At 44.7% G+C, this 72,089-nt stretch overlaps 1 long non-coding RNA gene across 1 annotated transcript; it reads left to right on the forward strand.

Moving 5' to 3' along the window:
• The first annotated feature begins 4,294 nt into the window (after positions 1 to 4,294).
• LOC120991497 lies at positions 4,295 to 25,695 on the forward strand. Its single transcript, XR_005776690.1, has 4 exons — positions 4,295 to 4,328; positions 7,238 to 7,242; positions 22,821 to 22,825; positions 25,575 to 25,695. It is a non-coding gene; the product is annotated as an uncharacterized LOC120991497 (long non-coding RNA).
• The last annotated feature ends 46,394 nt before the right edge of the window (positions 25,696 to 72,089 follow it).

Consider the following 72,089-nt stretch of genomic DNA (forward strand, 5'->3'; position numbering starts at 1 on the left):
TGTAACTTCACCGCCGAACGGTACTTATGACATATGTACCGGTATATATATATATATATTTATTTTTCTCCTATTAATACACCCCGCAAAAAAAACGTAAAATAATGTAAAATCAATGTAGAACTGCTAATAGGACGTACTTATCTATCCTTTTAATACACCCCATAAATGGCTGTAGTACAATGTAACTTCACCGCTGAATGGCAATTATGACATATATTTTTTCCTTTTTTTTCCCTATTAATACACCCCCCAAAAATTTTACAATGTCAAATCAAAGCAGAATAGCTAATAGGACGTAAGTATCTTTCCTATTAATACACCCCATAAACGGCTGTAGTACAATGTAACTTAGCCACTGAACGGCACTTATGACATATATATATTTTGTTCTATTAATACACCCCCAAAAAAAGTTAAACAATGTAAAATCAATGCAGGATGGCTAATAGGAAGTACGTATCTATCGTATTAATACACCACGTAAATGGCTGTAGTACAATGTAACTTCACCACTGAACAGCAATTATGACATGTATTTTTAGTTTTTTTTCCTAATAATAAACCCCCAAAAAAGTAAAACAATGTAAAATCAATGCATAAAGGCTAATAGGACGTACGTATCTTTCCTATTAATATACCCCATAAATGGCTGTATCACAGAACTTGCACCCCAATTATAAGCAAGGTTTGCTGGAATTAGTGATGTATCATATAGTGCAAACAACCTAAAGGCAATTTGGATCCCCAGTAAGTGCAGCAAGGTGTAATAGAATCGCTTCTATTGCACCCTGTTCTCCTTTTATAGTGTAGATAATGCCTCCCTATCCTTTGCCTACACCTTGACTAATCTTTCCCTGAACTTGTAAATAGTTTTTTCAGCACAATGAAGTCTTTTCTAGCACTGTCCCTAGCGCCTGCTGATATCTCTCCCTGCACTAAGCACACTGGAAAATGGCAGAATCCAAAATTGGCCGAGGGTATTTATAGGGCTGTGACATCACTGGGGCTGGCTGGCTGCTGATTGGCTGCATGCATGGCATTGTGGGTGATCCCTCGTTCCCAGAGTTCTTTGCTCCATGTCCTAACATGTGCAGCAGCCATTTTAGGAAAAAATGCGATTCGTTACCACGAAGCTTGAGGAAATTCGGATTCTGTGCGAATCAAATTTTTCTAAAATTCGGATCGAATTCCTCTTCGTCAACTTTCATTCGCTCATCTCTAGCTGCATACGAAAACAACCGTACTATCAAAATATAACAATATTTATCCCATACGGCGAACGGAAGAAGAAATGGTCAATTCATCATTTTTTGTCACTTGACCTCCCCAAAAAAATGTAATAAAACTTTTAAAAAGGTGTCACACACTTAAAATTGTATCACTCATACAGCTCTGTACACATAACTACAAAAAAGTTATAGGGGTCATAATATGGCCATGAAAAGAAAATTTTTTACGATTTTTTTTTCAGTATTAAAACGCAAGAAAACTACACAAGTGTTATATCGTAATTAGGGATGAGCGAACCCATGGATGTTCAGGTTCGCCGGGTTCAGCCGAACTTCAGGTCAAAGTTCGGGTTCGGGAACTTCACTTTTTTCAGTTATAACTTGGTTATTTTGGAAAATAACAATACTTAAGACAGAATGCAAAAGGGACATCTTTAGAGGCATTCCATTTTGCATTCCGTCATAATAGAAGTCTATGGGCAGCAGAACGGATCCGTCCTCGATTCTGTTATGCAGGAGTCCCTCTTTTGAGTTCAGAAAAATCCTGACTGAAACTGATATGTGACCCACTGTGAAACTTAACATTGGTGTAAATACTACAACTTTTATGATGTCACCAGTCAACAATGCAGACTATCTGCAAAGTACATTATAGAGGAAAAAAATTCACGTGATGATTTCTGAAGAGTTGTCACCTAGAATGCAGAGAACTATCTGGCTATGAGGACAGAAATGTCATGAGGTCCTGTTATTCCTATCATCATCAGTGAAGCAAGCTGCTCATTAAGTGCCTAGATAAGTGGAGAGGACTTGAGTGTCCTACACAGTAGTGCATATTCTCTTATACTTTGTGCAATGAATATTGTTTTGCAATATCTAGTACTTGTTACTAACACATGCCAAGTACCCCCTAGTGACAAATTTGAACCGAGTAACCTAAAGGAAGCGAACAGTAATAAATGTTTAAATAAAGCTATTCTCACACCGCCGTCATAGGCTCTGTGCCAAGCCTTTGTCAGCAGTTCCTTCAGATTTGACAGAAAGAATAAGACAGCATGCGACACTAACCTTCCTTTCACAGTGACAGACACCTCATTTGGACCCATGATAGATGGCTATTACTTTTAAAATTACATTCCACACTTTCAAATTTACAGAAGAATGCACCGCTGCTGAACATACCCATTACATCCAGTGATGTCTCTTCTGATGTAGACTTTCTCTTTCCTCATCTTCTCCATTCAGACCAGACCCCCATGATGATTTATTTAATAGCTTCATGCATTCCCCATGTAATAACAATTCTGGAGCAGCTTTTCTTATGCCTCTATGTTGTGCCATTTCTTTATTATTTATACTAGAAGTTATGAATGAATTGCTAGCAGTCTGTTGTAATGGTACAGAGGGGTGGTAACCAGTTGGGGGGGGGTGTACCTGCACAGTCTGACAATGGCAGCGCTGGCTGGATACAGTGAAACTGTGCAGGTACACCCCCCCCCCCCCCCCCCAACTTGTTAACACCCCTCTGTACCCTTACTGCAGACTGATAGCAATCCATTTATAACTTCTAGTAGAAATAATATAGGCATTACACATCATAGAGTCATAAGAATAGATGTTCCAGAATTGTTATTACATAGGGAATGCATAAAGCTGTTAAAAGAGGCATGTCAGGAGTAGCTAAAGTTCCTCTTTAAGAATCAATGGAGGCCACTGTGCTCTTGGGAACTTTCAGTGCAGCAGAAATGTTTTTGTACCCTTCTCCAGATCTGTGCCTCCACACAATCCTGTCTCTGGGCTGTACAGGCAGTTCTTTCCTCCTCAGGGCTTGATGTTTGCTCTGAAATGTATTGTCAGCAGTGAGACCTTATTTAGACAGTGGTATGTCTTTATAAATCATGCCCACTCAACTGATGTTACCACAGGTAGACTCAAATCAAGGTGGAGACATCTCAAAGATGATCAAGAGAAATGTGATGGCCCTATAGCTAAATTCCATGTATCATAGCAAAGAGTCTGAATACATATGTTCATATAAAATTTTAATTCTTACTTTCTAATAAATTTGTAAAAAATTCCAAAAATCTTTCTTTACTTTCTTATTGTGGGGTAGTAGGCGTAGAATGATGGGGGAAAACGTTTTTTTTTTTTTTATATTTGAGCAAAAAGCCTCAGCATAGCAAAATTAGAAAAAAGTGGAAGGGTGTGAAGACTTTCCGAATGCATATATATTCCCTCTGGGGGATATCTGCACTTTTCTTTTTTTTGGTACTTTTCTACTGTAAACCACTACCTGTAGAGAATTTTACACAGGCAGAGCTGATCACAGAGTGCTAAGACCCAGCAGATCTGTTATGGCTAGAGAACCGTTGACAATCATGTGTCGCTGCTTCTACCATTGACTGCGTAACACTCATTGTGCACTATATAACTTGTAAAAGACAAGGTAGAAATGGTAATAAACTACTATAAATTGTGACTGGAGGTTATGGGTGGTCGATTAATGATCTATTCAGTGCGGATATGACTGTTTTTGCGATATTTGCAATAAATTAGCGAATTCTAGAATTCGTGATCTGCAATCATTATTTTTGTGATTGCGCAAATTGGCACTAATGAAGCGCATATTTTTAGCTCAATACATGCAACTTCACATTTTATCAGATCTGATTAGATATTACTGATTGGTGCACTAAGTATTGGTATGACATCACAGCACTATGTCTGTAGCATGTATGTATGGACAGCAGAGAAACAGTAATTCCTATCACACTACCTAATACCCTGCACTGGAACCTATCAGCTACACTATATCACTATCTAACCTACACTGACTATCTCCCACTAACTATCTGTATTACATATATATATAAACTAACTATCTAATGTAATTTGATAAGGAATAGGATCAAGATGAAAGCACAGAGCACAGTAATGTCACTGCTCTCTCTCTCAGCAGAAAATGGCTGCTGGGGAGTTTCTTATATAGTAAAGGGGTAGGCAACTTTCCTATTGGTTGCTAGGGATGTTGCTAAGCTCAGACAAAGACATTGCAGCCTTCTCATTGGCCCACAAGCAAGAAGAGAGGTTACTGATGTACAAATCTAGAATATTCGCGATTAAGAATATATAGCACTATATTCTACATCTTCGTGAATTCTCAAAGTGCTGATATTCATGGTAAAAATTTGCGATTAGAATATTCGCGATCAACACTAATGACTGTGTCTATGAACTTTTCTATGAACAGACTTTACATACTTTCCTGCAGTACTCTTAATACCAGATCCCCAGCAAGGAGATGTTAAAAATCAATTAAGAGAATTGTCAATATTCTCTAAATGCAAATATTTGGTTTAGGTACAAGTAATTCACATGTAGATAGAAAGGTTAAGGCCCCTTTCACACGGGCGAGTTTTCCGTGCGGGTGCAATGCGGGAGGTGAATGCATTGCACCCGCACTGAATCCAGACAAATTCATTTCTATGGGGCTGTGCACATGAGCGGTGATTTTCACGCATCACTTGTGCGTTGCGTGAAAATCGCAGTAAGCTCTATATTGTGCGTTTTTCACGCAACGCAGGCCCCATAGAAGTGAATGGGGCTGCGTGAAAATCGCAAGCAAGTGCGGATGCGGTGTGATTTTCACGCATGGTTGCTAGGATGAAAGTCTATTCACTGTATTATTTTCCCTTATAACATGGTTATAAGGGAAAATAATAGCATTCTTTAAAACAGAATGCTTAGTAGAAGGTCAATTGAGGGTTAAAAATTTTTTAATTAAATTAACTCGCCTCCTCCAATTGATCGCGTAGCTGCCGGTCTCCTGTTCTTTCTTCAGGACCTGTCAAAAGACCTGTGGTGACATCACTGTGCTCATCACATGATACATCACATGATCCATCACCATGGTGATGGACCATGTGATGAGCACAGTGATGTCACCACAGGTCTTTTGACAGGTCCTGAAGAAAGAACAGGAGACCGGCAGCTACGCGATCAATTGGAGGAGGTGAGTTAATAATTTTATTTTTTTTAACCCTCAATTGGCCTTCTACTAAGTATTCTGTATTAAAGAATGCTATTATTTTCCCTTATAACTATGTTATAAGGGAAAATAATAAAATTTACTGAATATTGAACCCAAACCCGAACTTTTGTGAAGAAGTCCGGGTTCGGGTCTGGGTACCAAAAATGCCCATTTTTCTCACGGGCGTGCAAAATGCATTAAAACGCTTTGCACTTGTGGGGAAAAATTGCGCATGTTCCCGCAACGCATCCGCATCTTTTCCCACCACGCCCGTGTGAAAGAGGCCTAAGAGATGGTTCACTTTGAATTATGTAAGAGCAGCAGACATATTTTATTTTGATTACTTACTGTGAATTGAGCTTATCCAGTTTTTCCTCTATAAAATCAGCCTCTAAAAGTCAACCGCAATACAGAGGCAAAATATTCACTTTGGACATTAATTGCCATGATGTCTTTATAACTAAATTCTTTTTTTTTTCTGATAAACCACAAGGCTAATGGATTTTCCATTCAATACTTTAGTTGGAAGGAATCATAGATTAACATTTCAGTAGGAAAAAAGGTTGATGTGGTTTACTTCTTTTCACATAGCTTAAACGCAGAGGATGTGGACTAAGATAAAGCTTTCTTTTCTACATCCCATTTGTATAAAAGATCATTTGGTTGTTAATAAAATATTACATATATAGTGACATAGATTTTAAGATCTGAGAACATTCATAGGTCTTTGCCACTCAGGCTAATGAAGTACAGTCATACTGTTGTCCATTTATTATGCATTTTTTGCTAATTTATCAAATATTAGGAAGCAAGGAAGAAGCAATGGGACAGGAAACAGGGGATTTGACTAGGCAGATTTCTTTTGTGGCCTGTAGCCATGGTGATGCATAGATCCACATTAGAGCTGTAGACATGAAAAGAGTGTGACTTTTTTTTAATGAAAACTTTTTGCAAATTTCTGAGTTCAATTGCAGTAGAGGGGTCCATAGTCTCTTGATAAAACCTCTAAACCCCTTAACAACCATTGTATATTATTTTTACGGCAGCTGTTCAGGGCACTTCTAATGCATTTCCTTTTTATGATTCAGCTTTAAAGATCTAATCTTTTTCCTTTAAGAGTATTAAAGGGAACTCAAGGACTAACACATTGACCTATCTATAGGATATGAAATCAGTCGGAGTCTAACACTCTGTAGTTGCAGATTGTGAAAAAGTACATGGAATGGAACACCTCTGTCATGCACTTACCCGTCTATGCTCGTTAACTAACCCTGTGTCACGGCGGGGAGTGGGGGAAACCCCCCACCGAGCGGTGTCAGAGGGTAAAGGGGGATCAGCCTGTCCAAAAGGAGTAATAAGGGAGCAGGTCACTTCCTACCGCGTCGCTAATCCTCTCCCTGACTCCTCACTGTATGAGCGGACCCCGATGGTAGGATGACTCATACTCAGGATTCCTATAGACCCTAAGTCGCCCTCGTAATCCCTCACTTAGGAGCAGGGGAGAGACGACCTGTTCATCCCAGTAATGGAGGAACAGGAGTCTCTATCTGAGGCCAGGCTGCAAGGAGAGGGGAACACATACAGCTATAAGGAGATGGCAGGTAAGTGAAACCAGTAACACACTGACTGGAACCCGTGCACAAGTGCTGGTGTCCACACCAACATTAAAAGGACACAGCACACACCACAAACCACACAGGAACCCAGGACACCCATAGCTGCAAAAAAACATGAGACACCATAAGAACATCATCTATGACCACAAGGGTGGCCCTCACTGGACAGATGGAATATGAAGACCAGGAGGATAGCTCCAGCATACACCATGGCTGGAGTACCCCCGAGCTTCAGGCATCCAGCAAAGGCTAAATAGCCCAAGCAGCCACACCCACACACACATAAACCCAGTGTTAAAAAACACTAGGAAGGGAGTTAACCCTTCCAACACCAGACAAGGGAAGGAAGCAACTTAAAGGGAAAGTGAACACACAAGCATAGAGAGCTGCAACATGCATGGCAAACATGTCACGGCAATCAGAAGGCCGAGACACTGCCACCGCATGCTCACACAGCAACACGTTGCCGCGGGCAACCGCAAGTGTAGCAACAGTGTCACAGCGCACACAATAGGCCGTGACGCCCTGCTGACAGTGGGGCTACTCGACCTTTCAGGGAGCTAGGATGCCAGACCAATCAGGCTCTATGCTGGCATCATTTGCGTCCTGCATTTGGTTGAATCTGAGCAGAAAGTACATTCCTGTACACTTCAGAATTCAATTGGCTGCATCTGTCTTCAGTCATGTCATCAAGAAACACTAGTGACCTAGTGCCATTGGAAGCCATGCATACCAATGCCATCACACCACCTCCACCATGTTTTACAGAGCATGTGATATGCTTTAGATCATGGGCCGTTCCAAACCTTGTTCATACTTTCTTCTTCCCGTCAATCTGGTACAGGTTGATCTTAGTTTCATCTGTCCAAAGAATGCTGTTCTAGAACTGGGCTGGCCTTCCTATTTTTGAGGCTGATTAATGGTTTGTACCTTGTTGTGAGCCCTTTGTATTTGCTCTCATAAAGTCTGATCTTTATGGTAGACCTAGATACTGATACATCTACTTTCTGGAGAGTGTCTCTGGGGTGGCTGTTGTGAAGGAGTTTTTCTTCCCCATGGAAAAGATTCTGCGATCATCCACCACTGTTGTCTTCCATGGATGTCTAAGCCTTTTTAAATTCCCGAACTCACCTGTATTTTACCAGATTGTACCCAACTGTTGATTTGGCCACTCCTAACATTTCCGCTATCTCTCTGATGGAATTTTTCTCTTTGTTTCAGCCTAATGATGGTCTGTTTATCTTTCACTGAGAGCTCCATTAACCGCATGTTGTGGGTTCACAGCAACAGCTTTTAAATGCAAATGCTACACCTGAAATCATTTCCAGACCTTTAACCTGCTTACCGTATTTTTCGCCCTATAAGACACACCAGCCCATAAGACGCACCTACATTTTAGAGGAAGACAATAAGAAAAAAAATGTTTTCATTAGACCTAAGGTCAGACCAGCGATCAGACCCCCAATATTAATCAGACCTCAGCTGACAGCCCCATCAGACCTCTAATGTTAATAAGACCTCAATAAATCCTCAGATCAGACCCCCAATCAGAGCTCAGACCCCAAAGTGTACGACCCCCAATCAGACCTCAGACAAGAGCCCCAATATAAATGAGACCCCCATTCAGACCTCAGATCAGCCCCATGCCTCCTATCATCAGCCCCATAACCTCTTATCAGACCCATGCCTCTCATCAGCCCCCAGCCTCTCATCAGCCCCCTAGCTTCTCATCAGCCCCCAGCCTCTTATCAGCCCCCTAGCCTCATCAGCCACCTAGCCTCTTCTAAGTCCCCTAGCCTTTCATCAGCCCCAGCCTCTCATCAACCCTCATACCTTGTGCATAGGAGCAGGCAGCGTGAAGACTTAAAGGCGGAGCAGGCATGTGTGGCAGGAAATCCTGCTCCGCCCCTCCGCCCTGCTACACCCTACCACTTAGAGCAAGCCGCGGCCGGTCCTCATCAGCAAGCCCACGCTGCGGATGCTGGGCTCTCCCTCTTCAGGTAACTGTCTGGTACATCGCAGGCTGCTGTTCCTATGCAGCGCAGCCTGCGATGTACAGAGCATAATCAACGCGCCGCACATTTTATATATCTTTGCCCTGTATTCACCCCATAAAACGCACTTGCGTTTCCCCCCATTTTATGGGGGAAAAGTGCGTCTTATGTGGTGAAAAATACGGTAATTGATGATGGATTAATGAGGGAATAGCCCATGCAGCCCATTAAATAGCTTTTGAGAAATTTTCCAATTACCTTTGGTCCCATTAAAAAGAGACAGCATCATATTAAAGAATAGTGATGGACGAACATCTGCCGGGATGGTTCGCGAATGCGATTGCGCGAACGCAATCAAATGTTCGTGAACCGCAAGTTCGCAGCGGGTCCCATTAATTTTAATGGCAGGCGAACCTGAAAAACCTTCAGCTCATATTTGCAGCCAAGAAATAATTACTAGAAGTGCACAAATAGTCCTACAACATGGACAGTGACATACCAGATGTATTATTCGAATTTGCGATCTCCATTCATAATTTTTTTCAATGCGAAATATTGGCAATATAATTTTCGCGGATGCGCATGCGCAAATGCACTGTACAGTACCCAAATGCACTATAAAGAAAGTATATTGGTATATAACACCCCGCTTCAATCAGTTTTTTTGGAGGTCTACTGGTATATCACACCCGTAGAAATTATTTGCTCCAATAACGCTTGTCCCTCTATATACCTGCAATCCATTAGAATATACATAAAGATAAAACGTAACCTTTAATAATGTTACTATGAGGGTCCATTCACACGTCCGTAAGTGTTTTGCGGATCCGCAAAACACGGACACCGGCAATGTGCATTCCGCAATTTGCGGACCGCACATCGCCGGCGCTATAATAGAAAATGCCTAATCTTGTCTGCAATTGCGGACAAGAATAGGACATGTTCTATTTTTTTGTGGAAACGGAAGCACGGATGCGGAAGTGCAGATCCGAAAATGCGGATGCGGATCCGCAAATGCAGTTGTGGACAGCACATTCCGGCCCTATTGAAAATGAATGGGGCTGCACCCGTTCCGCAAAATTGCGGAACGGATGCGGACCCATTTTGCGGACGTATGAATGGAAAAAGATATTCCTCAAAATGAAAATAAATTAAATTATTAAAGTTAAGCGAAAAGCATAGATGTAGTAGGCAATAACAAGTGCTCAGCGGCACTAAATCAGGTGCTCGGCGGCACCAAATCAGAAACCATATGTCCTACCACAATCCGGGGGGTTCCAATGCACATCCATGAATCCTGGAGGGAAAGCAAAAAACATCTATCCCTGGGCAAAGAACTGTCCCTGATATTGCCCTACAGAGGAGTGCTATTCTGGCCCTGATAGCCTAGACACAGACCACCCACCCTGATAAGAGCGACCCCATCCGGAACTTTACCCTATATAAAAATGGCCCTGGTAAGCCCCTAGCCCCTAGGCCCCTGACTTCCAGGTTACACCTATTGATAGCACACCTATACCAGTCCTTAAAATAACTTTTGTGGCCCTATTAGCTAGTGTTTGGTATCCCTAACAGCCTGTCCCTGCTCCACACAGCAACCTCTCCCTACACTGGCAAAACACTGAATGTAAAATGGCGGCTGGATCAGGTTTATTTAGGGGCTTACTATGTCCATGTGCTGAAACGTCTCAATTGGCTGTCCTGTACCACCTGATGGATGTGTCATGGGTCAAAGTTCTTCACAATGTAAAAGAATAAGGCGGGCGCGAATATCTCCATATGTTCGCATGTTCGGCGAATCGCGAACAAGCAAAGTTTGCTGCGAAACGACCGCCGTGCGAACCGCAAGGCCATCACTATTAAAGAACTGAAATTCCTAAATCCTTCCTCCAATAAGGATGTGAATACCCTCAAACTAAAGCTAAGAGTCTGCACTTTAAGCCCATATGGATTATACAGTATAACTATCTTGAATATGTTTTGGTAAAAAGCTAAAATGTAAAAACTCGTGTCATTGTCCAAATATTTCTGGATCCTGGATCTAACTGTATATTTTGCTACATTTATTTTTCAGCATAAATAACATGATAACTTTATTCTCTAGGTCAATACAATTACGGTTTTACTTTTTTTGAACAACAAAGAAAATGGTTTTGCATCTCCTCATCCCAAGACCCATAACTTTTTCATTTTTCTTTCTATGTGTATTTAATAAAACTGTATTTAACTCTGATTTTTACAACTCACCCAGTTCTCATATAGTACTTATCTACTACAGTCTACCATATATTGTCAGTATGATACTGACAGGAACCATTAGGCTATGCCTGTGGCACAAACTGATAGGCAGACATTGCAAGCAGACTTGGAGGCCTTCATTAGGCTCCCAGCTGCCATACTTATAATTCAGCATCCTGTGATGCAGATATCCCCTCTCTCTAAACCACTTAGATGCCGCAGTTGCTATTGGCAGCGGCATCTAATGGGTAAAATGATCTGAATCAGCAATTTAGTCTGTTAAAGCAGAAGCCTGGATGTCATATGGGACCTGAACTCCTGGTCTCCCCTGCACAGAGAGCTGTGCAGCACTGAGACTAGTAGGCCGCTTAGACTAGTCCCCTTAGTGACTACTGTAAGAAGAGGTGTATTGGCAATTACGGCTTTGTGCCAAATTTATCACACACCTTGAGATGTTTGATACATTTGTTGTAAATCACGCCAACACAGACTCAGACTCAGCAAACTAGATTTTCCCCTCATGATGAAATAGTTAAATCTAACACATGGCTGGGGAGAGAAAGGCCAAAGGAATCTGTAGCGTCAGTCAGTCTCTATGTCAGACTTAATAATTTGTTTCAATAAACATAAGCCATCTGTAAAAAAAATCATTTCATTGATCACACTAATATACATAGATACTTTTTGGCTGAAGAAAATATGCATTCTTGCTTGATCAGGGAACATCATGTACATTTACGACCTAATTAGAGAACCTTTGTAATATTGCTTGCATGTGCTCTATCATTGAAATGTAACAATTGATTTTATTTTCTTGAAGTATTGTTGGTTTAAGAACGGAATTGCCTGCAGATGAATCTATGAGATTCGCCTGATTTTGATTCCCATCTGGTTTGCCGTTCCAAGCATTTAATTCAGTCCTTACTGCCAGTATTTCCCAGAAAAACTTTTTTAATTACTGGGAATTTGTATGGGCTGTTCCAGTCTGGTGCACAGTTAGGGATGCAATATGAAATTTTCATTGCTCAATTTAGCTTAAATTGTAAGATTGATGGGGGACAACAATGGATATAACCACGTACTATAAAATTACCACCGGCAGGTTGAAAGAAGTGTGAAATTGAGAACGATCACAGTTGTAAGCTAAGCCATTAAATAGTAGGGAGAGGTTTAGTGTCATTTCCATGCAGGTAGAGGATGGAGGTGCTCAATTAATGGCACAAGTTGAATCGCTCAAAGGATTGGAACAGCATGAAAGAACATTTCAGCTCTCGGTTCAGGTTCACCTCCTGCCTGGGTAATAGTTAAGTACTGAAACAAAGATACATTCTTTCTGCTTGGGATTCTGTTTACGGGAATGAAAGATAAAACATGAAACATAGATTGTGCCCGGTCTGTGAATCTCACAATGGCTTCTACATTATTTCTCTTTTATTTACTTGTTTATAGCCCACGCTCACATACTGTATAAAACATATTTAAGAAGAGGAGGAAGAATATATGGCTGGAAGTGATGATGGGATTATTGTGCGATGCTCAGGGGGACTTTTGTAGCAATTCATTCTAAAACATTAGAATATTGTTTCCAGCTCGATTCTTGGCTCACACATCTTTAACCAAGAGAGCCATATGCCTTTCGCTGATTAGTTTTTGGAAGGCTGTCATCTTGAAAGTTTGGCAGATTGATCAGATTATCTTGTGCTACTATGCCTCTAATTAACACAGCTATGTTCATGTTCCTAAATATATGACCAGCTGTATGTTACCGTGCTGTAAATTTATATCGTCTCTAGCCAAAGCTAATTCTTCATAATATTTAGCGAACTTTATGTTGGATTAGCAAGGAGGTGTAAACTTTTAAAGATGTCTCACCACCATAAAATGTTATTTCAATATAACACAGCATTAAAAAAGTTACTTTTGTAATTTACCTTGCTAGAAAAATGCTCTACTTGGGAGATGCTCTCTTTAAATCATTATAGTAAAGCCCCTTGGTGTTTAATCTGTATAGCAATGTCCACATCCATGGTTACATGTGCTAAATTCCATCCTTCAATTGCCACCAGCCATATCTCCTGTTAGAGGCTGTGACAGTTACAGGGATAGTGGAAGCAGAAACCCTGAGAATGGACCTGCACTCTGAGAAAGGACACGCTCCCTGAGCTGCCAGCCTGAAGAAAGCAGAGTAACTGGAGTAATGATCTACAGATTTCTGGTTCAGTGGTAGATAAGGCCTGCTAGCATCATTTTATAGTCATGTACCACATACTGTATAATCCCCACTTTCAATGTAAAAGCTTGTGTATTCCTGTAAGTTTACATTTATAAATCTGATCAGCAATTTTATATATATATATATATATATATATATATATATATATCATGTGTTACTTGGGACCCATTAGTCAGAGTGTAGACCTTCTGCATAATGTGTAGGCTAGAGTAGGGATGAGCGAACCCGAACTGTATAGTTCGGGTTCGTACCGAATTTTGGGGTGTCCGTGACACGGACCCGAACCCGAACATTTTCGTAAAAGTCCGGGTTCGGTGTTCGGCGCTTTCTTGGCGCTTTTTGAAAGGCTGCAAAGCAGCCAATCAACAAGCGTCATACTACTTGCCCCAAGAGGCCATCACAGCCTTGCCTACTATTGGCATGGCTGTGATTGGCCAGTGCAGCATGTGACCCAGCCTCTATTTAAGCTGGAGTCACGTAGCGCCGCACGTCACTCTGCTATGATCAGTATAGGGAGAAGTTGCAGCTGCGACGTTAGGGCGAGATTAGGCAGATTAACTCCTCCAAAAGACTTCATTCTGTGATCGATCTGCATCTGTGGATCATTGAAGTGCTATTATTGACTTGCTCACTTTTTTGAGGCTGCCCAGAGCGTTTTTAGATCACTTTTTTTCTGGGGTGATCGGCGGCCATTTTGTGACTTGTGGTGCGCCAGCACAAGCTATCACCAAGTGTATTTAACCATCGATAGTGTGGTTATTTTGTGCTATATCCTACATCAGCTGCAGGCTGAGCCTGTGTCACAGAAGTGCATTTAACCATCAACAGTCTGGTTATTTTTTGGCCATATACTACATCAGCTGCAGGCTGAGCCTGTGTCACCGAAGTGCATTTAACCATCGAAAGTCTGATTATTTTTTGGCCATATACTACATCTGGTGCAGGCTGAGCCTGTGTCACCCAAGTGCATTTAACCATCAACAGTGTGGTTATTTTTTGGCCATATATTACATCAGGGGCAAGTTGAGCCTGTCACCCAGCGCCTAAAAAATAGACCTGACATTTCTATTCAACCAAATCTGTACTGTTTTAGCTGGTCAAGTTATTTGTAGTGACCGTAAAAGCACACTTTTTTTTCTGGGTTGAAAAACCATTCCCAAATTTGCCATTCTCAAAATAACTAGTTTCTGGTATTTGAGGCCTTCTTGAAATCTATCCCAAAAAGAATATCTTACATTGAAGCTAGTGATAGTGTCATTCAGAAAAACCTAAGACACACGCTAGCGTGCTGATAGAAATCTGATTCTGTGATTAAACCTATACCTGTCACACAGCGCAAAAAAAAAACAGGCCTCACATCTCTATTTAACCAAATCTCTACTGTTTTAGCTGGTCAAGTTATTTGTAGTGACCGTAAAAGAACACTTTTTTTTCTGGGTTGAAAAACCATTCCCAAATTTGCCATTCTCAAAATAACTAGTTTCTGGTATTTGAGGCCTACTTGAAATCTATCCCAAAAAGAATATCTTACATTGAAGCTAGTGATAGTGTCATTCAGAAAAACCTAAGAACCAAATCTCTACTGTTTTAGCTGGTCAAGTTATTTGTAGTGACCGTAAAAGCACACTTTTTTTTCTGGGTTGAAAAACCATTCCCAAATTTGCCATTCTCAAAATAACTAGTTTCTGGTATTTGAGGCCTACTTGAAATCTATCCCAAAAAGAATATCTTACATTGAAGCTAGTGATAGTGTCATTCAGAAAAACCTAAGAAACACGCTAGCGTGCTGATAGAAATCTGATTCTGTGATTAAACCTATACCTGTCACACAGCGCAAAAAAAAAACAGGCCTCACATCTCTATTTAACCAAATCTCTACTGTTTTAGCTGGTCAAGTTATTTGTAGTGACCGTAAAAGCACACTTTTTTTTCTGGGTTGAAAAACCATTCCCAAATTTGCCATTCTCAAAATTGTGGTGAACGGGAACAATGAGGAAAACATCTAATAAGGGACGCGGACGTGGACATGGTCGTGGTGGTGTTAGTGGACCCTCTGGTGCTGGGAGAGGACGTGGCCGTTCTGCCACAGCCACACGTCCTAGTGAACCAACTACCTCAGGTCCCAGTAGCCAGCAGAATTTACAGCGATATTTGGTGGGGCCCAATGCCGTTCTAAGGATGGTAAGGCCTGAGCAGGTGCAGGCATTAGTCAATTGGGTGGCCGACAGTGGATCCAGCACGTTCACATTATCTCCCACCCAGTCTTCTGCAGAAAGCGCACAGATGGCGCATGAAAACCAAGCCCATCGGTCTGTCACATCACCCCCATGCATATCAGGGAAACTGTCTGAGCCTCAAGTTATGCAGCAGTCTCTTATGCTGTTTGAAGACTTTGCTGCCAGGGTTTCCCAAGGGCATCCACCTAGCCCTTCCCCAGGGGTGGAAGAGATAGAATGCACTAACGCACAACCACTTATTTTTCCTGCTGATGAGGACATGGGAATACCACCTCAGCACGTCTCTGATGATGACGAAACACAGGTGCCAACTACTGCGTCTTTCTGCAGTGTGCAGACTGAACAGGAGGTCAGGGATCAAGACTGGGTGGAAGACGATGCAGGGGACGATGAGGTCCTAGACCCCACATGGAATGAAGGTCATGCCACTGACTTTCACAGTTCGGAGGAAGAGGCAGTGGTGAGACCGAGCCAACAGCGTAGCAAAAGAGGGAGCAGTGGGCAAAATCAGAACACCCGCCGCCAAGAGACTCCGCCTGCTAATGACCGCCGCCATCTGGGACCGAGCACCCCAAAGGCAGCTTCAAGGAGTTCCCTGGCATGGCACTTCTTCAAACAATGTGCTGACGACAAGACCCGAGTGGTTTGCACGCTGTGCCATCAGAGCCTGATGCGAGGCATTAACGTTCTGAACCTTAGCACAACCTGCATGACCAGGCACCTGCATGCAAAGCATGAACTGCAGTGGAGTAAACACCTTAAAAACAAAGAAGTCACTCAGGCTCCCCCTGCTACCTCTTCTGCTGCTGCTGCCTCGGCCTCTTCTGCTGCTGCCGCCGCCTCGGCCTCTTCCTCCGCCTCTGGAGGAACATTGGCACCTGCCGCCCAGCAAACATGGGATGTACCACCAACACCACCACCTGCGTCACCAAGCATCTCAACCATGTCACACGGCAGCGTTCAGCTCTCCATCTCACAAACATTTGAGAGAAAGCGTAAATTCCCACCTAGCCACCCTCGATCCCTGGCCCTGAATGCCAGCATTTCTAAACTACTAGCCTATGAAATGCTGTCATTTAGGCTGGTGGACACACACAGCTTCAAACAGCTCATGTCACTTGCTGTCCCACAGAATGTTGTTCCCAGTCGCCACTACTTCTCCAAGAGAGCCGTGCCTTCCCTGCAGAAACAAGTGTCCGATAAAATCAAGTGTGCACTGCGCAACGCCATCTGTGGCAAGGTCCACCTAACCACAGATACGTGGACCAGTAAGCACGGCCAGGGACGCTATATCTCCCTAACTGCACACTGGGTAAATGTAGTGGCGGCTGGGCCCCAGGCGGAGAGCTGTTTGGCGCACGTCCTTCCGCCGCCAAGGATCGCAGGGCAACATTCTTTGCCTCCTGTCTCCTCCTCCTCCTACTCAGCTTCCTCCTCCTCTTCTTCCAGCTGCTCATCCAGTCAGCCACACACCTTCACCACCAACTTCAGCACAGCCCTGGGTAAACGTCAGCAGGCCATTCTGAAACTCATATGTTTGGGGGACAGGCCCCACACCGCACAGGAGTTGTGGCGGGGTATAGAACAACAGACCGACGAGTGGTTGCTGCCGGTGAGCCTCAAGCCCGGCCTGGTGGTGTGCGATAATGGGCGAAATCTCGTTGCAGCTCTGGGACTAGCCGGTTTGACGCACATCCCTTGCCTGGCGCATGTGCTGAATTTTGTGATGCAGAAGTTCATTCGCAACTACCCCGACATGTCAGAGCTTCTGCATAAAGTGCGGGCCGTCTGTTCGCGCTTCCGGCGTTCACACCATGCCGCTGCTCACCTGTCTGCGCTACAGAGTAACTTCGGCCTTCCCACTCACCGCCTCATATGCGACGTACCCACCAGGTGGAACTCCACCTTGCATATGCTGGACAGACTGTGCAAGCAGCAGCAGGCCATAGTGGAGTTTCTGCTGCAGCACGCACGGGTCAGTCGCACTGCGGATCAGACACACTTCACCACCAATGACTGGGCCTCCATGCGAGACCTGTGTGCCCTGTTGCGTTGTTTCGAGTACTCCACCAACATGGCCAGTGGCGATGACGCCGTTATCAGCGTTACAATACCACTTCTATGTCTCCTTGAGAAAACACTTAGGGCGATGATGGAAGAGGAGGTGGCCCAGGAGGAAGAGGAGGAAGAGGGGTCATTTTTAGCACTTTCAGGCCAGTATCTTCGAAGTGACTCAGAGGGAGGTTTTTTGCAAAACCAGAGGCTAGGTACAAATGTGGCCAGACAGGGCCCACTACTGGAGGACGAGGAGGACAAGGATGAGGAGGAGGTGGAGGAGGATGAGGATGAAGCATGTTCACAGCGGGGTGGCACCCAAAGCAGCTCGGGCCCATCACTAATGCGTGGCTGGGGGGAAACACAGGACGATGACGATACGCCTCCCACAGAGGACAGCTTGTCCTTACCTCTGGGCAGCCTGGCACACATGAGCGACTACATGCTGCAGTGCCTGCGCAACGACAGCAGAGTTGCCCACATTTTAACGTGTGAGGACTACTGGGTTGCCACCCTGCTGGATCCCCGGTACAAAGACAATGTGCCCAACTTACTTCCTACACTGGAGCGTGATAGGAAGATGCGCGAGTACAAGCGCACGTTGGTAGACGCGCTACTGAGAGCATTCCCAAATGTCACAGGGGAACCAGTGGAAGCCCAAGGCGAAGGCAGAGGAGGAGCAAGAGGTCGCCAATGCAGCTGTGTCACGGCCAGCTTCTCTGAGGGCAGGGTTAGCATGGCAGAGATGTGGAAAAGTTTTGTCACCACGCCACAGCTAACTCTACCACCACCTGATACGGAACGTGTTAGCAGGAGGCAACATTTCACTAACATGGTGGAACAGTACCTGTGCACACCCCTCCACGTACTGACTGATGGTTCGGCCCATTCAACTTCTGGGTCTCCAAAATGTCCACGTGGCCAGAGCTAGCCTTTTATGCCTTGGAGGTGCTGGCCTGCCCGGCGGCCAGCGTTTTGTCTAAACGTGTATTCAGCACGGCAGGGGGCGTCATTACAGACAAACGCAGCCGCCTGTCTACAGCCAATGTGGACAAGCTGACGTTCATAAAAATGAACCAGGCATGGATCCCACAGGACCTGTCCATCCCTTATGCAGATTAGATATTAACTACCTCCCCTTAACAATATATTATTCTACTCCAGGGCACTTCCTCATTCAATACTATTTTTAATTTCATTTTACCATTATATTGCGGGGCAACCCAAAGTAGAATGAACCTCTCCTCTGTCTGGGTGCTGGGGCCTAAATGTGTGACAGTGGCCTGTTCCAGTGGTGGGTGACGTGAAGCCTGATTCTCTGCTATGACATGAAGACAGATTCTGTGCTGACATAAGGCCAGATTCTCTGTTACGGGACCTCTCTCCTCTGCCTGGGTGCCTGGGCCTCAATATGTGACAGTGGCCTGTTCCAGTGGTGGGTGACGTGAAGCCTGATTCTCTGCTATGACATGAAGACAGATTCTGTGCTGACATAAGGCCAGATTCTCTGTTACGGGACCTCTCTCCTCTGCCTGGGTGCCTGGGCCTAAATGTGTGACAGTGGCCTGTTCCAGTGGTGGGTGACGTGAAGCCTGATTCTCTGCTATGACATGAAGACAGATTCTGTGCTGACATGAAGCCAGATTCTCTGTTACGGGACCTCTCTCCTCTGCGCCTGGGTGCCTGGGCCTAAATGTGTGACAGTGGCCTGTTCCAGTGGTGGGTGACGTGAAGCCTGATTCTCTGCTATGACATGAAGACTGATTCTGCGCTGACATAAGGCCAGATTCTCTGTTACGGGACCTCTCTCCTCTGCCTGGGTGCCTGGGCCTAAATGTGTGACAGTGGCCTGTTCCAGTGGTGGGTGACGTGAAGCCTGATTCTCTGCTATGACATGAAGACAGATTCTGTGCTGATATAAGGCCAGATTCTCTGTTACGGGACCTCTCTCCTCTGCCTGGGTGCCTGGGCCTAAATGTGTGACAGTGGCCTGTTCCAGTGGTGGGTGACGTGAAGCCTGATTCTCTGCTATGACATGAAGACAGATTCTGTGCTGATATAAGGCCAGATTCTCTGTTACGGGACCTCTCTCCTCTGCCTGGGTGCCTGGGCCTAAATGTGTGACAGTGGCCTGTTCCAGTGGTGGGTGACGTGAAGCCTGATTCTCTGCTATGACATGAAGACAGATTCTGTGCTGACATAAGGCCAGATTCTCTGTTATGGGACCTCTCTCCTCTGCCTGGGTGCCTGGCCTAAATGTGTGACAGTGGCCTGTTCCAGTGGTGGGTGACGTGAAGCCTGATTCTCTGCTATGACATGAAGACAGATTCTGTGCTGACATAAGGCCAGATTCTCTGTTACGGGACCTCTCTCCTCTGCCTGGGTGCCTGGGCCTAAATATGTGACAGTGGCCTGTTCCAGTGGTGGGTGACGTGAAGCCTGATTCTCTGCTATGACATGAAGACAGATTCTGTGCTGACATAAGGCCAGATTCTCTGTTACGGGACCTCTCTCCTTTGCCTGGGTGCCTGGGCCTAAATATGTGACAGTGGCCTGTTCCAGTGGTGGGTGACGTGAAGCCTGATGCTCTGCTATGACATGAAGACAGATTCTGTGCTGACATAAGGCCAGATTCTCTGTTACGGGACCTCTCTCCTCTGCCTGGGTGCCTGGGCCTAAATGTGTGACAGTGGCCTGTTCCAGTGGTGGGTGACGTGAAGCCTGATTCTCTGCTATGACATGAAGACAGATTCTGTGCTGACATAAGGCCAGATTCTCTGTTACGGGACCTCTCTCCTCTGCCTGGGTGCCTGGGCCTAAATGTGTGACAGTGGCCTGTTCCAGTGGTGGGTGACGTGAAGCCTGATTCTCTGCTATGACATGAAGACAGATTCTGTGCTGACATAAGACCAGATTCTCTGTTACGGGACCTCTCTCCTCTGCCTGGGTGCCTGGGCCTAAATGTGTGACAGTGGCCTGTTCCAGTGGTGGGTGACGTGAAGCCTGATTCTCTGCTATGACATGAAGACAGATTCTGTGCTGACATAAGGCCAGATTCTCTGTTACGGGACCTCTCTCCTCTGTCTGGGTGCCGGGGCATAAATATGTGACAGTGGCCTGTTCCAGTGGTGGGTGACATGAAGCCAGATTCTCTGCTATAGCATGAAGAGACTGATTCTCTGCTGACATGAAGCCAGATTCTTAGCTATGGCATGAAGAGACTGATTCTCTGCTGACGTGAAGCCAGATTCTCTGCTATGGGACCTCTGTCCAATTGATATTGGTTCATTTTTATTTTTTAAATTTTTATTTTAATTCATTTCCCTATCCACATTTGTTTGCAGGGGATTTACCTACATGTTGCTGCCTTTTGCAGCCCTCTAGCTCTTTCCTGGGCTTTTTTACAGCCTTTTTAGTGCCCAAAAGTTTGGGTCCCCATTGACTTCAATGGGGTTTGGGTTCAGGACGAAGTTCGGGTCGGGTTCGGATCCCGAACACGAACATTTCCGGGAATTTCGGCCGAACTTCTCGAACCCGAACATCCAGGTGTTCGCTCAACTCTAGGCTAGAGCTGTTTACCTCACATAGATCCAGAGATCCTTCCATTTATTGCTCAAATTTCTCTACTAGATTTATTTAAAGCCAGCTACACAGGGGGTGTTTCCTTTCTACTGCAGCTCTCTTCCTCTCACAGCTCAAGGGTATGTCTTTTCTGCTGCTGCCTTCTCTATACAAAAGCTCAGAGATTTGTCCTTTCTGATGTAGCTCTCTCCCTATCATAGTTCAGGGATGTGTTCTTTCTGCTATAGCCCTCTCCCTATCACCGCTCACAGGTCCTTTCTGCTGCAGCTGTGTCTAATAGTTATAGCTCTGGTAGACAACTGCCTATAGTGAAACAAAGGCAGAATGTGTTTGTAACTTATGAATCATCTCTTAGAATCACTGCACACTTCACTTATTTGGGCAGTCACTGGGCCAAAACCTACCAAATAACTCAAGTATTAACTTCTAAAGAAGAAGCTCTTTTTACACCCTTGTCAGCTGATTCCACATAGATGTCTACAGAACCTGTTCTATTAAATGCTTATACAAGTAGAGGCCCTCCGACAGAGTGGAGAGGATGTCAGCAGTAAGTTTGTGTTGATGTCACCAGGCCGAAAGGCAAAATAGTGGCCCAGTCATGAAGTGGGGAGGGTGGGAACAGCATGAGGAGACCACAGAGTAGACCTATGACATAGTGGTGATGTGGCAGCAGTATGAGGAGGCCACTGAGTGGCACAATGACAGAGTCTGTAGGTGGCGGATGCATCAGCAGCATCATGAGAAGGCCACCGAGTGGCACAATGACAGTGTCTGTAGATGGCAGCAGTATGATGAGGCCAGCGAGTGGCAAGGTGACATAGTGTGGATATGACAGCAGCAGGAGGAGACCACAGAGTGGCATAGTGATATAGTGTCCAGATGGCAACAGCAGGATCCCACAGAGTGGCAAGGTGAAATAGTGTGGTGATGGCAGCAGCAGCAGGATCCGACAGAGTGGCAAGTTGACATAGTATGGAGATGGCAATAGCAGCATCAGCATCAGGAGGATACCATAGAGTGGCAAGGTGACATAGTGTGGTGATAGCAGCAACAGCAGCAGGATCCCACAGAGGGGCAAGGTGACATAGTGTGGATATGGCGGCAGCAGCATGAGGATACCACAGAGTGACAAAGTGACATATTGTGGAGATGGCAGCAGCAGGAGGAGACCATAGAATGGCAAGGTGACATAGTTTGGAGATGGCAGTAGCAGCAGCAGCATGAGGAGACCAGAGAGTGGCAAGTTGACATAGTGTGTAGATGGTAGCAGAAGCATGAGGAGACCACAGAGGGGCAAGTTGACATAGTGCGGAGATGGCAGCAGCAGCAGCATCAGGAGGATACCATAGAGTGGCAAGGTGACATAGTGTGGAGATGGCAGCAGCAGGAGGTGACCACAGAGTGGCAAGGTGACATAGCTTAGAGATGGCAGCAGCAGCTGCATCAGGAGACCTGAAAGTGACCCGGTAACAGAGTGGGGCGGTGGGTGTCAATACCAGTACCCACTGGCGAAGGTGGGTGAAATAAGGAGCTCTTGGCATCAGATGTGTGGCATCAGGCGGGTTGCAACATCAAAGTAGTCGCTGAGGCAGGTAGTCAGAAGAAAAAGTTCTCTCATATGAAAATGCTGGTGTGGCACCATGGATGATCTAGTCTGATGCATCAGGAATTGGTGGTTGGAAATCCGGGCTGATCCACGCCTGATTCATCTTGACAAAGGCCAGTCTCTCCACATTTTGGGTGTACAGGTGAGTTCTCCTTGCTGTAACTGTGGCCTCCACCGAACTAAACAACCACTCTGATGCCACACTACTGGCCGGGCAGGACAGCTTTTCCAGGGCAAACTCTGCTAGTTGCGGCCACAAATCCAATTTGGCTACACAGTAGTCCAGCGGATCTTCAATGTGGGTTGGCAGGGTGCTGTCCAAGTATGCCACCACCAGCTGGTTCAGGTCCTGCTCCAGGTCTAGCTGCTGCTGCTGCTGAGTAGTTTCTTCACTATGTGGGTCAATAAAGCTACTTATCAGCGACTCTAGACTCAGGCTTCTGCTGATGGAGCTGGTACTGCTCCTGCCACCCCACCCCTCCCCAGCAGCCATGGCAGTGGAACATGAGCACAGAGGGCCCCCCTGGTCAGACCTGCGATAGGATGGACGATGGGGCCGAAAGGCAGCGGCCAACTAACTACACAGGATGTCTCTGTAGTAGTTTAGTTTGTCCTCCCTCTCGGTGGGTGTAAAAAGACCCCCATTCTGGACCAGTAGCAAGGGTCCAACAAGGTGGAGAGCCAGAAGTCATCCCTCTGCCGAATGGTGACAATTCGGCTGTCAGTACAATAGCAAGTGAGCATGCAGTGGGCCATTTGTGCAAATGGCACATCTCCACTGCATACTGCCACAATGTGTCCAGGTCCTCTGTCTCGTCTTCCTTATCAACCTGTAGCTCTTCTGGCTTTTCCTACTCCTCCTCTCCTGTCAGCTGAGTAGAAAAACCACCCACTTGGCTACACATTGCCTGTGTTCCAATGTCCTCTGGCCCCCTCCTCCTCTTCCAGATCAAGGCGCCACGTCTCCTGTCCCCTGACCAGCCATAGTTACCAGCATCTGTTCCAGGACATGAAGCAGTAGAATGACGACATTTATCTTGTAGTCCTTGCGACTGACAAATAACGTGGCTTCCTCAAAGGGCATGAGCAAACGGCAGGTGTCAACCATGAGCTGCCAGTGGCTGACATCGAAGTTACACAGGGGAGTACTCCTATCCACTTGCATCATCAAGAAATTGTTGATGGCTTTTCTCTGTTTGTATAGTCGGTCCAACATATTGAGGGTGGAATTCCAACAGGTGGAAATGTTGCAGATCAGCCTATGTTGGGGGATGCCGTTCTGCTGCTGCAACACGAGGAGGGTGTTCTTTGCAGTATACAAGTGGCTGAAGTGCAAGCAAAGTTTCCTGGCCATTTTTAGGATGTCTTGCAGATGGGTGGAAGACTTCAGAAACCTCTGGACAACCAGATTGAACACGTGTGCCATGCAGGGGGCATGGCTCAGCCTTCCTTGATGCAGCGCCAACACAATGTTCTTCCCATTGTTGGTGACCATAGTTTCGATTTTGAGTTGTCGGGGAGAAATCCAGGATTCGATTTCTTAATGCATCACTCGGACCAGTTGCTCCCCTGTGTGACTCCGTTTGCCAAGGCAAGCCAGGTGCAGAACAGAGTGACACCGCCGAGCCCTGCACATGTGGTATGCTGGAGAGGCACTGTGATTTGTCCCTGCAGTGGAGGCTGAGGACATGGTGGAGGATGAGGAGGCAGAGGTGGACATTGTCCCAGGAACAACAGCATGACCATGTGGAGGAGGAAGCGGCGTGACCTGTCCAAGTTGCTGGTGTGGCTGTGCAGGAACCACATTTACCCAGTGGGCCGTAAAGGACATGTATTGTCCCTGACTGTAGTTACAGCTCCACACATCGGCGCTGCTGTGCACTTTGGCAGACACCGACAGGCTCAAGGACTGGCCCACCTTCTGTTCTACATGTGTGTGCAGGGCTGGTACTGCCTTTTTTCGGCTTGGGACTCTCCACCTCGGCTCGGTATAAGCCATCAGTTCTCTGAAAGGAGTAGAGTCCACATCTTGGAAAGGGAGGGACTGCAGCACCAGCAACTTGGACAGGAGCACGTTTAGTTTCTGCGCCGCTGGATGCGTGCATGCATACTGTTGTCTCTTGGCATTCGCTTCGGTGATCGATTGCTGGTAGAATGAGTGACGAGGAATAGGAGCAGGAGCATCTGGACCAGCAGAAGATAGGATTGACAGACAGCTCTCTTTGGCTGAGCTGGTGGAGCCTTCACTGGCTGAAACTGGGTGCGTGCCACTGGGTGATGCAACGGTTGCTGCGGCAGGCTGGACCACCACATCGGAGCCATGGTTCTCCCAGGTCACTGTATGGTGACATTGCATATGTTGACGCAGGGCCGTAGTGGCAACATTGGCACCCTGGCCACGCTTCACCTTCTGCCCACACATGCGACATACCGTATGGCCACGTTCACCTACTCTGGTGCTTTGAAAAAAAACTGCCACACCGCTGAGTAGGTGATTTGCCCCCAACAGTCCACACTGACTGATTGCTATCGCCACTGCTTCCGTGAACCCCTGCACCACTACTTCCCGGGCAGGTAGGCTGCTGCGAAGCAGGTGATCTACTCCGGGCATGTTTGGCTCCCGACCTCCCACTGCTGCCACCCTGCTGACTCCCATCCATGCTACCACCTTGCTGGCTCCGCCGCTAGCTCATGGGCAAGCTGCCACCCTCTTCTCCTGATGATGATGAAGCCCCTTACTAGAATAGTAAGAAACTAGAATATTCTAAATTACGAATATATATCACTATATTCTAAATATTCGTGAATTCTCGAAGTGCCGATATTTGAGATTAATATTCGTGATTCAAATATTCGCGTCCAACACTACTTAGAAGCGGAAAGGGCACCATTGCAGCTAGGTTTTTGCTGTTTTAAACAGATCGCAGACATTTAACTCCTCAGATGCCGTGGTCAATTGCGCCAAGATCGAGGGAGACATTCAGTTGCTGTGGCAGCCTTGAGCTCTCTGTTCTCCATAAGAACATAACAAACCTCCCATAGACTGCAATGGTAATTCACTGCAGTCTAGGAGACAAGCAATCAGATGATTACATATGAGAGGTAGTCAAGGTTTTGAAAAATATGGCTGCTTTCTTCCAAAAAACAGCACTAGTCCTATCCATGTGTTTTGTCTGGTACTGCAGCTTTGCTCCTTTGGAGTCAATGGATGGTGCTGCTTTTGAAAATCCCCCCCCAAAAAAGCATTTTTTTCTAATCATGGACAACCCCTTTGAGTTCCTTAGGGGAACTTTCAAAAAAAGTGAAACATTTTTAAAAATACAAAAAATATTAGAATCCAAAAATTCTAATCAACCTATTTCCCCATTTTAAAAAGAAAAAGAAAAAACAATAAAAAGTAAAGATCATTGTAATTGCCATTTCCCAAAATGCCAGTAGTATTAAAGGGGTTTCCCCGAGATTTTAATACTGACGACCTATCCTCTGGATAGGCCTTCAGAATCTGATCGGTGGGGGCGCTGTGGCCTTCTCCAGCTTTTCCTAGACCAGTGATGACACATTTATTGATTATATGGCTTAGGTTCAGCTCAGCCCCATAGAAGTCAATGTAGCTGAGCTGCAATAACAAGCACAGCTGTTATACAATGTACGGCGCTGTACTTGGTAAGCTGCGAGAAGGCAGCTGCACTCACAAAAAGGCCTCAGTTGTTGGACCCTCACTGATATTGATGAGAAAATGTCAGAAAACTCCTTTAAAATATAAACATATTTATCCTTTACAGTGAACCATAATGAAAAAAAATCAAAAAGGTTGACCGTTTTATTGTCACTTCACCTGCCAAAACGATTGAATAAAAATCGACCAAAATGATACCAATAAAAACTACATAATGGCCCAAAGAATGAAGGTCTGTTTTACCGCATAGGGAACTCCATAAAAATGACACCTATAAAACTATGGTGGAATGGCATGTTTTTCCCAATTCCACTCAATTTAGATTTTTTCCCCAGCTTCCCACTACATCTTATACAATATAAAATGGTGCTTTGAGAAAGTACAACTTGTCCTGCCAAAAACAAGCCCCCATAAAGCTACAGTATGTGAATGGAAAAATAAAAAAAGGTATGGTGTTTTTTTTCTATTTTTAAAAAGGCTGTATATAATCATGCAATGTTAAAATATGTTGACTTCCTGTTCTTTGAGAGCAGCTATATGGACACAAAGCACAGGAGCGGACCCCGTTGACTTCTATTGGAGAGTTTTTTTAGGCATGTTCTGTGACCTGTGCAGAGATCAGGAGGGAGCTGGTAAGCTGTGATATCACCTGCTGTCATTGGTAGATGCTGTCTTATCTATATAGCGGTGTTACATAGTTACATAGTTGTTAAAGTTGGAAAAAGACAAAAGTCCATCAAGTTCAACCTGTAATCCTGCTATATTGATCCACAGAACAAATCCTTGGATCAATATCCATCTTCCTTTTAAAAAGGGGTTGGGCCAAAGGGAAATGGTGTGTAGAACAAGATTTCTATACATTGTCATAAGCCTCAATGTTATTTTGAATTAAAAAAGTAATCTAAACCTTTTTTGAAGCCATCTACTGTATTTACTTTGACCAGCTCCGGCGGCAGGCTTTTCCAGAGATTCACTGATTTTACTGTAAAGAATGCTTGTTGCCTCTTATGACTGAATCTTTTTTCTCCAGGCGTAGGGAGTGGCCCCTTGTTTTTTGAGGGGGTTTATAACACAGAATAGCTTCCCTTGATATTTTTTGTATAGTCCGTTTATATATTTGTATAGGTTAATAATGTCCCCCTTAGATGTCTTTTTTCAAGGCTAAACATATTCAGATCATTTAATCTTTGCTCATAACTTCCAGTTCTTCCAGGCCCTTTATGAGTTTAGTTGCTCTCCTTTGCAGTTTTTCTAACTACAGGTCATCCTTTTTATGGACTGGTGCCAAGATCTGAACCGTGTATTCCAGGTGAGGCCGCACCAACGCTTTGTATAGTGGGAATATTACATCTCTGTCCCGCCAGTTCATACCTCTTTTAATACAAGAAAAAATACCGTTGGCTTTAGAGGCAGCTGACTGGCATTGCATGCTGTTAATTTGTCTATGATCTACTAATACACTCAGATCCTTCTCAACAAGTGACTCTCCCAGTTTTATTCCCCTAGGACATATGCTGCATGCAGATTAATAGCCCCAAGGTGCATAACTTTACATTTATCTATATTGAACCTCATTTGCCAAGTGGAGGCCAAACAGTAAGTTTGTCCAAGTCAGCTTGTAACTTATTAACATCTTCCATAGACTGGACTGTATTACACATGTGTCATCTGCAAAAATAGAAACAGCACTATTAATCCCAACCTCTATGTCATTAATGAATAAGTTAAATAATAGCGGACCCAGCACTGAACCTTGGGTACACCACTTACAGTATAACCACGGACCATTCTGAGTAGGAATCATTGACCACAACTTTCTGGATACGATCATGAAGCCAATTTTCAATCCAATAACAAATTCTATTTTCTAAATCAATAGACCTCAATTTACCCATTAGTAGTCCGTGGGACAGTATCAAATGCCTTTGCAAAGTCCAAAAACACAATATCGACAGCCTTCCTTCTGTCCAGGCTTCTACTCACCTCCTCATAAAAACAAATCAGGTTAGTTTGACAGCTTCTGTTCTTAGTAAAACCATGTTGGCTATCACTTATTATATTATTGACAGTTACATAATCCTGTATGTAGTCCCGTAGAAGTCCCGCAAACATTTTTCCCACTATGGATGTTAAGCTTACTGGTCTATAATTTCCTGGTGAAGACCTAGCACCCTTTTTGAAAATGGGCACCATATTCACCTTGCGCCAGTCTCTTGGTACAATGCCTGTCATTAAAGAATCTGTAAATATTATGAACAGAGGCAAAGCAACAACTGAATTGAGCTCCTTTAGAACTCCATGGTGTAATCCATCTGGCCCTGTGACCCTGTTCACTTAATTATTTTTTTATCATATTAAGGATCATATCTACAGTCAACCAGCTAAGTATGTTATTTGAGGTCTTTATAACAGTGGCACCACCCTCATGAGATGCCCTCTAATTATAATTTTGTCTTTGGTGATAACAGGATATCTACTGAAAAGTTACCTCTACAGAACAGGAATTCATGGCCTATTATTAGACCGAGTAGCCAATGTGAAAATCTTAGAATTATATATTTTTTTTAAATATAGATTGTGACATGCGGGGAAAAAATTACCAAAAAAAAAAAAAAAAAAAAAATTTTACATAAAAATTGGATTTAAACAATAGGTCATTTTCTGATGACACATTCCCATTAAGATAACTCTGTTAACCCCTTAATGCCTGCCAAAATGTCGTTTTACAGCAGTCATTAATGGGGTCTTTATTATACCAGCTGTGCATTTATGGTACATGTCACCCTAGAGCTGGTGGAAAAATTGTAGCCTAGCTCCTGCTTTAATGGCTGGGATTGAAAGTATTTGATCCTGTCTGTTTAACCCATTGATTGCTGTGCTTATGGACTGGGAAACCACTATGCATTCAGCACTGAGCACCTAGAAAGTATCCTAGGGCTGTCTGTCCAATAAGTCTGCTTTTAGGGTACACTAAGTGTTACCCTAATAGAAGCTTATACCATAGTGACACATAAGAGGTATGTTCATAAGTTATACGTTTTAAATAAACATGTAAAACATTAATTGATTTTGCAGAAAAAAGTAATACAAATGTAATAAAAAAATTAAAAAGTCTGCAAAGTACCATACAAACAATACAGTTATTTACACAAAATAAATTTTCTTGTGAATAAATGCAAAAACAGGTTTTTAGTGTAAAACATGAAGACTATAAAAGGTAAACTAAAAAAAGACACTGAAAATCCTTTTTCTATATATGTAAAAGAAAAATAATAATAAAAATTGCACAATAGTTTATATGCTACTCTAAACTGTGGCGAAAACTACAATTTCTCCTGCTTACAACAAAGCTTTATATGTCATGTTAATGAAAAAATGGCTTTTGAAATAAAGAAAGGCATAAATGGAAAAAAAATTTAGTGGTCCAAACCTGTGTCATTAAACCTATGTCATTAAAGGGTTGACATTAGTGTTGAGCGCGAATATTCAAATGCCGAATTTTAATTGCGAATATCGGCACTTCGCTAATTCGCAAATATTTTTAATATACTGCTATATATTCGTTAATTCGAATATTCATTTTTAAATTTTTTTTTTTAAAGTTGTTCCCGTTTCCCCAAAGCAGTTCTTCTTACATGTCTCGGGGACTACATCCATGCTCCTTGCCCGCTCCAGTCAGTGCCCGTTGCCGAGTCTGCCAAGTGCCGACATCCCGTGCGCATGGAGCGTCCCCATCACCATGGGAACGCCTCCATGTTAGAATGCACTGTCGGATGTGAGAATCACAGTTATCTAGACCATGGTAAAAGTTGGATGCGCAATGCGAGTAAACTTACTTAAATTACTCCAACTTAATTTTGTGTATAGGCAACGTTCCTAATGGTTGGCTTGTTAGAATTAGCGAATATAGAGAATATAGCGCTATATTCGTATTCGTCATATTCGTTAATTCTAGCAAGCCAACCATTATAAGGAAAACTTTGCCTATACACAGAACTAAGTTGTATGCGCAATGCGAGTAATTTAAGTAAGTTTACTCGCATTGCGCATCCAACTTACAGTGGGGTATATTCTCAATAATCGTTCATTCTATCAAGGCAACCAATAGGAAGTTGCCTAAGTTGCACTCGCAATATGCACATGGTGTTTCTATCGCGAGAATTCTTCATTGAAATATTTGTGTGAGCCTATACGGGCGTGGGTTTGTCTTCCGAGTTTGTTGACAGGTGGAAGTTTGAAGCGCAGTGCATTACTCATGTGTGACTCGCGTGAAAATGGTCTCGAGCAATTTTAAAGAAGTCGAGGAAGATCTCCTGATCACTGTAAGTAATTCCACATTACAGCACTGTATTACATATGACATGCTTGTTATTTTAATGTATTTATACAAATTCACATGTTATCTAGCTTCAGTGTATATTAACCCTGTCAAAGCCAGAGTTTTTTTTGTTAGCCTTTTATTTCGCTCACTGCCTTCAAAGAGCCATAACTTTTTTTATTTGTCTGTTCACATAGCAATATGAGGGCTTGTTTTTTGCGGGACAAGTTGTACTCTCTAACGCCGCCATTTAATATTGCATATGATGTATTGGGAAGCCAAACAAAATGCAAAATGGACAAAAATTGCAAAATAAAAGCAATGCCATCCCAGTTTTACGGGTTTTTAACCCCTTAACCCCTTAAGGACGCAGGGCGTATCGGTACGCCCTATTTCCTTACGTCCTAGCTTGAACTCAGTATTCCGGCGCCCGAGGGGTTAAACGGAACGGGATTTCGGCTGAAATCCTTCAGCCGGCATCCTGTGACAACGCCAGGGGGGGTCATGTGACCCCCCCGTGTCGGCGATCGCAGCAAACCGCAGGTCAATTCAGACCTGCGGTTTGCTGCGCTTTTTGCAGTTTCTGATGCCCGCGGTCCCTGACCGCGGGGATCAGAAACTTTTGAGTACCTATAATCAATATTTTTCACCCCCCCCTGCACCCCTGCACGATTTTATGCCGGCGGGTGGTGCGGGGGGGGGTGTCGCATGCGGTGGGGGCGGTGCGGGAGGCGGGCGGTGCGGCAGGCGGGATCGCGATCCCCCGCCCGCCTCCCCATGAATGATCGTTGGTGTCTAGTGGGGATACCAGGGTGCCAGCACATTGCTGGCACCCTGGTATAAACGGCTGACATCTGTGAAGATGTCAGCCGTTTAACCCTTTCCATACCGCGGTCCGTACGGACCGCTGTATGGAAAAAGTTAACTGTCGTCGGTCAGGGAGCTCCCTCCCTCTCCATCGGGGGGCTGCTGTGCCTTTGCAGCCCCCCGATGGAGAGGGAGAGAGCCCCCAGAGAGCCCCCCTCAGCCCCGTGCTTACCCTTCCCCGTCTGCGAAGTTCTGAGCAGACGGGGAAGGTTCCCATGGCAACAGGACGCCTGCTCAGGCGTCCTGCTGTCCATGGTGCTGAACAGATCTATGCTGAAAGCATAGATCTGTTCAGTGTAAGTAAAATACAGTATAGAACAATATATATTGTACTGTACTGTATTATACAGACATCAGACCCACTGGATCTTCCAGAACCAAGTGGGTCTGGGTCAAAAAAAAAGTTAAAAAAAGTGAAAAAAGTTAAGATAAAAAAAAAACATTCATCACTGAATAAAAATAAAAAAAAATAAAATACACTACACATATTAGGTATCGCCGCGTCCGTAACGACCTGATCTATAAAACGGTCATGTTACTTTCCCCGCACGGTGAGCACCATAAAAATAAAAAAATAAAAACTATGAGAAAATTGAAATTTTGCCCACCTTACTTCCCAAAAAAGGTAATAAAAGTGATCAAAAAAGTCACATGTACGCCAAAATAGTACCAATCAAACCGTCATCTCATCCCGCAAAAATCATACCTTACCCAAGATAATCGCCCAAAAACTGAAAAAACTATGGCTCTCAGACTAAAGAAACACTAAAACATGATTTTTTTTGTTTCAAAAATGAAATCATTGTGTAAAACTTACATAAATAAAAATAAAGTATACATATTAGGTATCGCCGCGTCCGTATCGACCGGCTCTATAAGAATATCACATGATCTAACCCCTCAGGTGACCACCGTAAAAAATAAAAAATAAAAACGGTGTAAAAAAAGCCATTTTTTGTCATCTTACGTCACAAAAAGTGTAATAACAAGCGATCAAAAAGTCATATGCACCCCAAAATAGTGCCAATTCAACCGTCATCTCATCCCGCAAAAAATGAGACCCTACTCAAGATAATCGCCCAAAAACTGAAAAAACTATGGCTCTTAGACTATGGAGACACTAAAACTTTTTTTGGTTTTAAAAATGAAGTTATTGTATAAAACTTACATAAATAAAAAAAAGGTATACATATTAGGTATCACCGCGTCCGTGACAACCTGCTCTATAAAATTACCACATGATCTAACCTGTCAGATGAATGTTGTAAATAACAAAAAAAAAAAAAACGTGCCAAAAAAGCTATTTCTTGTTACCTTGCCGCACAAAAAGTGTAATATAGAGCAACCAAAAATCATATGTACCCTAAACTAGTACCAACAAAGCTGCCACCTTATTCCGTACTTTCTAAAATGGGGTCACTTTTTTGGAGTTTCTACTCTAGGGGTGCATCAGGGGGGCTTCAAATGGGACATGGTGTCAAAAAAACCAGTCCAGCAAAACCTGCCTTCCAAAAACCGTATGGCATTCCTTTCCTTCTGCGCCCTGCCGTGTGCCCGTACAGCGGTTTACGACCACATATGGGGTGTTTCTGTAAACTACAGAATAAGGGCCATAAATAATGAGTTTTGTTTGGCTGTTAACCCTTGCTTTGTTACTGGAAAAAAAATATTAAAATGGAAAATCTGCCAAAAAAGTGAAATTTTGAAATTGTATCTCTATTTTCCATTAAATCTTGTGCAACACCTAAAGGGTTAACAAAGTTTGTAAAATCAGTTTTGAATACCTTGAGGGGTGTAGTTTCTTAGATGGGGTCACTTTTATGGAGTTTCTACTCTAGGGGTGCATCAGGGGGGCTTCAAATGGGACATGGTGTCAAAAAAACAGTCCAGCAAAATCTGGCTTCCAAAAACCATACGGCGCACCTTTCACTCTACGCCCCGCTGTGTGGCCGTACAGTAGTTTACGGCCACATATGGGGTGTTTCTGTAAACGGCAGAGTCAGGGCAATAAAGATACAGTCTTGTTTGGCTGTTAACCCTTGCTTTGTTAGTGGAAAAAATGGGTTAAAATGGAAATATAGGCAAAAAAATGAAATTCTCAAATTTCATCCCCATTTGCCAATAACTCTTGTGCAACACCTAAAGGGTTAACAAAGTTTGTAAAATCAGTTTTGAATACCTTGAGGGGTGTAGTTTCTTAGATGGGGTCACTTTTATGGAGTTTCTACTCTAGGGGTGCATCAGGGGGCTTCAAATGGGACATGGTGTCAAAAAAACAGTCCAGCAAAATCAGCCCTCCAAAAACCAAACGGCGCACCTTTCACTCTACGCCCTACTGTGTGCCCGTACAGTAGTTTACGGCCACATATGGGGTGTTTCTGTAAACGGCAGAGTCAGGGCAATAAAGATACAGTCTTGTTTAGCTGTTAACCCTTGCTTTGTTAGTGGAAAAAATGGGTTAAAATGGAAAATTAGGCAAAAAAATGAAATTCTCAAATTTCATCCCCATTTGCCAATAACTCTTGTGCAATACCTAAAGGGTTAACAAAGCTTGTAAAATCAGTTTTGAATACCTTGAGGGGTGTAGTTTATAGAATGGGGTCATTTTTGGGCGGTTTCTATTATGTAAGCCTCGCAAAGTGACTTCAGACCTGTAGTGGTCCCTTTGTAAATTTCTGAAAAATTTCAAGATTTGCTTCTAAACTTCTAAGCCTTATAACATCCCCAAAAAATAAAATATCAATCCCAAAATGCTACAAACATGAAGTAGACATATGGGGAATGTAAAGTCATCAAAATTTTTGGGGGTATTACTATGTATTACAGAAGTAGAGAAACTGAAACTTTGAAATTTGCAAATTTTTCAAAATTTTTGGTAAATATGGTATTTTTTTATGCAAAAAAATTAACTTTTTTGACCCAATTTTAGCAGTGTCATGAAGTACAATATGTGACGAAAAAACAATCTCAGAACGGCCTGTATAAGTCAAAGCGTTTTAAAGTTATCAGCACTTAAAGTGACACTGGTCAGATTTGCAAAAAATGGCCAAGTCCTTAAGGTGAAATAGGGCTGAGTCCTTAAGGGGTTAAGGACACATGACGTATCGGTACATCATGTGTAGTTCCGATCAACGCCGCGTGGCGGGCGGTGATCGGAACTGGGTGCCTGCTGAAATCAATCAGCAGGCACCCTGGGACAATGCGCGGGGGGGTCCCCCCCGTATCAGCAATCGCTGCAAACTGCAGGTCAATTCAGACCTGTGGTTTGCGGCGTTTCCAGGTGATCGGGCGGCATCTGCAGTGACTATTGGGTCCCCGTGCTGCTGTGATGGGGACCCGATAGCAGGGAAGGCATCGGGGCTTACTTCCAGTGAAGAGCCTGTGAGATCCAGCCCCCTGGATCTCACAGGCAGGAAGCTGTATGAGTAATACACACTGTATTACTCATACAGCCAACGCATTCCAATACAGAAGTATTGGAATGCATTGTAAAGGGGATCAGACCCCCAAAAGTTGAAGTCCCAAAGTTTGACAAAAATTAAAGTGAAAAAAAAGTTGAAAAAATTAAGTTCCAACCCCAAATTTTTTTTATAGTTTCAAGTAAAAAAATATCTAAAACATAATTTTCCCCAAATAAAGTTAAAAAAAATTGGTAAAAAATAGAGAGAAAAAATAAGTAGACATATTAGGTATTGCCGCGTCTTTAATAACCTGCTCTCTAAAAATATCCCATGACCTAACCCCTCAGGTGAATACCATAAAAAAAAAAAAAAAAGATGTAAAAAAAGCAATTTTTTGTCACCTTACATCACAAAAAGTGTAATAGCAAGCGATCAAAAAGTCATACGAACCCCAAAATAGTGCCAATCAAAACATCATCTCATCCTGAAAAAATGAGACCCTACACAAGACAGTCGCCCAAAAAATAAATAAAACTATGACTTTCAGAATGTGGAGACACTAAAGAATCATAAAAAAAAATGCTTTGTTATGTAAAACTGAAACAAACAACCAAAAAAAGTAGTCATATTTGGTATTGTCACGTCCGTGACAACCTGCTCTATAAAATTACCACATGATCTAACCTGTCAGATGAATGTTGTAAATAACAAAAATTGAAAACGGTGCCAAAACAACTATTTCTTGTTACCTTGCCTCACAAAAAGTTTAATATAGAGCAACTAAAAATCATATGTACCCTAAAATAGTACCAAAAAAACTGCCACCCTATCCCTTAGTTTCTAAAATGGGGTCACTTTTTTGGAGTTTCTACTGTAGGGGTGCATCAGGGGGGCTTCAGATGGGACATGGTGTCAAAAAACCAGTCCAGCAAAATCTGCCTTTCAAAAACCGTATGGCATTCCTTTCCTTCTGCGCCATCCCATGATATGGTATTTTTTTATTTGTTTAGTTATTTTTTTTAATTTTGGGAAAAGGGTTGTGATTTGAATTTTTTGGTTTATTATGTTTTACTTTTAGATAGTTCCCATAGGGAACTATAACAATCAGTCATCTGATTGCTGCTATCATAGACTCCAATACACTTGTATTGGAGTCTATGATGATTTTACTACTTTCCTATGGAGCCCTATTACAGGCAAGGGCTCTAAAGGAAATACTATGCAGCAGCCTTGTGTCATTCACAAAGAGCTGCATTCAGGCTCCGGCTCCTCAGATTGCCACACGGGGGGTCCGGCGCAAAACCTAAAGTAAAACTTTATTTTTTTGGGCACATGCAGATGCCATGTTCACGATTGACCATGGCATTTGAGGGGTTCAAAGTTCTTGATCAACATTACTGGCGGTCGCGGCTATGGCGCCCGCATCAGCCAAGAGCAGAGAAATATCTCTCATATGCACATTGCACATGCATTTTCCTGCCTCACAGTGCATACCCCACATTGTATACCCCACACTATTTACCCCACAGTGTATACCCCACACCGTATACCCCACACCGTATACCCCACAGTGTATATCCCTCCCCACACACACACATTCTTTGCGTCCAGTTGGTCAGGAGAAGTAATGTTTGACCGCCATTATTTGCTGGTTCATTTAGCGTTACCCAGGGTGCACCACAGGGAGGCGGACCCACTGTACACCCCATACTGTACCGTATTGGGATTATATGGTTGCATTTTTATCCTGCAGCGAATGTTACAGATGAAATACGACACCAGGTGCCGCTTGGAGAAGCAGCAGATCCTGCGAAAAATAGGTTACGAGCTATATCGTAACCACATTGGAAAGCACAGGCGGATGGCCATTATTAAAAAGTGGTCCGACCTGAAGCGGAGACACCAGGATCGGATCACTGAGATCCGAAACAAAATCTGCCCAGGTACAATGCTTACATAACTTTTGTATCTTTCACCAACACTCTGTAATGTATATGTACAGTTATGCTTTATGAGGTTTTTATAACTTATGACAATTTTGTCATTATAGGTGATCCCATCCCCTTGGTCCACTGCAGGCCTTCAAAAAAGGCAGTGGTGGTGGAGGAGGAGGTGTCGGAGGAGGAGGAGCAGGAGCAGGCCAGACCCTTTGACCCTACCCCACAGCATGAGGATGCCGGACCCCCAGACCACCCAGGTTCTCATGAGGAGAATGAGGAGGAGGAGCTGGTGACCACCCCCCGCCAGGAGGGTAAATAATATGTGTTGTGGGTGTTTTAACTCAGTCACTGGTGTCAGTTTATTCCAGCAAACAATAATAAACATAATCTTAAATCTTTATCCTTTAACCCCTTCATGCTTTCTGACATAACTGTACGACCAAATAACAAGTGACTTGCTGCATTTCGAAGTATGGGCATGCCCAAACTGATTCCCGGGGCTGTGACACTATAAAGTGTCACAGCCCCAGAGTCTCCGCTCTCCCCAGAAGCAGACACACGTTGTAATCTGGCAAAGGAACAATCAGAGTGTTCCCTTGCTAGTAAGCGCTCCGATTGTTTTGTCTCTGCAGACTAACCAATCGTAGCGCAGCGCTTAAAAAAAAAGCCTGTTTCAGGCCAGCGACATCTATGTGTTTGAGAGGGAGGGAGCTCCCTCTCTCTTTCATCTTGACGTCACTGCTGCCGCAACGGCAAGATGGTTGCCATGGCACCCGGACGCCTTACAAAGGCGTCCTCGTTGCCATTTACCTAAGGCTGATCAGCCTTAGTGTAAGTGTAGCACTGACTATACAGTTTATTACAATAGATGACTATTGCAATGCACTGTGTAGTGATCAGACCCAATGGATCTTCAGGATCCAGATGGGTCTTGATAAATAAAAAATATATATATAAAAAAAAAGTCATAAAAAAATTGAAAGACAATAAAAATTAAAATTTAAAAGAAAAATAAATTAGAAATGGTATTTTCTCATATATATTCATTTATGTAATCTAAAAATTACATAAATAATAAAAGTACACATAATTGGTATAGCCGCATCCGTAAAAACCAGCTCTATAAAAATATAGCGTGACCTTACCCCTTTGGCAAATCCCATACAAAAATTATGAAAAGAAGTGTCAAAAACAGACATATTTTATAGACATATTTTGTAACGTTCCATTACATAAATTCCAACCCCAAGTGATCAAAAAGGCGTATGCACCCCAAAATAGTACCAATCAAACCGTCACCTCATCCCGCAATAAATGATACACTACTTGAGACAATATGAAAAGAAAATATGACTCTCAGACAATGGAGACAGTAAAATCAGTTTTTCAGGGCCTCTAAACTGTGGTGGAGTATAAGGCCTATGCAGAACTCATAGTGGTCAGGATAATTGCAGCAGTTATTGGTAATAGTGGAGTATAAGGCCTACACAGAACTCTCAAAAATCATCAGCAGCAGGCAGATGGTAAGTTTCCATTGTAGTTCAAGGCCTACACATAGCTTTGCCTCACTGGACTAAAGGGGCCTTACAATAAAGTTATCAGTAAGAATTACACCATAACATAACATTATAAAAAAAATGAAATCACACGTTATAACTCAGAAAAAATGATTTATTAACTAAATAAAAAAAGGCCTCTATGGCAACATTGTGAGTTGGGAAAGTAGCTCCTCCATTTTCTGCATCCCTTTACGGTGCTTTTTGTCTATCTCCTAGCTGATAACCCGGCGTTGCTCGGGTATTTATTTATTGTAATTTTATTTTACAATAACAGTGACTTTCACTATGGCCGCCGCTTTAAGGGTACATGCACACGTTCAGGATTCATGTGCGGAGAATCCGCACTGAAATCCGCAGGTGTTCGCAGGCAAATCTGTGCGGTCAATCCGCATTAATTGGTGCGGATTTGCATACGGATTTGCGTGCGGATTTGGTGCTCATTCGGTGCGGATCTTCCGCATGCGGATTTCACAAAGTGAATGAAGAAAATCCGGTCAGGAAAAAAAAAAATTAATTGACATGTCGCGGATTTTAAAATGCGCACCGCAGGTCAAAATCCGCGCGGAAAAAATCTGCATCGTGTGCATTGAGAATTTCAAATTCTCATAGAATACAATGGACATGACCTACGGTGCGGATTTTCCGCACGCAAATCCGCGCGGAAAATCCGCACGCAATCCTGATCGTGTGCATGAGGCCTAAAGGTGACCGCTGTTTTAACAGTGACTTTGACCACCCCTTTAAGAGTGGCCACCCCTTTAAGAGTGACCACCCCTTTAGGAGTGAGAACCCCTTTAAGAGCGACCACCCCTTTAAGAGCGACCACCCCTTTAAGAGCGACATGTACTTAAAAAAAAAGTAGGCAAAGTAATATTCTTGCATTGGGGTATATGCAACTTACTTCACAATTGTTTGGCTAAGGCTATCTAGAATTAACGAATATGACGTGATCTTCGTCAATTCTAGCAAGCCAACCATTAGGAACCCAGCTCTAAGTTTAATTTGCGATGCGATCATATACTCGCATTGCGAATTAAACTTAGAGCTGAGTTCCTAATGGTTGGCTTTCTAGAATATAACGAAGATTGAGAATATAGTGCTATATTCGTGAATTTGTCATATTCGTTATCTTCGTCAATTCTAGCAATACAACCATTAGGAACTCAGCTCTAAGTTGAATTCGCAATGTAAGTATATGTTCGCATCGCAAATTCAACTTAGAGCTGAGTTCCTAATGGTTGTTGCTAGAATATCACGAAGATTGAGAATATAGTGCTATATTCGTGAATTTGTGATATTCGTCATCTTCGTCAATTCTAGCAATACAACCATTAGGAACCCAGCTCTAAGTTGAATTCGCAATGCGAGTAATACAGGTTAAATTAATCGCATTGCGAATTAAACTTAGAGCTGAGTTCCTAATAGTTGGCTTTCTAGAATATAATGAAGATTGAGAATATAGTGATATTTGTTATCTTCGTCAATTCTAGCAATACAACCATTAGGAACTCAAAGTTTAATTCGCAATGCGAATATAAATTCGCGTAACATTCGCCATATATAGAATAATGACGAATATTCGATTTCGATGAATATACTGACGAATATTCAAACGAATATTCGCGAAATATTGCGAAATCGAATATGGCACCTCCCGCTCATCACTAGTTGACATTTGTGTTCTACACTTCTGTCCAGTCTACTCAATCTGTCTCCAGTAGTGCATGCATATACAGTACAATAGGGCAAATTTTCAAACAAAGCTAATTAATCTTTTGGAGGCTGAAGGAGACAAGAGACCTTCTGGGAGAACGTCTTCTGGTAACTGAGCTGCAGTAACTAGTGTTGAGCGAACCCGAACTGCAAAGTTTGGGTCTGTACCGAACTTTGCGAGTTCGGGTACCCGGACCCGAACCTGAACTTTGCAGAAAAAGTTCAAGTTCGAGATTGGTGTTCGGGCATTTAATAAAGCATGTTGAACGGCTGCAGGGCAGTGAATCAACAAGCTTTTAAGCTGTGGGCACTTATAAGCCAGCACAGCCATGCCTAGTGTAGTGTCCCACTAGGTAAATGTGGGCACTACACAAGGGTCAATTTGGCCACGTTGTTCTCCACCTCCTGTGGAACAGGGCCATTGTATTTTATATGTCCTTTTAATGTATATTTTCATGTTATTTAATGTATTTCCTGGTTACCAGGCCTATAAGGGTGTAGTTCCTCCTCCTAGACACTAGAGGGAGCTAGGGGGCCCCTAGTATATATAGCCAGGTCTAGACCAGAGAGGGAGTTCAGTCAGAGTGTAGATTTCTGAAGTCAGTGTGCACCCTAGGCAGAGGGTAGTTGGGATCCAGCCTCTGATATGCAGCTAGACAGTCCAGGCTTCTAGTTGCCACCAAGAGAAGAGCCTGCCTCCTGAGAGAAACAAGTTCCCATAACAGAGCAAAGCAGAGCCAGTATTCCAGCCAGACAAGAGAGCTGAAGGGCAGAAGGATTTATCTGAAAGCAAGGATATATACCTGAGGAAGTTTCCCTAACCAAGAATAAAGCCAACAATAGGGCGTACGAGCCTTTGGATAAAGACAGACAGGATTTCTGAGGAAAAGTGCAGCCTGATCTGTAAGTGTGTTAACCCTCTGAGTATCTTGCAAGAACATTGTGCCTGCCATTATTGTATAAGCCTGCTTGTGACTGCTGCTGTCATATGGAACGACTGTAAATAGTTCATTGTTTCCAGTAAAAGGAAGTTTTGGTTCACCGCAACATCGTGTTCCTCAATTATTGCTATTATAAATCGGTGTGCCACCGTTACCGGCACTGGCATCACGAACTTAAAGGGATCTTGCCACCAGCACATTAAACCTGCAACACCCAGGGCACCGGCCTGGTCCCTATACATTGAGAGTGCCCCAGAGGACTTCTGTGCCAGCCTCTCCATCACTGCTGTACGCCTGCCCAGGGTCTTCCTATAAACTGTGAGTAACCAAGAGCAACCCTCGATTACCTAGTAACCGTGACCTCACCATCGCAATACCCTGCAGGGCTGCGTACTGCACTAGTAATGGCATGGCTGTGATTGGCTGGTGCATCATGTGACCCAGCCTCTATACAAGCTGGATCACGAGTAGCACCACCCATCAGCTCTGAGTAGTGCAGGGACAGGAGGCAGGCAGCTGAAGTGAGGGAGAGTGTTAGGAATCTTATCTGGCTATTTATTCTGTGGGTGACCTATAGTGATTTGTTTGTGGGTGCAATACACCAGCTTTGCACCCCTGACACAGAAATATAATAATTAATCTGGATGGTAATTCGGTGGGTGACCTATAGCGATTTTTTTGTGGGTGCAATGCACCATCTTTGTACCCCTGACTGAAAAATATAATAGTTGATCTGGCTGTTAGTTCGGCCGGTGACATATACCCATTTTTGGAGTGAGATACACCTGCACTGCATCTGTGATAGGGAAATAAATATAGTTAATCCGTCTGTTAGTTTGTGGGTGACATATACCCATTTTTGGAGTGAGATACACCTACACTGCATCCGTGACAGGGAAATAAATATAGTTAATCCGTCTGTTAGTTTGTGTGTGACATATACCTGCACTGCATCCGTGACAGGGAAATTAATATAGTTAATCTATCTGTTAGTTCGTGGGTGACATATACCCATTTTTGGTGTGAGGTACACCTGCACTGCATCCGTGACAGGGAAATTAATATAGTTATTTCATCTGTTAGTTCGTGGGTGACATATACTCATTTTTGGTGTGAGGTACACTTGCACTGCGTACATGATAGGGAAAATAATATAGTTATTTCATCTGTTAGTTTAGTGGGTGACATATACCCATTTTTGGTGTGAGGTACACCTGCACTGCATCCGTGGCAGGGAAATTAATATAGTTATTCAGTCTGTTAGTGCGGTGGGTGACATATATCCATTTTTGGTGTGAGGTACACCTGCACTGCATACGTGACAGAACAATTAATATAGTTAATCTGTCAGTTAGTTCGGTGGGTGACCTGAAAGAATGAGGAGAGCATCAGATAAGGGACGTGGCCCTGGTCGTGATGCTGCTTGTGTTGGTGGGGCTCCTGTTGCAGGGAGAGGATGTGGTCGATCTGTGCCAGCTACACGCCCAAATGAAACACCTTCCTCAGGTGCACGTAAGTGACAGAACGTTTAGCATTATTTTGTAGGCCCGAATACCGGTGTACGAATGGTGAGGCCAGAACAAGTAGAGGCTGTAGTAGATTGGGTGGATGACAGTGCCTCCAGTTCCTTCACATTGTCTCTCACCCGTTCCCCTGCTGAAACTGCAGAGTTGGCACCTGCAGCCCATGGGCATCTGTCTTTCACCTTACCCCCTTGCAAATCAGCTAAGTAGTTTGAGCCCCAAGTCATGCAGCAGTCTCTTATGTTTTTTATTGACTCTGCTGGCAGGGTTTCTGTAGGACATCCACCTAGCCCTGCCTCAGAAGTAGAAGAGATTGAGTGCACTGATGCCCACCCACTTATGTTTCAGGATGTGGACATGGGAGGATCACTGCAGCACGTCTCTAATAATGCTGAAACACAGGTGCCAACTGCTGCAGTGTGCAGACCGGCAAGAAGGGCAGGGGTGAGGAGTTGGTGGAAGATGATGTCCTAGACCCCACATGGAATCAAGGTCATACAAGTGACGTGTGCAGTTCGGAGGAAAAGGTGGTGGTCACAAAGCGCCAGCCGCACAGCAAAAAAGGGAGCAGGGTGCAAAAGCAGAATGGCCATCCTCTAGCCAGTATGCCTGCTACTGCCCACCGCACCAAGGGACTGAGCACACTAAAGCCAGCTCCAAGGAGTTTCCGGGCGTGGCAGTTCTTTAGACAATGTGCTGATGACAAGACGCGAGTGGTTTGCACGCTGTGCAATCGGAGCCTGACGCAAGGCATAAATGTTCTAAACCTGAGCACCACCTGCATGAACAGGCATCTAAATACAAAGCACGAGCTGCAGTGGAGTATACACTTGAAAAACCACAAAAGATCTCAGGCCCCTCCTCCTCCCTCTTCTGTTGCAGTCTCGGCCTCTTCCCCCCCCTTCCTCTGGAGTGACAGGGGCACCTGTCACCCTGCAAACAGACATTGTGGCAGCAACACCACCACCTCCACCACTGTTCCATGGAAGCGTTCAGTTGTCCATCCCCCAAACACTGGAGAGAAAGAGGTAGCACCCCCCTACCCACCACTGATCCCTGGCCCTGAATGCCAGCATTTCAAAATTCCTGGCCTTTGAAATGCTGTCATTCCATCTGGTGGAGACAGAGACTTTTAAAAACCTTATGGCGGTGGCTGTCCCACAGTACGTGGTTCCCAACCGCCACTGCGCAACGCCATCTGTGGCAATGTCCACATAACCACCGATACGTGGACCAGTAAGCATGGGCAGGGACGTTATATCTCCCTAACTGCACACTGGGTAAATACAGTGGCGGCTGGGCCTGAGGCGGATAGCAGCTTGGCACATGTCCTTCCGCCACCGAGGATTGCAGGACATTTCTCGTTGCCGCATCTTGCCTCCTCCTCCTACTCCACTTCTTCCTCTGGTTCCTCCTCTACCACCTCCTCATCCATTCAGCAGAACACCTGTACCACCAACCTCAGCACAGCCAGGGGGAAACAACAGCAGGCTGTTTTGAAACGTATCTGTTTGGGGGAAAAAACCCACACCGTGCAGAAGCTATGGACAGGCATGAAACAGACCAAAAAAAGCCAGTGTCACATAAAGAATTTCACCACTAAGTACGTCGGTCCATACCGAAAAAGGAGGTGTACATTCACCCATACATTTTCCCAAAATTAAGCCAATGTCACAAAAAGAATTTCACCACTAAGTACTTCAGTCCATACCGCAAAAGGAGGTGTACATTCACCCATACATTTTCCGAAAAAAAGCCAGTGTCACATAAAGAATTTCACCACTAAGTACGTCGGTCCATACCGAAAAAGGAGGTGTACATTCACCCATACATTATCCCAAAATTAAGCCAGTGTCACATAAAGAATTTCACCACTGAGTACGTCGGTCCATACTGCAAAAAGAGGTGTACATTCACCCATACATTTTACGGAAAAAAAAGCCAGTCTCACATAAAGAATTTCACCACTAAGTACGTCGGTCCATACCGAAAAAGGAGGTGTACATTCACCCATACATTTTCCCCCAAAAAAGCCAGTGTCACAAATAGAATTTCACGACTAAGTACTCCAGTCCATACCGCAAAAGGAGGTGTACATTCACCCATAAATTTTATGAATAAAAGCCAGTGTAACATAAAGAATTTCACCACTAAGTACGTCGGCCGATACCGCAATAGGAGATGTACACTCACCCATAAATTTTCGCCAGTGTCACATAAAAAATGTCACCGCAAAAAGGGCTTTACCACATATAACTGCATCGCTGAACGGCAAGTAGGCCCTTAAGGGTAGCACATGGCTTGCATACATTACATGGCTCCAAAATAATTCTTGGATCTCTACATGAAAATAATGTATTTGCTGTAAATTTGCGAGAGGGGCATTGCTGGAGACATTTACTTCACAAGAGATACAGAGCAGCGGATTTCAGCCACCTCTATTTGCTTCCCGCTGTTTACTGCTCCTGAATTAAAATTGGGGCAACCAGCTTCAGATTCCTCTGATATGTATGCCTACTGAGTCCTTTCGTTATGGCTTTGCACAGGGAGCAAGATTGTTACGCACAATTCTGACAGAACATCTTAAGAAACTGGACTTGGACTCCAAAGCAGAGGCTCTCCTGTCATATCTTGTGTGCTGTGGAGATTGAATGCAGACAGAGCAGATAAAAACACATGAATGTTTTCAACTTAGTGAAGCTGCTTGATTTAATTGTTAATAGATGCCAAAGGCAAGGTCTGCTGGTGTGTTGTCATTAATGTCTTCATTATGTTTACTCTAGGACCCACGATGACGTAATTCAGTCCATACAGCAAAAGGAGGTCTAAAATCACCCATAAATTTTCCCAAAGAAAACATGGTTGAAATAAAAAATGTCACCAATGAAAGGATAATGGGATTCGAATGATACAGAAGAAAGTCTACTGTCACCCATCAATTTTCCCAAAAAAAGCCTGTTTCACATAAAAAATTTCACCACTACGTAATTCATTCCATACCGCTAAAGGTGGTGTACAATCACCCATAAATTTTCGCGAAGAAAACATGGTTGAAATAAAAAATTTCACCCATGAAAGGATAAGGATAATGGAATTCAGTTCATACAGAAAAAGTCTACAATCACCCATTAATTTTCCCAAAAAAAGCCTGTTTCACATAAAAAAATTTCACCACTACGTAATTCAGTTCATCTCGCGAAAAGGGCTTTTACACAACACAAAAGGCTTTTCAACAGATTAGTGCAAAGCTGGATGGCGAATATATATTTTTTTCGCCACTAATACATGGCAAACTGGGCTTTAGAGTATAACATTGCACCGCACAAGGGCAATTAGGCCCTAGTTTTTTAAAACTTTTACAGAACATAACAGGCTTTTCAACAAATAAGTGCAACACTGGACGGCAAATATATTTTTATTTTGCCACTAATACACGACAAACTGGGCTTTAGAATATAGCACTGCATCGCACAAGGGCAATTAGGCCCTAGTTTTTTAAAACTTTTACAGAACACAACAGGCTTTTCAACAGATAAGTGCAACGCTGGACATTGAATATATTTTTATTTCGCCAGTAATATACGTCAAACTGGGCTTTAGAATATATCACTGCACCGCTGAGCAGCAAATATATTTTTCCTGTTTCCACTAATACACGCAAAAAAGGGCTTTAAAAAAGATAACTGCACCGCTGAGCAGCAAATATATTTTACTTTTGCCACTAGTAGAAAAACCCCCACCGTACAATGTCAGGTATAAAGGAGAAGCAGCTAGGCCAGGACGCCGTAACTAGGGAGCAGGTCACCTCCTAAAGCGTCCCTAATCCTCACCCTAACTCCTCACTGTATGAGCAGACCTGGATGGTAGGACGGCTCATACCAGGATACCTATGGCCCTAAGTCGCCCTGAAAATCCCTCACATAGGAGCAGGGGAGAGACGACCTGTTCTTCCCAGACACAGATGAACAGGAGTCATAAATGGCCTAGCAGCAGGGAAAGGGAAAGACCATATGCAGCAAGAGGATCAGCAGGTAAGAACAACAAGACAACTCACTTACCTACCGAAGCCTCCACAACTAGAACCCGTGCATCAGTACAGGATCCCAAACACACAGCAGGTCACAGTACAAACAACCGACACAGGAATCCAGCATACCAACTCTGCCAGAGCCTGTCATGCTCACACAGTACATGGCAGCCCCAAGCAGTGCTGCATACAGGCTTATGGTTCACCCCTCCGGGAAACCAGCCCCCTTTCGGAGGTACAACACACACAGGGAAAACGTCTTGCACACATGCAGAGACAAACAACAACAACAGCCCAGACATGTAACAACAAACAAGATGTACAACAAAACCTGAACATAAACCCACACCAAACATACAAGTGAGGATGGGTACATGGAGGATAATGGAGACAAAGGAATGACATCGCAGATGAAATAGATGTCCTACAAGGTGGCCCTCAAGGACTGGGCAGATAGAACACCCACAACAGCTGAGGTACAACTGACTCCAGCCAGGAAGCCACAGGTAATAAAACCCAAGTGACCACACCCAGCCAGGGAGGGTGGGGGCGCTTCTTCATGCAGAGGACTGCTTGTTGGCCGAGGAATGACCGGGCTGTGCTTGTGGCGTGGAGGACCTGGGAGGGGTTCCTACTGCTAGTCGCATACCAGAGAAGCGGCGAAAGGAATGGGCCTGAGCATTTAAAGGTTTAGCTCAAAACGTGCGCTTGGATCTGCCCTGTGGGAGGTGAGAACTTTTACCGCCCATAGCATCGGAGATAATTTCATCTAACAAGGCCCCGAATAATCAGAGCCGGAAAAAGGGAGGCCTGTAAGGGAACGCTTTGACAATGAATCCACTGCCCCAAAACTTAAGCAACACACGCCGTAAGGTTACAGCGAGAGCACCCGCGTCCAAGGCAGCCTCACAGAGATACTTCCCCGCCTGTAAGATTTGCAGGGCCAATGATTGGAGCTCAGCTAGAGGGAGGTCCGCTGTCAAGTCCTGATTTAACCAGAGTGCCCATTCTGAGACCGCCTTAGCCACCCAGGCAGAAGCAAAAATGGGACGAAGTGCTGAGCCACTTGCTGCGAAAACAGACTTAGAAAATTACTCCATACGGCGATCTACGGGAGGTTGTTCTTTCCATACGGATGTAGGAAATGAGCATACACTGGTTGCAGGTGTCGGAATTGCATGGAATAATATATTCCCGGACATATCCGTCGGATACAAAATTGGCCCCAAAAGTAGCCAAGTCGCAGAACTCACTGCTGTGTACAAAGCCGTACAAATGGCTATCAAATATGATATTAAAGAGTTTTCCATAATCACAGATTCTGACTATATTCGTAATAGCTTTGTGGAGTATTTCCCCGGATGGAAAAGATCCAACATGATGAGAAGCAATAACAAGCCAGTCAAGCATGGTAAGATGTTTTGTGAAATCGATCAAATGGTTATTACCCACAGTCTTACAATTTACTGGAAGAAGGTAAAGGGTCATTCAAAATATCCAGGTATGGACAAGGAAGGAAATGACCTAGCAGACTCCCTCGCTAAACAAGCAGCCATCAATGGAGAAGTTTTGGATGTGGATGACCTCATGGGAACTATTCAAGTGGATGCAACAACAAGAAGTCAGGCCCAAAAAGGAACTGAAGCCAATGTTTTGCAATGGAGTCAAGAGTCCCCTAGTGAGGATCTCATCATGAGCCAAAAGGGGGATCCAATTATTGGTGCTTTTTATAAACACATTGAAGATCCACAGAATTGTCCCATAAATACGGAAGATTGCGATGGCAAAGAGGAGTTGCGGATTTTGATGAAGGGTAAGTGCCAATTCTCGTTGCAGGATGGATTGTTAATTAGGACCTCGAAGAATGGTATCACGCAATGGGTAGTGCCCGCAACATACCGAGGTTTGATGCTACAACACGCCCATGATGCCCCGACAGCTGGTCACCGAGGTGAGAAGTTGACATACGAATTGTTACGGGACTACGCTTATTGGCCACATATGTTGCAAGATGTTCACACGTATTGTCAAGGATATCTAATCTGTCCTCAATTCCAGCCACAGACACCCACTCATCGAGCGCCGCTGATGAAAAGGGGGATGTCCATGCCATGGTCAGACATCCAAATTGACTTCATTGGACCAGTAACAACCTCGTCAAGAGGCAACAGATACATGCTAACCGTGACTTGCTTGTTCACAAAATGGGTGGAATGTTTGCCTTGTAAAACATGCAGTTCAAGCGTATGTGCATCTCTTCTCATTAACCACATATTTTCCAGGTTTGGTCTTCCCCCAACGCATCGAGTCCGATCGTGGAAGTCATTTCACTAGTGAGGTGATGACAAAGATGTGGGAGATACTGGGGGTAAAAAGGAAGCTACATATAGCTTATCGGCCAGCCTCTAGTGGTGGAGTGGAACGCTACAACCAATCCATTGTGAACATTCTAAAAAAGTTTGTCAATGAATCCGGTAAGGACTGGGATGTCAAATTGCCTTTGGTTCTTATGGCCATCAGAGCCACCCCAAGCGCAGCAACCAAACTTTCTCCCTTCGAAATGATCACAGGCAGGAGGATGGTGTTACCCCAACATTTGCTATACCGGACGACAGACCACAATCTAATAAATGCTACAAAATCTACGCAAGCACCTTCAGCATGCTTTTGCATTCGCCCAGAAGAATATAGAGAAAGCCGCAATAAGTGCTAAGACGTACTACGATCTGAAGACTACACAGAAGGAATATCAAATTTCCGATCAGGTTTATCTCTATAACTTCGCTCCGGATCAAGTGAAGGAGAGAAAGTTCTTACCTTCCTGGAAAGGACCTTATGTCATCACTGAAAAGTTGTCACCTGTGGTCTACAAGATAAAAATACCTAAGGGGGATGAATTTGTAGAAAAATGGGTGCACATTAACCAGTTACGTGTTTGTCATCCTAGCTCACCACTTCGCGAGATAGAAGGAGTTGGATGAAGAGAGGTGAAAAGATTTTACGGTTCCAGCTAAAGACGGAAACCAGGATTGGTATTGTATGAACAAACATGTATACTAACCATCCTCATGTGTGTTTCCTCCGTAACAAAACATCTCTTAACTTATCTCTAAAAAAAAAACAAAAAAAAAAAACTGAGAACTTGCTCTGTTCAAGAAAAGAACCTATGCCAATCAAAGATACATGATAGCATTAACTCTTTTTTTTGCAGGATAAAAAGTGAAAGATGTATGTATTCATATGTGTCATACAATTTTATAGGTACAAGATGCCGACTAAGATGATTGCCATCGTTTATATCATCCTAATCTTGGGAAAGGAGTTCCACGCTGAGCCGATTGCTGTGCCAGGTCCTTCATCCGGGATCATGCTGCAGGATACCGCAGGATTCATACTGACGAACAAGAGGATTCTATCCCAAAAGATCTACATCAGTCTGGATCCACGCGTTTTCGTTGAAAGACAATTCAACGTGTCCGAGATCATGTCGCCGGAAATCCAAGCCTGGTACCAGACGCACGTCGGATATTCCCAAGAGCGGATTACGCAAATCTTGGAGCAAGCAAGAAAGACCTTGACCAGAGAGCCGTTTTCTACAAACCAGAGACCAAAGCGATTCATTTCTGCAATCGTAGCCGCTGTAATTTTTAGCGTAATTGGCGCTATCATTGCCACAGGTGTAACAGTTGCCAATTCCATCTCTATCAAAACATTGGAACTTGAAATTGGTTCATTGAAAAGGAACCTAATAAACATACATGCGGAGATGGAGAAGCAGAAGAGACATTTATCTGATCTATATACTGTTTTGCAGGATCCTGGGATGGTTGAATTTATTGACCATCCAGGTGGTGCGTTGGATAAGACTCTTCAAAAAGATTTTGGCCAAGTTATGGTACAAACAAGGTTCACGTACCCAACCTTTAGAAGAGGACATATGAAAAGCCCTTTCATGCATTCCAAACACATTCACACGTTATGGAACATTTTGGAATGAAGGGGGATTTGTTGTGCATTTTCATATGTATACAATATTATCTAATGACATTATAATCAAAATGAATGCTCATCTCATTGCCTTTAAGAATAAGATCAGCCTGAACCAAAATTATATTATGTGGCTGAGGAGGCCAAGATGAGTTCATGGCAAGTTCAGTCTATATAAAAAAAAATATAATAATTGTGAACATAGATGGACATTGTATTTAAAAGTTATTACTAAATATATGAGACCATCTGGTAAGGAGTATGCCAACTCCCTAAAACATGTCTGTCTGGAGAGAACATGGTTACTTGATAAGGACTCATGTCCTTGGAGCACACCTGCTGTATGAGGTTCAATTTATATATTCATAATTATATTACATATATCTTTGCATGGTATATTTAGTTTACAACATATGTTAATCAATAATTCATATAATGTGTTATCTATGTGTAGCAATGTATCGATTTATATATATGTCATACCATGTATTTACCATTTAGCAGAAACAACTACAGAAATAAGTAAGTTTAAGTTAATTGGATTTCAAGACAATAGTTATTCATGGGAATAGATAAGTGAAATGTTCAAGTTCCGATGCCTAGCATGAAAGCCGCTATATAAAATTTTTATCAAGTCAACCTATATTTCAAAAAGATAGGAGAAGACAGTCAACTCCAACAAGTCCAGGATATAGGTAATTAAAAGTGTAAGGAAAAGGCCTTCCTCAGTGATTTATGGTAAGATAGGTCATCGAAAGTCATGAAAACATATTATTAGATATTTAATTTTAATGCTTAAAAGTTGGGATGTTCACCTACAGTACCGCAGATAAGCAACATTATATTATTTCATTATTTGTTCTAATACCATATTAGGAGTCGAGATAACGTCATGAGGTTATTAGCATGCGAATACACCCACCCTACCTGATTGGGAATCCATAATCTAAAGGGGATGATTCTTAGATAAGGGGGGGGGGGAATAATTACTCGTGTGCAGGGTAGCATAAGGGATAGCAAGAGAAAAAAAAGAAAGCTAGAGAAAAGATCTATATATCCATTGATCCATCCATTCATTCAATCAAAAAGAAAAACTTTACCAGAAGAAACTTGGATTATTCTTTTTGGATTACTAGGAAAGTTCCTCAGAACTGGTCCCATCTGAACTCTGTCTACCTTTGACCCGGTAACGTATATTTTGCCTACTACTCATGATATTAATAAGATATTTCTCTCGGTATATAGCCAAGAGTTCCCATATTGTGGGAATATATAGTGTTAGGTGCCTCCATAATGCTGATTATTCTCTTAGCAAAGATGCATATTGTTAATGGAAGATCTGACATTATTTGAAAAGAGGACCAAATCCTTGGGAAGTTATTTTCCTTAGTCTGATTGCCGAGCTGAATATTTTATCATATTAATATCATATATTTTTGATTGGTCATAGGAAAACAGAGTCAAGGGATAACAGTTAATTTTCCTGTAAATCCGTGTTTTATTGTTATAGCCTGTTTGATAACAGAAGATCCTAAGTTTCTCTTGGTATATGAGTCTGTTTGTTAAAAGTATGACACTGGTTGTCATGAATCAATAAATCATACTGTGCTGATTAGATAGGGGTGTGTTCACACCACCGTGTGGTACATTTTGGATGTTACGTTGTAACTTCATCATTTGTTTTGCAGTTGTATTGTTTTTATATTCTTTGTTTTTACAATAAATGATTATATATTTTGCATACAATTGTTCCTTTGTTTCACTGCTTGCACAAATCAAATTAAGATACTTGATAAAAAGAACTTAGAGGCGTTTTTTATGTCCGCCTGAAGGATAATATATTTTTTTTTTTTTTTTTTTATCCTCTCTTTTATATGAAAATTCTTTTTCATATAGAAGATATATGACAGGGATCCTGGAGGGATGAGCTACGGGATCCTGGAGGGATGAGCCATCGGCCACAGAAATTGCATATGTTTGGCGAGACGTGCGACCGGAGGATCCACATTAGGAGGAGAGGACCACTTAGCTACTCAATCCGCTGGCAATGGATTATGTCGCTTGGATGCAGTAAAGCAACGATCTGGACGGTCCCACACCTTTGCAATGACAACTGAAAAGTTGTTGTGTAAGGCTTTAGGGGATTTCCTGGAGTGGAAAAAAGACACTCACTGGTGGCTCGTGGTGGGGGAGTCATCCTGCACCTTGAAGGTGTCACGGACAGCAGTAACTAGGCTGTCCACCATGGAAGCAATCTTGGAAGATTGTTCATGATCCATATCAGAGTCCGAGTCCCCAATCTCCCCGTCGGACAGAACTTCCCCTGGGAGGGAGGAATGCGTCCGAGCGTGACCCAGGTGAGGGTGGAGATGCTGAGGCATCAGAGGAGGAATGATGTTCTGCTCTGGGCCGCTTGTGCGAAGGTCTGCCCCTAAGTTGTTCACCCAAAGAAGGTGCGGACTGTGCAGGCGGGGATTTTCAACCAAACGACCCATGAGGGAGAGGGTGGATTGGGATATTTTCGATAGGTCCTCCACTGCCCGGGATAGGGCACGGACCCAGTCCTGTTCCACACGGTCAGGGTGGTCATGCGGCTGCGTAGACTCGGGGGGCAGAACCTGTCTGGGCACACAGCATGCGGAGCATACAGAGTCTGGCTGGCCGCGCAGGAACTTAATTTTGCATTTAGTGCATGCATAAAAAGTGGTGGCCGATGGCATGCGGGGATCGCTCATGGGTTCGGACATAGCTGCTAACCGAACCCAATACTGGTCTCAAGGCTGGAGAGGGATGTAACTGTACTACCAGCTTGCAGGAGATCCCAGGTCCTGTGTTTCCAGTAGAAGTGAGGGAGGCGCCGAATTGATGCCTATACTTCTGATGAAGCCGCAGCCTAAATTAGCCACTCGCGGCCGACCACGATGCACTTCCGGTTGGCCGGAGGACAAAGGGACCCGGAGCGGCGCGTGCGGGACGCCCACTTGCCAGGAAAGGCCGTGGAGACCCACCGGCGGCCCGGGGGAACAAAGCTGGGAGCAGCCGCAACACGAACCAAGGGGAGGCCCAAAACAAAGCCGGGGTAGTGGCTGGAACTAACGGTGTGCAAGGGGAAAAGTCGGAGCTTGGTCTGAGTAGAGTGGTCGAGTCTCGAAGTGAGAGGAGGGGAGGGTAAAATACTCGCCTATTCCCGATTACTCACCTCACCTCATCTTCTCCTCTTCTCTTCACCCTCCCTCAGTGGACCAGCAGGGTCACCTCTTCGGCAGCTGGCACCCGAAGTGGCAGGAGTCTGGTATGGCGAGAGGGTCTTGTTGGATCCAGGTGACCCTTTGGCTGGCGGAAGGCAGCGGAGATAGGCTTCTCTGGTCCACCTTTACTTCTTGGGGGAGGGCCGGCAGTGAGGGAAACCGACACCGGTCTTGCTCCCCGGGTAGACAGAGAGGCTAGGCGACTGTTTCCCATACCTAAAAGAAAAAAAAAAAAAAAAAAAGGAAGCCTGCCTCCTACGACACTAAGCTAAAAACTCTAAATACTCTCTCTGGGCTGGAGGGGGTATTGCCGGCAGGGGAGGAGCTAACACTTTTCAGCCTAGTGTCGCCTCCTTGTGGCAGCAGCAGCTATACCCACGGTCCTGTGTCCCCCAATGATACGAGCGAGAAAATGCTTTACAACATTTAACTGCACTTCACTAGTGCAAATAAAATGTAGAAATATTTCCTTGTAATAACCCCTGTTTAATGCCTGTATGAAACAGCACTTGCAACCTAATAAAAACGGTTTGATAGAATTACAGAGCTGTATGATGGCAATTTGGATCCCCAGTCAGTGCTGCAAGGTCTATTAGGAATGTTCCTATTACCCAGGATGTCACCTTCCCGACTGAACCCTGTTCAACCGAAATGCTGTGTGTGATTCCTCCCTTTCCATACACCTTTAATAATCTTTCCCTGCACTTGTAAATCATTTTTTTTAGCACAATGACAATTTTTCTATCACTGTCCCTAGCGCCTCCCGACATCTCTCCCTGCACTAAGTACACTGGTAAATGGCTGAATCTAAGATTGCTGCCGCTATTTATAGGGCTGTGACATCACGGGGCTGACTGGCTGCTGATTGGCTGCATGCATGGCATTATGGGTGATCCCGCCTTCCCAGAGTTCCTTACTCCATGTCCTCACACGTGCAGCAGCCATTTTAGGAAAAAATTTGATTCGTTACCACGAAGCGCGAGGAAATTCACCTTCAGTGTGAATTGAATTTTTCCTGAGATTCGGACGAATTCCACTTTGTCAGCTTCGATTCGGTCATCTCTTATAGCAACTAGAGAGGGATCGTTGATCCAGGGAGTCATTCTGATTGGAGTCGGGAAAGAATTTTTCCCCCTAAAGTGAGAAAAATTGACTTCTACCTCACAGGGTTTTTTCACCTTCCTCTAGATCAACTTGTAGGATAACAGATGGACAGATGTCTTATTTCAGCCTTATAAACTATATTACTATGTTACTATCCTTTAATTTGTCATGATTCTGTATTAATAATTGTAAAGAAAAAATAATGACATATAACTTGTAGAAAGTTTTTGCCATAGTGCATTAGAATAACAACATATTGACTTTTTCAGCAATGCAAGCAGTTCAATATTAATCTCGACAGGATAGTGAAAAATGAGAACCTGTCTGCGGGGAAGTGAAGACTAAACAATGAAACCATAGCAGGTGTACAAAATATACATTAGAATTCTGAAATAATAAGCTCCATTGTATTCTTTCCTTTCAAAATACTTGTAGGGATCAAGGGCATTCACACTCGTAGGGACTACACAAGCAAACAAATGAGACCGTTGGTCTCCTGACTTCTTGACCCAACCGAACTTTGTAATGCATATACTGTACAGTTTCAGACAATCAAAGCCTGAACAACCTGTACGACACAGACAACTGCAGTAAAATCTATGGCTTATTACTTTTATGAGTACAGTGTGTACGATGATCAAATTTCATCATGTGCTCAGACATGGAACATTATGTGTCTTTGTTCTCCAAAAGATTACTATCTCAGCGTCTTGGATACAACCACAAATTAACAAATGAACCTGTAATTTTCGAGATGACTTTCAGTGAAACGTGGAGACACTCCTTTAAGACATATAGGTAAGTGTCTTAGATTGCACTAATTTAACATGAAGCAACAAACTGTCTGCCAGAGGGATGTTCTGATTGCCTGGTTAATCATAATTGTCAAGGGAAAAAATTGAGCTATTATACTACCTTGTGCTAAGCAGGTTCTTTATGCCACTGTTTCAAGCTAAGAAGCCAAACCGTACCTTTTTATTGAAATATTTTTAGCTATTGGATGCATCTGAAAAAATATTCAAGCAGATAATTAGATTGCATTAGCAATGTGTCTGTTGTGGTTTCTCTGATCCCAAAGAAGGCAACCCTTTATAAGTACTTGGCCGCAGTCTCCACAAAATCTACTGTGTAAATTGGCCCACACTAAAGCATGTGGAAAACATTTTTTGGCTGAAATTTGAAGCCATTCATGTGGCTTTGAGACAGGGAAGCGTTGCCTGCCAACATCAATAGAACTTTGTACTACAAACCAAAATGGTCGCTTAGACATGTGTACTTTCATGCTCACAAATGCACTGAGGTCAAATATTTTTTAATCCTGGGAATTTTTCCTCTTTACACAGCCTCATATTTCACGCAGGAAATGAGACTGAGTACAACAAGCACAAATCATTGAGAATGACAGACCATATTGGGTTCAAAACCCAAGCTCTGACTCTAATTGCTCTCCAAAGGCTTTTGGCTCAAGGTAACTGTTGATTTAGTTCAGCTGTTTCAAATCAGCACGGTATGGTCTTGCTAAGACAAACTGGTTAGGCGCATTACATTTGTACCATTAGATCCCTCAGATGTAACTATAACACAGTTAACGTCTAAAAAATTGCATTTGTCTGAAAGCCAAGGGCAGTAATTACAAGTTGGCAAATCTGGCTTGAAAGATGGCGTGGGCTTTTCTTCATTATGAGTGATGAATAGCTGTACTCAAGGAAAAAATGTTTCTATTCGTTTTCAGAAAGTGTCTAATCTTCCCTGCATTTTATTATCGCATGCCCCCACTATGCCTTTGGCTTGACAAAGGGAATCACTCTGATGAGTGAGATGAGTCTGTCCCATACAATTGAATCAAGGTGGAACTATGGAAGTCCCTAACATGCCTACGTATAGATGGGATTGATTTTTTACAAATTGAGAACACACCTCAGGGCACAACATTTTCCCAATAATGTGACTTTTGCTCAAAGTTTGAGTCTATAATAAGTACTCATTTGTATTGTTGATTGAGCATGCTCGGCCGAAGTTCTAGATGCTCGGTACATGGCAGTTCTCGGCGAGTACCGCATGTGCTCGAGCACAATGCTCGAGTTTCCTCCTTGCACGTTTCTTTGCTGCTACGCAGCAAATAAACATGCAGGTAAGTGCTGCCCTCACTGTAATGCCGTAGCCATGTTGGTTACTAGCATTACAGTAATTGGCTGGCCGGAACACGTCATCGGGTGCTATATAGCACCCGATGATGCGTGTTCGGCTAAGTCTTAGTCAGGGAGAGCTGAGCATAGGATGGGACAGATACAGTGTAGGGAGTGTTATTTGAAGATTTGTATTTAAATTGCTCAGTCTTAGGGAGAGCTGTGCATAGGAAGAGACTGTGTAAGGAGTGTTATTGGAAGATTTTTATACAAAAATGTCCTTTTAAGGACTATTGTGTGTGACTGCAGCAATATATATTTTTAGTGCTAAATAGCATCTAATAGGCCGCTGCGGACAGTTAAATTATCTGAACCACATCTCCTGTGTAAAGTGTGCGCATCCCTAAAATATCAGTGACATCCAGTGCACTTTTTCTGTAAACGGTGTCTGCTGCGAACAGTTAAATTATCCGCTCCACATCTCCTGTGTAAAGTGTGCGCATCCAAAAAATACCTGTGACATCCAGTGTACTTTTTCCGTACACTGTGTCCGCTGCGGACAGTGACATTAGCTGCGCCACATCTCCAGTGTACAGTGTGCGCATCCCAAAAATATCTGTGACATACAGTGTACTTTTTCAATAGATTGTGTCCGCTTCTGACAGTGACATAACCAGTGCCACATATGCAGTGTAACGTGTGCGCTTAAAAAATTTATCTGTGACATACAGTGTACTTTTTCCATAGATGGTGTCCGCTTCTGACAGTGACCTTACCAGGGCCACATCTGCAGTGTAACGTGTGTGCTTCAAAAATGTATCTGTGACATACAGTGTACTTTTTCCGTAGATGGTGTCCGCTTCTGACAGTGACCTTACCAGGGCCACATCTGCAGTGTAACGTGTGTGCTTCAAAAATGTATCTGTGACATACAGTGTACTTTTTCCATAGATTGTGTCCGCTTCTGACAGTGACCTTACCAGGGCCGCATCTGCAGTGTAACGTGTGCGCTTCAAAAATGTATCTGTGACATACAGTGTACTTTTTCCGTAGACGGTGTCCGCTTCTGACAGTGAACTTACCAGGGCCACATCTGCAGTGTAATGTGTACCAAGGGGTAGGAGTTCCACAGTCTGGTGCTTTTTGAGGAAAGTGCGGACGACAAAAGAATTCTAATTTGCACCTGTGCCATACAAAAATGAGCAGGGGCGTGAACACTAGCAACCTCACCACCACCAGCATGATCCGCCACATGGCATCAAAGCACCATAATAGGTGGGCCGAATGCCTGGGTCCACAATCTGTGTCTGCGTGTAACACCACTGCCTCCCCCTCCCCTGTGTTATGTGCTGGCCAATCCCCTGTCTAAGGCGCAGGCCCGGATGCCTCCGCCCTGCACCTGGACCTTCGCAAGCACCATCAGCAACGACATACACTTCTGTGTCCCAGCGCAGCGTACACATATCGATACCCCAGGCATTTGAACGCAAGCGCAAATACCCAGCCACCCACCCACAGGCTAAATGCACAGCTTTCCAAATTACTGGCCCTGGAAATGTTGCCATTTAAGCTTGTGGACAGTCCTCAGCCTCCACTATTTTTCAAGGTGTGACATGCCCGCCTTACACCAACATGTGTCCCGTAACATCACATGTGCCCTGACCAACGCAGTTACTGGGAAGGTCCACTTAACCACGGACACATGGACAAGTGCATTCGGCCAGGGACACTACATTTCCCTGACGGCACACTGGGTGAATGTTGTGGAGGCCAGGAGCGAGTCGTACCCTGGGATGGCACAGGTGCTACCGATGCCAAGGATTGCGAGCCCAACGTCGATCTGGGTTTCCTCCAGTACCTACGTAAATGGCTTCAACCCCCACTTCTGCTCCTCCGCCTCCTCCACTTCCACCTCCAAATTATCCGCGTGCAGCACCAGTCAGTCATCAGTCGGTAGCCGGAAGCAGTTTAGCACTAAAGTGGGGAAGCGGCAACAGGCCGTGATGAAGCTGATATGTTTAGGGGACAAACAGCTCACCGCCGCAGAGCTGTGGCAGGGGATAAGAAACCAGACTGAGCTGTGGCTCTCTCCACTCAACTTAGAGCCAGGCATGGTTGTGTCTGATAATAGCCGTAAATAGGTGGTGGCTTTGGAGCTCGGCAAGCTAAGACACATCCCATGCCTAGCCCACTTGCTCAACCTTGTGGTTCAGCGGTTTCTCAAAACCTACCCCAATTTGCCTGAGCTACTGGTGAAGGTGCGCCACGTGTGTGCACATTTCCGCAAGTCATCGACAACCTCAGCCGGTCTGTCAACGCTGCAGCATGGCTTGAAATTGCCAGCTCATCGGCTGTTGTGTGACGTAAGCATGCACTGGAACTCCACGTTCCACATGTTGGCCAGGCTTTGTGAGCAGCAGAGAGCAGTAGTGGAATACCTGCTGCAACATGGTTGTGGCCTTTCCGCTATTCACAAGCGAGGAGTGGGCATGGATGTCTGACCTCTGTGAGGTTTTAAGAAACATTGAGGAATCAACACAGATGGTGAGCGGAGATAACGCTATTATCATTGTAACCATCCCACTTCTGTGTCTACTCAAACGCTCGCTGCTTACAATTAAGGACAACGCTTTGCATGTGGAAGAGGTGGAAATGGGGGAAGAAAGTACACAGGGTGATAGCCAGACCACCCTCAGTTCATCTTCTCAGTGCGAATTGGACGATGAAGAGGAGGAGGAGGAGCAGGAGATGGTTGCCTCTGCTACAGAGGGTAGTACCCATGGAAGTTTAATTCCATCTGTTCTGCGTGGGTGGGCAGAAGAGGAGGAAGAGGATGAGGAGAATGAGAGTGATCCTTCTGATGATGACAGCAAAGTCTTGCCTGTTGGTATTCTGACAAACATGGCTGACTTCATGTTAGGCTGCCTTTCCCGCGACCCTTGCATTATATGCATTTTAGACAACACGGATTACTGGTTGTTCACGCTTCTCGACCCCCGCTACAAAGAGAACTTCTCATCTCTCATTTTTCTGGTGGAGAGGACGAGCAAAATGGTGCAATACCAGAAGATCCTTGTTGAAAAATTGCTCCAAAAATTTCCATCTGACAACGCTGGTCGGCAGAGTCCGTAGTTCCTTGGCCAACCGAAGAGGAACACACAGCAGTTCCAACAAAGGCAGGGTAACACTCTCCAAAGCCTGGGACAGTTTCATGACACCCTGCCAGCACCCTCACACTGATGCACGGCCTAGTGTCACAAGTAGGGAAACATTTTGGAAGATGGTGAAGGAGTACATAGCAGACCGTGTCAGCGTCCTTAATGATCCCTCAGTGCCTTACAACTACTGGGTGTCCAAGCTGGAGACGTGGCACGAACTGGCGCTCTACGCCTTGGAGGTTCTGGCCTTCCCTGCTGCCAGCGTTTTGTCTGAGAGGGTATTTAGTGCTGCTGGTGGCATTATAACAGATAATTGTATCTGCCTGTCAACTGAAAATGCTGACAGGTTGACTCTAAAAATGAACAAGGCCTGGATTGACCATGACTTCTCGACTCCACCAGAGGGAAGTGGCTGAACATAAAGGCACTTTAAATGTGTTGTTTATAATGTACTGAATTCACTGTATGCACCCCTTCCACCACAAACAAGGTTATATGGTTGAATCTTCCTTTTCTCATCCTCCTTGTCCTCTTCCATCATATCAACACATGCTTATTCGTCGCATATAATGCCCTCGCATATACAGTCAGGTCCATAAATATTGGGACATCGACACAATTCGGACATTTTTGGCTCTATACACCACCACAATGGATTTGAAATGAAATGAACAATATTTGCTTTAACTGCAGACTGTGAGCTTTAATTTGAGGGTATTTACATCCAAATCAGGTGAACGTTGCAGGAATTACAACAGTTTGCATATGTGCCTCCCACTTGTTAAGGGACCAAAAGTAATGGGACAATTGGCTTCTCGGCTGTTCCATGGCCGGGTGTGTGTTATTCCCTCATTATCCGAATTACAATGAGCAGATACAAGGTCCAGAGTTAATTTCAAGTCTGCTATTTGCATTTGGAATCTGTTGCTGTCAACTCTCAAGATGAGATTCAAAGAGCTGTCACTATCAGTGAAGCAAGCCATCATTAGGCTGAAAAAACACAACAAACCCATCAGAGAGATAGCAAATACATTAGGCGTGGCCAAAACAACTGTTTGGAACATTCTTAAAAAGAAGGAACGTACCGGTGAGCTCAGCAACAACAAAAGACCCAGAAGACCACGGAAAACAACTGTGGTGGATGACCTAAGAATTCTTTCCCTGGTGAAGAAAACGCCCTTCACAACAGTTGGCCAGATCAAGAACACTCTCCAGGAGGTAGGTGTATGTGTGTCAAAGTCAACAATCAAGAGAAAACTTCACCAGAGTGAATACAGAGGGTTCACCACAAGATGTAAACCATTGGTGAGCCTCAACAACATGAAGGCCGGATTAGAGTTTGCCAAACGACATCTAAAAAAGCCTTCACAGTTCTGGAACAACATCCTATGGACAGATGAGACCAAGATCAACTTGTACCAGAGTGATGGGAAGAGAAGAGGATGGAGAAGGAAAGGAACTGCTCATGATCCTAAGCATACCACCTCATCAGTGAAGCATGGTGGTGGTAGTGTCATGGCGTGGGCATGTATGGCTGCCAATAGAACTGGTTCTCTTGTATTTATTGATGATGTGACTGCTGACAAAAGCAACAGGATGAATTCTGAAGTGTTTCGGGCAATATTATCTGCTGATATTCAGCCAAATACTTCAGAACTCATTGGACGGCTCTTCACAGTGCAGATGGACAATGACCCAAAGCATACTGCAAAAGCAACCAAAGAGTTTGTTAAGTGAAAGAAGTGGAATGTTATGCAATGGCCAATTCAATCCCCGGACCTGAATCCGATTGAGCATGCATTTCACTTGCTGAAGACAAAACTGAAGGGAAAATGCTCCAAGAACAGGCAGGAACTGAAGACAGTTGCAGTAAAGGCCTGGCAGAGCATCACCAGGGATGAAACCCAGTGTCTGGGGATGTCTATGCGTTCCAGACTTCAGGCTGTAATTGACTTTTTTTTGGTCACCTAACAAGTGGGAGGCACATATGCAAACTGTTGTAATTCCTACACCGTTCACCTGATTTGGATGTAAATACCCTCAAATTAAAGCTGACAGTCTGCAGTTAAAGCACATCTTGTTCGTTTTATTTCAAATCCATTGTGGTGGTGTATAGAGCCAAAAATGTTAGAATTGTGTTGCTGTCCCAATATATATGGACCTGACTGTATGTCCTTCGCATATAATGTTTTACAGGGTCAGCTCACCAGCAGGTCCTCACCTACAATGTTTTACAGGGTCATCTCACCAGCAGGCCCTCACATATAATTTTTTAGAGGGTCAGCTCACCAGCAGACCCTCGCATGTAATGTTTTACAGGGTCACCTCACCAGCAGGCCTTCGCCTACAATCTTTTACAGGGTCATCTTACCTGAAGGCCCTCGCATATAATGTTTTACAGGGTCAGCTCACCAGCAGGCCTTCACCTACAATCTTTTACAGAGTCATCTCACCTGAAGGCCCTCGCATATAATGTTTTAGAGGGTCAGCTCACCTGCAGGCCCTCACCTACAACGTTTTATAGAGTCAGCTCACCAGCAGGCCCGCACCTAAAATCTTTTACAGGGTCAGCTCACCAGCAGGCCTGTACCTAAAATCTTTTACAGGGTCATCTCACCTGCAGGCCCTCAGCTAATTATGCCTAATAGTTAATTTGCGTGCATGCTGCCTTGCTTGGATGTGGTAGCCGTAGCTGTTTCTCAGGCTCCCTATTACCCGTGGTCACCATGGTTTGCGCTGAAAATACCATCGAAAGTTGATAGGGTAGACATCTGAATGGATCGTCGCCGTCACAGGGACGTGTGATTGGACTCAGGTTATATAGAGTCACCAAAGCGGCAGCAGGCACTCGTCCATAATGTTTTAGATGGTCAGATCAGCAGGCCCTTTCTCCAAATGTTTTTGAGAATCACCAGCAGGCCTTCACCTACAATCTTTTACAGGATCAGCTCACCTGCAGGCCCTCTCCTAATTATACCTAATAGGTAATTTGTGCGCATGCTGCCTTGGATGTGGTAGCTATAGCTATTTCTCAGGCTCCCTCTCCGGAATCGAACCATGATTCCCCCGTTACCCATGGTCTACATGGTTTGGGCTGAAAATAACATTGAAAGTTGATAGGGCAGACATTCGAATGGATCGTCGCTGTCACGGGACGTGCAATCGGCCCCAGGTTATCTAGAGTCACCAAAGCGGCAGCAGGCCCTTGCCTATAATGTTTTAGATGATCAGATCAGCAGACCCTTGCTCCAAATGATTTTGATCGTCACCAGCAGGCCATCAATTTATAATTTTTCAAGGCTGTGTATGATGCCCTCCTTTATGTGTAACAAAGGGTGTATTGGAGTGTCGGTTCCTTGTAATTTTTGCGAGCTGTTTCACTTAGTGCATAGGCTTTATGAGTGTACAAGTCCCACTACCTGAACAATTGTATCACAATGTGAATGAGGCCTTCCTTTATGTGATATACAGGTTGTATCTGAGTGCCTCTTCTTTGTAATTTTTGGCAGCATTTCCACTTTATATACAAGTAAATATATAGGAAACAATCGGTTTTATCTTCGGTTTGGTGCGTATTATTGTCAGTCTGTAAAAGTGGCGTACTACTTGGACAACTTGGACAACATCGTTCCCAGCAGTGACCTGGGAGTCTAAGATGCATCCAAACATCCTCCCCATGCTGTTCCCGAACTATTTAGGTGGCGTTTCCATCATTTTATGACCTTTTTCTATGAACCAGGCACCCTCCCCTCTTCAGAGCAGGGGTGCCTGGTTTAATGCTCGGGTTCTCCCATTGTCTTCCATTATACAGCACCCGAGCATCCCGATGTGTTATGCCAGAGTACCCGAGCACATTCAATCAACACTACTCATTTGATATTAGGTTAAATTATGTTGCTGAATATTTAACAACTAAGAAAGAGTTTATATCCACTAGTTCGTAATACGATACAAGACATACGAAGGAGATGGACAGAAATAATTTGCTACACTTCTCTACTAATCACCCTACGTCCATTGTTCAATTCCTGCCATAGTGCCTCCCATCCATCTTAGGGCGCATGCACACGACTGTTGGATGTTTTGCTGTACGCAAATTGTGGATCCGCAAAAAAACTGACACTGGCCATATGCATTCCGCATTTTGAGGAATGGAATGGCCGGCCCCTAATAGAACAATCCTATTCTATCTTTGTTCGTAATGCGGACAATAGTAGGACATGTTTTTTTGCAGAACGGCCATGTGGACATATGGACATGGAATGCAGACGGAGTAATTGCCTTTTTTTTTGCAGCCTCATTGAAGTGAAAGGTTCTACATACCGACAAGAGCCCTTAGGGTGAAATGGGTAGCTAGCAATGGAGAGGTTCTTGACAGCAGACCTGACATTATATGTGATAAATTTCTTGAGAAAGGTTAACTTGAGTACTTGTGAATAGGGATGAGCGAACCCGAACTGTATAGTTTGGGTTCGTACCAAATTTTGGGGTGTTCGTGACACGGACCCGAACCTGAACATTTACGTAAAAGTCCGGGTTCGGGTTCGGTGTTCGGCGCTTTCTTGGCGCTTTTTGAAAGGCTGCAAAGCAGCCAATCGACAAGCATCATACTACTTGCCCCAAGAGGCCATCACAGCCATGCCTACTATTGGCATGGCTGTGATTGGCCAGTGCAGCATGTGACCCAGCCTCTATTTAAGCTGGAGTCACGTAGCGCCGCACGTCACTCTGCTCTGATCAGTGTAGGGAGAGGATGCAGCTGCTGCTGTTAGGGCCAGATTAGGCAGGGATTTACTCATCAAAAACACTTACTGAAGTGATCGATCTACAGCTGTGTATCATTCAACTTCTGCTAGTTAATTGCTCACTGTTTTTAGGCTGCCCAGAGTGTTTTTCTGTCACTTTTTTCTGGGGTGATCGGCGGCCATTTTGTGTCTTGTGGTGCGCCAGCACAAGCTGCCACCAAGTCCATTAAACCATCAATAGTGTGTTTTTTTTTTTTGCTATATCCTACATCAGGGGCTTGGCTGTGCTTGCTATTTTATTGAGGGGTGAAATACAATTGCCAAAATAGCAGTACCCTAAATCTGGTGATTCAGCTGCTGTCTGGCAAAGGATATATTTTTTTCTGGGTTGAAATACAATTCCCAAGTTAGCAATTCCCTAAATCAGTGGTTTCTGCTGTAGCAGGCCAAGTTTAAATCTATCCATAAAAGGGTATATTACATTGAAGGTGCTGATAGGGTCATCCTCAATAACTTCACACTCTACCGTGCATTTCCAAGTGTAATTCTGTCCGTAAAGGGATACCTGTCATCCATCCAGGGCCTAAATACTAGGCCTACAATTTATATTCAGCTAAATCCGAGGTTACTGCTGTGGCTGGTCAAGTTATTTAGTGTCCGTCAAAGCACAGTTTTTGTTCTGGGTTGAAATACAATTCCCAAATTAGCAATTCCCTAAATCAGTGGTTTCTGCTGTAGCAGGCCAAGTTTAAATCTATCCATAAAAGGGTATATTACATTGAAGGTGCTGATAGGGTCATTCTCAATAACTTCACACGCTACCGTGCATTTCCAAGTGTAATTCAGTCCGTAAAGGGATACCTGTCATCCATCCAGGGCCTAAATACTAGGCCTACATTTAATATTCAGCTAAATCCGAGGTTACTGCTGTGGCTGGTCAAGTTAATTAGTGTCTGTAAAAGCACAGTTTTTGTTCTGGGTTGAAATACAATTTCCAAATTAGAAATTCCCTAAATCAGTGGTTTCTACTGTAGCAGGCCAAGTTTAAATCTATCCATAAAAGGGTATATTACATTGAAGGTGCTGATAGAGTCATTCTCAATAACTTCACACGCTACCGCGCATCTCCAAGTGTAATTCTGTCCGTAAAGAGATACCTGTCATCCATCCAGGGCCTAAATACTAGGCCTACAATTTATATTCAGCTAAATCCGAGGTTACTGCTGTGGCTGGTCAAGTTATTTAGTGTCCGTCAAAGCAGTTTTTGTTCTGGGTTGAAATACAATTCCCAAATTAGCAATTCCCTAAATCTGTGGTTACTGCTGTGCCTGTATTAGTGTAATACGGTACCTAAATAGATAGCCAGATAGTGTTAGGTGCCTGTAAAAAAGGCCTAAATTAGAATTCAATACATTGGGCCAAATAATTTTTTTCTTATTGTGGTGAACGGTAACAATGAGGAAAACATCTAGTAAGGGACGCGGACATGGTCCCATTAGACGCCAGAATTTACAGGGATATTTGGTGGGGCCCAATGCCATTCTAAGGATGGTAAGGCCTGAGCAGGTACAGGCATTAGTCAATTGGGTGGCCGACAGTGGATCCAGCACGTTCACATTATCTCCCACCCAGTCTTCTGCAGAAAGCGCACAGATGGCGCCTGAAAACCAAGCACATCAGTTTGTCACATCACCCCCATGCATATCAGGGAAACTGTCTGAGCCTCAAATTATGCAGCAGTCTCTTATGCTGTTTGAAGACTCTGCTGGCGGGGTTTCCCAAGGGCATCCACCTAGCCCTTCCCCAGCGGTGGAAGACATAGAATGCACTGACGCACAATTACTTATGTTTCCTGATGATGAGGACATGGGAATACCACCTCAGCACGTCTCTGATGATGATGAAACACAGGTGCCAACTGCTGCGTCTTTCTGCTGTGTGCAGACCGAACAGGAGGTCAGGGAGGAACACTGGGTGGAAGACGATGCAGGGGACGATGAGGTCCTAGACCCCACATGGAATGAAGGTCGTGCCACTGACTTTCAGAGTTCGGAGGAAGAGGCAGTGGTGAGACCGAGCCAACAGCGTAGCAAAAGAGGGAGCAGTGGGCAAAAGCAGAACACCGGCCGCCAAGAGAGTTTGCCTGCTACTGGCCACCGCCACCTGGGACCGAGCACCCCAAAGGCAGCTTCAAGGAGTTCCCTGGCGTGGCAGTTCTTCAAACAATGTGCTGACGACAAGACCCGAGTGGTTTGCACGCTGTGCCATCAGAGCCTGAAGCGAGGCATTAACGTTCTGAACCTTAGCACAACCTGCATGACCAGGCACCTACATGCAAAGCATAAATTTCAGTGGAGTAAACACCTTAAAAACAAGGAACTCACTCAGGCTCCCCTTGCTACCTCTTCTGCTGCTGCCTCGGCCTCTTCCTCCGCCTCTGGAGGAACGTTGGCACCTGCCGCCCAGCAAACAGAGGATGTACCACCAACACCACCACCTCCGTCACCAAGCATCTCCACCATGTCACACGGCAGCGTTCAGCTCTCCATCTCACAAACATTTGAGAGAAAGCGTAAATTCCCACCTAGCCACCCTCGATCCCTGGCCCTGAATGCCAGCATTTCTAAACTACTGGCCTATGAAATGCTGTCATTCAGGCTGGTGGACACAGACAGCTTCAAACAGCTCATGTCGCTTGCTGTCCCACAGTATGTTGTTCCCAGCCGCCACTACTTCTCCAAGAGAGCCGTGCCTTCCCTGCACAACCAAGTATCTGATAAAATCAAGTGTGCACTGCGCAACGCCATCTATGGCAAGGTCCACCTAACCACAGATACGTGGACCAGTAAGCACGGCCAGGGACGCTATATCTCCCTAACTGCACACTGGGTAAATGTAATGGCCGCTGGGCCCCAGGAGGAGAGCTCTTTGGCGCATGTCCTTCCGCTGCCAAGGATCGCAGGGCAACATTCTTTGCCTCCTGTAGCCTCCTCCTCCTACTTCGCTTCCTCCTCCTCTTCTTCCACCTGCTCATCCAGTCAGCCACACACCTTCACCACCAACTTCAGCACAGCCCAGGGTAAACGTCAGCAGGCCATTCTGAAACTCATATGTTTGGGGGACAGGCCCCACACCGCGCAGGAGTTGTGGCGGGGTATTGAACAACAGACCGACGAGTGGTTGCTGCCGGTGAGCCTCAAGCCCGGCCTGGTGGTGTGCGATAATGGGCGAAATCTCGTCGCAGCTCTGGGACTAGCCGGTTTGACGCACATCCCTTGCCTGGCGCATGTGTTGAATTTGGTGGTGCAGAAGTTCATTCACAACTACCCAGACATGTCAGAGCTGCTGCATAAAGTGCGGGCCGTCTGTGCGCGCTTCCGGCGTTCACATCCTGCCGCTGCTCGCCTGTCTGCGCTACAGCGTAACTTCGACCTTCCCGCTCACCGCCTCATATGCGACGTGCCCACCAGAGGGAAATCCACCTTGCACATGCTGGACAGACTGTGCGAGCAGCAGCAGGCCATAGTGGAGTTTCAGCTGCAGAATGCACTGGGTCAGTCGCACTGCGGAACAGCACCACTTCACGACCAATGACTGGGCCTCCATGTGAGACCTGTGTGCCCTGTTGCGCTGTTTCGAGTACTCCACCAACATGGCCAGTGGCGATGACGCCGTTATCAGCGTTACAATACCACTTCTATGTCTCCTTGAGAAAACACTTAGGGCGATGATGGAAGAGGAGGTGGCACAGGAGGAGGAGGAGGAGGAGGAAGAGGGGTAATTTTTAGCACTTTCAGGCCAGTCTCTTAGAAGTGACTCAGAGGGAGGTTTTTTGCAACAGCAGAGGCCAGGTACAAATGTGGCCAGACAGGGCCCACTACTGAAGGACGAGGAGGATGAGGATGAGGAGGAGATGGAGGAGGATGAGGATGAAGCATGTTCACAGCGGGGTGGCACCCAACGCAGCTCGGGCCCATCACCGGTGCGTGGCTGGGGGGAAACGGAGGACGATGACGATACGCCTCTCACAGAGGACAGCTTGTCCTTACCTCTGGGCAGCCTGGCACACATGAGCGACTACATGCTGCAGTGCCTGCGCAACGACAGCAGAGTTGCCCACATTTTAACGTGTGCAGACTACTGGGTTGCCACTTTGCTGGATCTCCGGTACGAAGACAATGTGCCCACCTTACTTCCTGCACTGGAGCGTGATAGGAAGATGCGCGAGTACAAGCGCACGTTGTAGACGCGCTACTGAGAGCATTCCCAAATGTCACAGGGGAACAAGTGGAAGCCCAAGGCGAAGGCAGAGGAGGAGCAAGAGGTCGCCAATGCAGCTGTGTCACGGCCAGCTCCTCTGAGGCCAGGGTTAGCATGGCAGAGATGTGAAAAAGTTTTGTCAACACGCCACAGCTAACTGCACCACCACCTGATACGGAACGTGTTAGCAGGAGGCAGCATTTCACTAACATGGTGGAACAGTACGTGTGCACACCCCTCCACGTACTGACTGATGGTTCGGCCCCATTCAACTTCTGGGTCTCCAAATTGTCCACGTGGCCAGAGCTAGCATTTTATGCCTTGGAGGTGCTGGCCTGCCCGGCGGCCAGCGTTTTGTCTGAACGTGTATTCAGCACGGCAGGGGGCGTCATTACAGACAAACGCAGCCGCCTATCCACAGCCAATGTGGACAAGCTGACGTTCATAAAAATGAACCAGGCATGGATCCCACAGGACCTGTCCATCCCTTGTGCAGATTAGACATTTATAACTACCTCCCCTTAACAATATATTCTTGTACTCCAGGGCACTTCATTCAATCCTCTTTTTTTATTTTACCATTATATTGCGGGTCAACCCAAAGTTGAATGAACCTCTCCTCTGTCTGGGTCCCGGGGCCTAAATATCTGCCAGTGGCCTGTTCCAGTGGTGGGTGACATGCAGCCTGATTCTCTGCAATGGGACCTCTCTCCTCTGTCTGGGTGCCGGGGCCTAAATATCTGACAGTGGCCTGTTCCAGTGGTGGGTGACATGAAGCCTGATTCTCTGCAATGGAACCTCTCTCCTCTGTCTGGGTGTCGGGGCCTAAATATCTGACAGTGGCCTGTTCCAGTGGTGGGTGACATGAAGCCTGATTCTCTGCTATGGCATGAAGCCTGATTCTCTGCTATGGGACCTCTCTCCTCTGTCTGGGTGCCGGGACTTAAATATCTGCCAGTGGCCTGTTCCAGTGGTGGGTGACATGCAGCCTGATTTTCTGCAATGGAAACTCTCTCCTCTGTCTGGGTGCTGGGGCCTAAATATCTGACAGTGGCCTGTTCCAGTGGTGGGTGACATGAAGCCTGATTTTCTGCTATGACATGAAGCCTGATTCTCTGCTATGGGACCTCTCTCCTCTGTCTAGGTGCCGGGGCCTAAATATCTGACAGTGGCCTGTTCCAGTGGTGGGTGACATGAAGCCCGATTCTCTGCAATGGGACCTCTCTCCTCTGTCTGGGTGCCAGGGCCTAAATATCTGACAGTGGCCTGTTCCAGTGGTGGGTGACATGAACCCTGATTCTCTGCTATGACATGAAGCCTGATTCTCTGCTATGGGACCTCTCTCCTCTGTCTGGGTGCCGGGGCCTAAATATCTGACAGTGGCCAGTTCCAGTGGTGGGTGACATGAATTCTGATTCTATGCAATGGGACCTCTCTCCTCTGTCTGGGTGCCAGGGCCTAAATATCTGACAGTGGCCTGTTCCAGTGGTGGGTGACATGAAGCCTGATTCTCTGCTATGGCATGAAGCCTGATTCTCTGCTATGGGACCTCTCTCCTCTGTCTAGGTGCCGGGGCCTAAATATCTGACAGTGGCATGTTCCAGTGGTGGGTGACATGAAGCCTGATTCTCTGCAATGGGACCTCTCTCCTCTGTCTGGGTGTCGGGGCCTAAATATCTGACAGTGGCTTGTTCCAGTGGTGGGTGACATGAAGCCTGATTCTCTGCTATGACATGAAGCCTGATTCTCTGCTATGGGACCTCTCTCCTCTGTCTAGGTGCCGGGGCCTAAATATCTGACAGTGGCCTGTTCCAGTGGTGGGTGACATGAAGCCTGATTCTCTGCAATGGGACCTCTCTCCTCTGTCTGGGTGCCGGGGCCTAAATATCTGACAGTGGCCTGTTCCAGTGGTGGGTGACATGAACCCTGATTCTCTGCTATGGCATGAAGCCTTATTCTCTGCTATGGGACCTCTCTCTTCTGTCTGGGTGCCGGGGCCTAAATATCTGACAGTGGCCAGTTCCAGTGGTGGGTGACATGAATTCTGATTCTCTGCAATGGGACCTCTCTCCTCTGTCTGGGTGCCGGGGCCTAAATATCTGACAGTGGCCTGTTCCAGTGGTGGGTGACATGAAGCCTGATTCTCTGCTCTGGCATGAAGCCTGATTCTCTGCTATGGGACCTCTCTCCTCTGTTTAGGTGCCGGGGCCTAAATATCTGACAGTGGCCTGTTCCAGTGGTGGGTGACATGAAGCCTGATTCTCTGCAATGGGACCTCTCTCCTCTGTCTGGGTGCCGGGGCCTAAATATCTGACAGTGGCCTGTTCCAGTGGTGGGTGACATGAAGCCTGATTCTCTGCTATGACATGAAGCCTGATTCTCTGCTATGGGACCTCTCTCCTCTGTCTAGGTGCCGGGGCCTAAATATCTGACAGTGGCCTGTTCCAGTGGTGGGTGACATGAAGCCTGATTCTCTGCAATGGGACCTCTCTCCTCTGTCTGGGTGCCGGGGCCTAAATATCTGACAGTGGCCTGTTCCAGTGGTGGGTGACATGAACCCTGATTCTCTGCTATGACATGAAGCCTTATTCTCTGCTATGGGACCTCTCTCTTCTGTCTGGGTGCCGGGGCCTAAATATCTGACAGTGGCCAGTTCCAGTGGTGGGTGACATG

This window comes from Bufo bufo, chromosome 2 (assembly GCF_905171765.1).
Source record: "Bufo bufo chromosome 2, aBufBuf1.1, whole genome shotgun sequence".
NCBI lineage: Eukaryota > Metazoa > Chordata > Amphibia > Anura > Bufonidae > Bufo > Bufo bufo.